At 42.7% G+C, this 60,948-nt stretch overlaps 1 protein-coding gene across 1 annotated transcript; it reads left to right on the forward strand.

Moving 5' to 3' along the window:
* Nucleotides 1–28,477: 28,477 nt before the first annotated feature.
* prkx (protein kinase X-linked) lies at nucleotides 28,478–50,520 on the forward strand. Its single transcript, XM_055908169.1, has 8 exons — nucleotides 28,478–29,239; nucleotides 33,874–34,042; nucleotides 36,193–36,456; nucleotides 38,484–38,603; nucleotides 43,657–43,752; nucleotides 46,665–46,722; nucleotides 48,233–48,310; nucleotides 48,501–50,520. Exons 1-8 carry the CDS (start codon nucleotides 29,074–29,076, stop codon nucleotides 48,624–48,626), a joined length of 1,077 nt encoding a protein of 358 aa, XP_055764144.1. The 5' UTR covers nucleotides 28,478–29,073; the 3' UTR covers nucleotides 48,627–50,520.
* The last annotated feature ends 10,428 nt before the right edge of the window (nucleotides 50,521–60,948 follow it).

Below are 60,948 nucleotides of genomic sequence, written 5' to 3' on the forward strand. Positions count from 1 at the left end.
AGGCCTTTCCTTTCCTAAAAGTTTGTTTGAACAGAGACCCTAAACTTAGCTGTATGTGGTGGGCCTGGCATTTTGCTGAAAAAAACTAATCCAAGATTCTCGCTTTAATTAAGGTTGAATCTATCGTTCCAGGATGACATGTCACATCAACGCCTCAAAGCTTTGCTGGCCAAGTTTCAGTCAATCCAAACAGTCTTCTGTCACTACAACGTGCTCTCTCCGATCCCCAGAGTCTGACAGACAGACAGCTACATGAAGCAGCCCAGAAAGGAAGCAGGATTTGGGACTGACAGACACGGCTAAGGCCCTACCTAAGAAGCAATAACCCCTCCGAGGGCCGAGTGGAATGGCAGTCAGTCGGCAAGGTCATGATAGCAAAAGGGGACTGCGTGCCTCCCAGCACTGCATTAATCCATCCAGAATGTCACCCGAGCTGCCTCACCGAGTCACTGCCACCTCAATCACCACCACCGCTCCTGACATTTTCGCTGTGTGTGAAGCTCAGTTGTATCACACATCTGTTGTACATTTGATCAATTATTTGTTTGGTTTATTACTGTATTTTTTCAATGAAAAGACTTGAATACATTTTATTGAATATTTTTGTATATATATATATGTCCACGTTGTCTTGGCTTTACCGACTGTGGGAAGACAGGCTTGATCTTACTGCTGATCAAATCAGGTTCACTGAAGGTTATTTGGATGTAAAGAGAATTTAACGTTATCCCGGATTGCTTCGATTTGGGATTTATCTTGCGTTGTATAATATGTATCTGGTACAACTTTACGGCGGTTGGTGCCAAAATCGTTTGCATTTTCTGGAACAAATCAGCAATGAATGTGGTATGCGGTATGTGATCCTGGACGTGGTGGATGTGGAATGTTGTGATAAAGAGAGCTGCATACTAGACGGGTTATTCCATGAAAGAGTGCCTTTTTGCGTCCATTGATTTTTTTTAAAGTATAAATTGTGCACCAATATTTAATTTTAACAACCTGTTATATTAAATGAAGACAGCAGGTGTTCAAACTGTAGAACCCACTTCCTACATTTGAATATAAAAAAAGATTTTATCAAACAAAACTATGCTACATGTTATCTCTGGGACCCTCAAGATGACAAATCAGAGCAAGATTACTGAATGTAAGTACATTATTTCCCTTCAGAGGTGAATGTATCAAACCAGTTGCCGTGATGAAGTTGTTTTGTTGTTGTGCACTCTCCTCAAACAATAGCATGGCATTTTTCATTGTAATAGATACTGTAAATTGGACAGTGCAGTTAGATTAATACGAATTTAAGCTTCCTGCCCATATAAGACATGTCCATGTCCTGGAAAGTTGGCTGTTACTTACAACGTCATTCAAGTCACATTAGCGCACGTTAGCAACAACCGTCCCGGTTAAGGGACACCGATCCCGTAGAGGTGAAGAACACCTGCTCTTTCCATGATGTAGAATGACCAAGCTATGATCCCTTACTGATGTCACTTTTTAAATCCACTTCAATCCTTGACACAATTGAGACATGGATTGTGTATGTGTGCCATTCAGGAGGGTGAATGGGCAGGACGAAAGATTGAAGTGCCTTTCAACGGGGTATGGTAGGAGGTAACAGGCGCACTGGTTTGTGTCAAGAACTGCTGCTGGGTTACTCACACTCAACAGTTCCCTGTGTGTATCAAGAATGGTCCACCACCCAAAGGACATCCAGCCAACTTGACACAACTGTGGGAAGAATTGGAGTCAACATTGGCCAGCATCACTGTTGAACGCTTCCGGCACCTTGTAGAGTCAATGCCACAACAAATTGATGCTGTTCTTTGGGCAAAATGGTGGAACTAAATAGGAAGATGTTCTTTGTACACTCAGTGTAGATCTGGCTATAAAGGTATGTAGCGCATCACTCTTACTTTGGTACATTAACACCTTCTTGCACACTCTATCTCTCAAGTTCTCTCTCTCCAGCACTCTCTCTCTCTCTCTCTCTCTCTCTCTATCTCTCTCTCTCTCTCTCTCTCTCTCTCTCTCTCTCTCTCTCTCTCTCTCTCTCTCTCTCTCTCTCTCTCTCTCTCTCTCTCTCTCTCTCTCTCTCTCTCTCTCTCTCTCTAGCTTCCTCGTCTCTTTCCATGTCTTGTTCTCTCTTTCGCTCCTCTCTCTCCATGTCTTGCTATTTCACTCCCCCTCCTCTCTCACTTGCTTCAATGTTTAATGTTTAATTTAAACCATCGCTGCAAAGTAAAATCAACAGGGGGCTGCATGCTGTGTGGAGAAGAGACAGTTCCACAGTGCCCCCAACTGGTTATCTGGGGGAAGTGACTCATTGATGGGCGCAGCATTACAGAGCTTTCAAAGGCAACATCAGGCTGTTTATTAAAGCAGACAGAGCTCAGCCATATAGCCAAAGGTGTTTTGCTATGTTTAGCTAAAATACAGAGCCTCAGAAGATATTATATAAGTCTTCCTTCATAACATACTCCGTCCATTTCACAGAAAGCTAGCATATAGAAGTACTTTCAGTTGGGTTGGGTAAGTTACTTTCTAAATGTTATCATTTACAGTTACCTGTCCAACATTGTAATCGATAATGTAACTTTTGGATTATCCAAAGTAATCTGATTACTTTCTGTTACTTTCGAATGACTTTCCTGTTAAGAGACATTAGAAGAAGACAAAAAGGATACATCAAACGCATTTGGTGTGTCATCATAGTAGTCTCTGACTTGTGGTCAGACTCGCTCAGATGGAACAAACCTAAACTCGTGGCCTTATTCAATGCTGAATTGAATGACATTGAGAAAACAGAAAGGTGACGTGTTTTTTTGCAAACATCCTTTCTGAATTTAAAAGTAATCCAAGAAGAAATCATCTAGTTTTTCAAAAGTATCTGTAATCCGATTACAATATTTTAGCTGGTAACGTAACTGATTACAGTTACTTTTTTGTGTAATCGTATTACATGCAACTGATTACATGTAGTCAATTACTCCCCACCCCAAGAAATAGCAGAGACAGACAGAGAGAAAGAGAGACGCTATTCTTTGCCTTTGTCATGGTTAGAGAGAAAGAGAGAGACTGGTTAGCCTACTTCTGCGTGGAATGATGTCAGTGCCTTTTTGGTCTAATAAGACAGGCACAGCCTGAAAAACAAGTATTTTTCACTGTTACATTTTCTGGAGATTGTCTCATATATATATTTTTTAAATTGTACCCCCTTTTTCATGATTACAATCTTGTCTCATCACTGCAACTACCCAACGGGCTCAGGAAAGGTGAAGGTCAAGTCATGCACCCTCTGAAACATGACCCGCCAACGCTCGCTTCTTAACACCCATTCGCTTAACCCAGAAGCACCAATGTGTCGGAGGAAACACCATTCAACTGGTGACCAAAGTCAGCCTGCAGGCACCCGGCCCGCCACAAGAGTGCGATGAGCCAAGTAAAGCCCCCCCGGATGATGCTTGGCCAATTGTGCGCCGCCCTATGGGATCGAACCCCAGGCTGTAGTGATGCCGCAACACTGCGATGCAGTGCCTTAGACCGCTGCGCCACTCGGGAGGCTGATTGTCTCTTATTTTATCACAATTAGTGGGAACACTTTACTTGACACCCAGGAAACACTTTACATTAATACCCATAACCATGTCATAACAGCTGACATAACTTGTCCTAACCTTTCATATGGTCATAACACTATAATGACCCATATATTTACAAAATGTGACAATGTCAAGAAGCATTATGCCCATCACAATCATATAGCCAGATCGGCCTATCACGTACATGCCCTTGTAACCGAGGCTAGCTAGTCAGCGGTGGTGCACGCTAATAGTGTTTCAAACGGTGACATCACTCGCTCTGAGACCTTGAAGTATTTGTTCCCCTTGCTCTGCAAGGGACGTGGCTTTTGTGGCGCGATGGGTAACGATGCTTCGTGGGTGTCAGTTGTTGATGTGTGCAGAGGGTTCCTGTTTCGAGCCCGGGTCGTGGAGAGGGGACGAAAGCTAAACTTTTACACCCTGATATCAGTCATCAGTCAAAGAGAGGGTGTCTTGTCCTGCTCCTTCATTTATCCTTGCCTAGTTAAATAAAAGTTCAACATTTATGTTGGTGTCATTACCCGCCATACAATAACTACCGTGGTAGGTTTTGTGAGTTTTTACACTCTTATGTAGGTGTCATAACCAGCCATATAATAACGCAATATATGTCACAAAAGGTCTAAACATATGTCATGACAGTGTTATGACCATATTATGACATAGTTACGTGATAACGTGTTATGACGCTGTGTGTCAAGTAAAGTGTTACCCAACTGGTAAATGCAGATGTGTGTAACTAACATTATGTCCTCAAGGGTTGGTGTATAATTCCATTTAAATCCCGGTAATTTAGGAAGTGAGTCGAAATAACAATTCAAAAATACATATTCAATTCTTGAATTGTCATTTTACTTTAACTGAATTGAAATGTAATTGATCCCATCTCTGCATGGTGACAACTGAGCACAACGACACGAGGATCTAGTACCAGACACTTATCAAGTCGTCACTGTCTTTTCATTGACAGATGAGGACAGGATAAAAACAATTCAGACCTGCTTCACATCTTACTCATCTTCAGCTGGCTCTGACAGATGAGGACAGGATAAAAACAATTCAGACCTGCTTCACATCTTACTCATCTTCAGCTGGCTCTGACAGATGAGGACAGGATAAAAACAATTCAGACCTGCTTCACATCTTACTCATCTTCAGCTGGCTCTGACAGATGAGGACAGGATAAAAACAATTCAGACCTGCTTCACATCTTACTCATCTTCAGCTGGCTCTGACAGATGAGGACAGGATAAAAACAATTCAGACCTGCTTCACATCTTACTCATCTTCAGCTGGCTCTGACAGATGAGGACAGGATAAAAACAATTCAGACCTGCTTCACATCTTACTCATCTTCAGCTGGCTCTGACAGATGAGGACAGGATAAAAACAATTCAGACCTGCTTCACATCTTACTCATCTTCAGCTGGCTCTGACAGATGAGGACAGGATAAAAACAATTCAGACCTGCTTCACATCTTACTCATCTTCAGCTGGCTCTGACAGATGAGGACAGGATAAAAACAATTCAGACCTGCTTCATATCTTACTCATCTTCAGCTGGCTCTGACAGATTCCTATATCGAGCTGTATTCTGCCGGATTACCGCCATTTTCCCCCCAGAACACTTGGATACCTTTATCGTCTCACTCTCATCTGAGCAGTTCCGTTTTCTCCCACAGCTTTTAAATCGTGTGGCGAGTAGACACTGTGGTAAGAGTAAAATGGGGTTACAGTGTGAACAAAATAATCACCACGTTACTTGAAACGAGATCCTCCAGAGAGAGGCCTGGAGATTGTGTTGTTTTATACTATAAAAACACTAAACTGTAAATGAGATTGAGGTTACAACTCGAGTATAAGAATATATATATATATATATATATATATATGTATATATATATATATATATATATATAGTATTTCATTACAGAAAGCAGATGCTAATTACCAAGAGGGCAGTTTAGGTCTCTCTCCTTTATGGAGAACCAAAAAAGGAGTTTGTTTGTGCACAGCGAAACTGATTTTTTTGGTTTTTGCCTACTAAGGGCTTGTAAGTAAGCATTTCACAGTAAGGTCTACACATGTTGCATTTGGCGCATGTGACAAATAAAGTTACATTTTATTTTTTATTTTACTCCTATTTCCATCATCAAACAGTTTATAACTTGGTATCTCAATGACACACAATGCAGCTGATAAGCACAGTGGTCATGACAAAAGACGTGTTATTCTTTGACAAATAGATTTTGTGCAAACATAGGTCAATTTTATCGTTGAGCGTCTCTTCCATGGGAGATTAAGGATTAAAAAACGAACATCAAGGCCCATAACCCATAACGCTCCCTATCACTTAGAACAAGCATCAGAGGCTGAGTAGAATTCAATACTCTAGAATAAGGAAGTCATACAAAGTAGCAGGACATACACACAAGTCATGCGTCCTCCTGCTCCCATCTTAACTTTTCGGTCACATTTTGTCTCGGTGTACGCTTGTCAGTGGAAAGTCTTTCAGGGCACTCTGAGATCTACATCTTATCAGTTAGACCTGCCACCAAATAATGGAGGGAAAAAAGCTCTCTGTTTGAGATTGAGAAAGGCAGGAAAACCGTTTACCCATCAAACGCTCAGGCTTATCAGTAATGCCAGTCTCGAGAGGTCGTCTGCGCTGCACTTGTGTGCTCTGAAGTGCATATGTGTCTGTAACTGCGTCCAAATTGGTACCATATTCTACAGACCCTGGTCAAAAGTAGTGCACTAAATAGCGAATAGGGACACAGTCTCCGGAAGCCTTCAATCCCAGCTTTATGACTTTGTTTATTGATGCATCTTGGATTTTTTTCATTACAACCAGAAGTATCTTGTTTGAAGATATGCCTATCAATTTGGTTTGCTCATAGTGTTTTATGACAATATATCTGTTTTTTGTTTTTTGTTTGTTTGTACGTACGTGTGCGTGTACACATGTGTATGTGTGCACATGTATGAGTGTGTACGTGCATCTGTCTGTCTGTGTCTAGTCTGTTTGTGGGTGCCGGTGCATGCATGCAAGCGTGCATACGTGTGTTTGCCATAAGGTCAGATGGTCTCCATTTTTTTTCTCATGTCACAATACTGTGGTGCAAAGTTTTCTACAATACCTCAGTGTCTTTCCCCATTTCAAACACCAGCCAAACAGCTGCGGAGCTCTCTCTATGCAGCCCTGACAGCCCAGTCATGTTGTGTCTACAGAGTGACAGAAACACAGGCCGTCATTGTGTAACATGCTGCAATTTGAGTTCCTGGTGGCAGTGAGCCTGTCAGTGTTTCCAACTATCAAATCAAATCAAAGTTTATTTGTCACGTGCGCCAAATACAACAGGTGTAGACATTACAGTGAAATGCTTACTTACAGACAACCAACAGTGCAAAAAAGGTATTAGTTGAACAATAGGTAAGTAAAGAAATAAAAACAACAGTAAAAAGACAGTGAAAAATAACAGTAGCGAGGCTATATACAGTAGTGAGGCTATAACAGTAGTGAGGCTACTTACAGGAACCGGTTAGCCGGGCTGATTGAGGTAGTATGTACATGTAGATATGGTTAAAGTGACTATGCATATATGATGAACAGAGAGTAGCAGTAGCGTAAAAGAGGGGTTGGTGGGTGGCAGGACACAATGCAGATAGCACGGTTAGCCAATGTGTGAGGGCACTGGTTGGTCGGACCAACTGAGGTAGTATGTACATGAATGTATAGTTAAAGTGACTATGCATATATGATAAACAGAGAGTAGCAGCAGCGTAAAAGAGGGGTTGGGGGGGGACACACAATGCAAATTATCCGGGTAGCCATTTGATTACCTGTTAAGGAGTCTTATGGCTTGGGGGTAAAAACTGTTTCAGAAGCTTTTTTGTCCTAGACTTGGCACTTCTGTACCGCTTGCCATGCGGTAGTAGAGAGAACAGTCTATGACTGGGGTGGCTGGGATCTTTGACAATTTTTAGGGCCTTCCTCTGACACTGCCTGGTGTAGAGGTCCTGGATGGCAGGCAGCTTAGCCCCAGTGATGTACCGGGCCGTACGCACTACCCTCTGTAGTGCCTTGCGGTCGGAGGCCGAGCAATTGCCATACCAGGCAGTGATGCAACCGGTCAGGATGCTCTCGATGGTGCAGTTGTAGAAACATTTGAGGATCTGAGGATCCATGACAAAAAAATGTCGTTTCCTGAGGGGGAATAGGCTTTATCGTGCCCTCTTCACAACTGTCTTGGTGTGTTTGGACCATGATAGTTTGTTGGTGATGTGGACGCCAAGGAACTAGAAGCTTTCAACCTGCTCCACTACAGCCCCGTCGATGAGAATGGGGGTGTGCTCGGTCCTCCTTTTCCTGTAGTCCACAATCATCTCCTTAGTCTTGGTTACGTTGAGGGATAGGTTGTTATTCTGGCACCACCCGGCCAGGTCTCTGACCTCCTCCCTATAAGCTGTCTCGTGGTTGTCGGTGATCAGGCCTACCACTGTTGTGTCATCTGCAAACTTAATAAGGGTGTTGGAGTCGTGCCTGGCCATAGAGTAGTGGGTGAAAAGGGAGTACAGGGGACTGAGCACGCACCCCTGGGGGGCTCCAGTGTTGAGGATCAGCGTTGCAGATATGTTGTACCTACCCAAACCACCTGGGGACAGCCCGTCAGGAAGTCCAGGATCCAATTGCAGAGGGAGGTGTTTAGTCGCATGATCCTTAGCTTAGTGATGAGGTGTTCCTTTTGTCCAGATGGGAAAGGGCAGTGTGGATTACAATAGAGATTAAGTCATCTGTGGATCTGGTTGGGCGGTATGCAAATTGGAGTGGGTCTAGGGTTTCTGGGATAATGGTGTTGATGTGAGCCATTACCAGCCTTTCAAAGAACTTCATGGCTACCGACGTGAGTGCTACAGGTCTGTAGTCATTTAGGCAGGTTGCTTCGTGTTCTTGGGCACAGGGACTATGGTGGTCTGCTTGAAACATGTTGGTATTACAGACTCAATCAGGGACATGTTGAAAATGTCAGTGAAGACACCTGCCAGTTGGTCAGCACATGCCCTGGTAATCCGTCTGGCCCCGCAGCCTTGTGAATTGTTGATCTGTTTAAAGGTCTTACGTCGGCTATGGAGAGCATGATCACACAGTCTTCCGGAACAGCTGATGCTCTCATGAATGCCTCAGTGTTGCTTGACTCGAAGCGAGCATAGAAGTGATTTAGCTCGTCTGGTAGGCTCGTGTCACTGGGCAGCTCGCGGCTGTGCTTCCCTTTGTAGTCTCTAATAGTTTGCAAGCCCTGCCACAAAGACGAGCGTCAGAGCTGGTGTAGTACGATTCAATCTTAGCCCTGTATTGATGCTTTGCCTGCTTGATGGTTCAACGCAGGGCGTAGCAGGATTTCTTATAAGCTTCCGGCTTAGAGTCCCGCACCTTGAAAGCGGCAGCTCTACCCTTTAGCTCAGTGCGAATGTTGCCTGTAATCCATGGCTTCTGATTGGGGTATGTACGTACAGTCACTGTGGGGACGACGTGTTGAGCTGTAGCCTATGTCACTGTGTTGGTGTTTGTATGCAGTCTATTGCAGACAGAGAGCAGAGTTGCCACTGCCACACTCACATAGTGGGCACGGCAGAGGGAGAGAAGTGGGGAGGTGTGGTACTGTAGTAACCAAGCATACGTAAGGGAAGAACTGAGACTAAATGTTTATGGTTTTGCATTGTGTTTTGATTAAAGGGACGTGTATGTTCTATTGTCTCCTGCTCTTATAGCATATGAATATAGAAGTTGGAATGCAGTGTGTTGGATCAGTTCACAGTGAACAGGCTATGTTATGCAAATGTCATCAGCCTACATTGCAAAGTGCATTGGGAAGGTCAAAAGCTAATGTGGCCAGACTTGTGGACTGGACTTCAACACTAATGCTCATCCTAAACCCTTGGTTATAAGCAAATGTTGAACTCTACGTGAGCCAGTGTAGTAAAGTCAACATCTTTACCTTCTGCAAACACTGAGCACCAGTCCATTTGCAAATGTTTATTACCCATTAACCTTGAATGATAGAAGACCTTTTGGCTGTAACGTACATATCAGCCTCACTGCCTACTTCGTCAACTTGTCACGGCCGTTTAAAGGAGTGGACCAAGGCGCAGCGTTTTGAGCGTACATACTTATTTATTTACCGATGTCGCCAACGAAAACAATAAATATCAAACCGACACGTGACGCCAACGTAGTGCATCCAGGCAACTAACAAGGACAACTACCCACAAAACCAACTTGGAAAATGGCAACCTAAATAGGCTCCCCAATCAGAGACAACGATAAACAGCTGTCTCTGATTGGGAACCCATCCAGGCCACCATCAACCTAATTACCCCTAGACAATACAAAATCCCCATAGATAACAAAAACCATAGACAATACAAAAACTCAACAAACCACCCTTGTCACACCCTGACCTAACCAAATAATAAAGAAACCAAATATAACTAAAGTCAGGGCGTGACACAACTGAGGTTGAACCGTCATTGATAATTTGGTTTAATTTATTACAAGTGAAAGGAGTGAATGTTGCAAGGTGATGCTATGTATGACACACACACACACACACAAATATGAGGGATCTGACGTTGCATATTACACATAATCACATGAATAAGATGTCTTCCGAAGCTTGAAATACACCATATGGGACTCTTTCCTTCTGACTAGAGCATATACAGTCAGAGAGAGTGCATGAAGCTTTATCCATTCTATCAGTTCCAGCCACTGGATGCAGCAACCAATCATATCCAAAGGAGGTCTATGGGGAGATAAGAAGACAGACTGGTTTGGTACGCATTGTTTCTACCGACAGACTGGTGTCTTATGGGAGGGCAGGCAAGGTGAACTAGAGGTAGAAGTACTGCAGGTAACTCTAACACTGTGGCCGATACAGACACATAGTTGGACATTTTTGACTCAGATCAATGCTTGATTATATTGGATGAAAAGAGCAGCACATTACTGCAGCTTTTAATATTCCATCTAGGGGGCAACAGTATTAACAACAACACAACAACAACAATACATAACTAAACTAACATATGGCTTCTTCCAGACACAACCAAGTCTGAAGAATCCAGGAGACACTCTCATAAGACGCTTTATCTCTCTCGCTCACACACACACATTCACAATCACACACACAAAGACTCACACACAAAGACTCACACACAGACTTACAACAAGCTAGTTTAAGATGACAAACAACACATTCGATTGGCTATATTATCAGTGAGAGGGATTTGAGAGAGGAGGGATAATTGCTGTCATTTTAAACACTGGTGGCTGTCCTAAAAATCCCTTTAGGAATATTATAGTTAATCTTATGGGTATTTATGGGAGCTTTCAATACAAACCCACAAGTTGTTCTTAGTGCTAGTGTTGGTCTGAGTAGGAGTGCTGATCTAGGATCAGGTCCCCCGTTCATGCAATCTTATTAGTTATGAAAAACTGATCCCAAATCAGCACTCTTACTCTAAGATGATTCGTATATGCAGCCCCTGTTCTACTGTATGGTGACCTTTTGTTTTGGAAAAAAGCTCTATTCCCTGCAGGGTATTAGGCCCAGAAGAGAAGGGAGATCCCAGCTCTCTCTAGTTACCTGAGATGCAGCTCACTACTGTTGACTGTAACAGACTGTTGTCAACATGTGTTCCTCTCTTAATAAGATTCATCAGGTGAAGATATCTCTAACAACTACAGTTATCAGACGAAGTGTTTCTCCTCTGCTTCCTTGTGCTTGCAGGAGTCTTTTTACAAACCTCAATCGTGACAGTACAGGATATAATTTTCCTGCTGGTTAGCTCCCTTTCTAGACAAGCAAGGTCGTTCCTTTACCCTATTTGTATTTTTCCACCAGTTTTTGATCCTATAAAGTGATCCTATAAAATTTTATCTATAAAATTCCTGTCCATGCTTGCGTGTATGAAGGCTACCTACTGTAGCATTCCGCTCTCCATTCCAGAGCCCAGTTGAAGTGTCATTGTTGTTATACAATAACACAGTGTGCTGTCTTACTATGCGCTGTATATTTCCAGTCCCTGAAGGGTAAAAATGATTCTATGATGACAGGGTCTCTCTGTTAGCTCCAGCATGACCTCACCATGCCTTTTTACGATGCAATTGTTGTTACATTGTTGCTTTTACCACACCAATGCAAACACACTGGGGAATACAGTAATGTGTCACGACTTCCGCCGAAGTCGGGTCCTCTCCTTGTTCGGGCGCCGCTCGGCGCTCGGCGTAGCCGGTCTTCTAGCCATCATCGATCCACTTTTCATTTTCCATGTGTTTTGTCTTGTATTTCCTCACACCTGGTTTGAATTCCCTCAATTACTTGTTGTGTATTTAACCCTCTGTTCCCCCCCATGTCTTTGTGTGAGATTATTTATTGTAAGTGCTTGTGCACATGTTGACTGGAGATGCGACGCTGGACCATTTTGAGGATTTCAAAATGGTCCAGTGCCGCATCTCCTTCTCCCCACACAGCGTTGGCCCACTCCAAGGCTTTCCCAGAGAGGCACGAGACGAGAGCGGACACCTTCTCACGACCTGAAGGAGCCTGGTGGACGGTTGCCAGGTAGAGGTCGAGCTGCAACAGGAAGCCCTGGCTGCGTGCAGCCGTCCCGTCATACTCCCGGGGAAAGGCGAGACAAATCCCACTCGGACCGGGTGAAGGGGGGGTGAACGTCTCTTCCATCTGAGCCAGGGGACGAGGAGAGCCTAGGAGTTCGCCATGGATTTTCGGACTCTGGCCGCCGGCGCGGAATGGAACGACAGGGCCCTGATCGACCACTATCGCTGCAGTTTGCGCGAGGACGTCCGTCGGGAGTTGGCCTGCAGGGACACCACCCTCACCTTCGACCAGCTGGTGGACCTGTCCATTCGGCTGGATAACCTGCTGGCTACCCGCGGACGTCCAGATCGGGTTCTGTTGTTTCCATCCCCCAGCACCACCGCTCCGATGCCCATGGGGCTGGGAGGTGCTGTGCTCAGGGAGACTGGAGGAGGTTCCGTCTCGTGCACCATCTGTGGCCGCAGAGGTCACACTGCCGGTCGGTGCCGGGTTGGTTCCTCTGAGGATCGAGGCAGCAGGCAGGGCACTCTGGCGTCATCCCAGGTGAGCCGGGACCCTTCTCAGCCAGAGCCCTCTGTTGCACACATGTTTTTGTATGTTTCTTTCCCTGAGTTTTCCCCGCATTCCCAGCATAAGGCGCTCGTCGATTCAGGCGCGGCTGGGAATTTTATAGACAGATCGTTCGCCCTTAGTTAAGGGATCCACATTGTTCCCCTGGCTGTGCCCTTCCCCGCTCATGCCTTAGACAGTCGACCATTCGGGTCAGGGTTGATTAGGGAAGCCACCGCTCCTCTGGGTATGGTGACGCAGGGGGGTCACAAGGAGAGAATCAGTTTCTTCCTCATTGACTCTCCTGCATTTCCCGTGGTGCTAGGCCTACCCTGGTTAGTTTGTCATGACCCCACTGTTTCTTGGCTGAGTTTGTATCTGCGTATAAGTATGAGGAAGGAAGAGCCAATAGTTGAATGTGTTGGACAAATATGACAACTGTTTGTGTCTCATGTACCAAGTTACCTGGATGTTATCCTTATGCTGTTGCAAGGTATACTAAATTAATAGAACTTCTTACACTGATCTATGGTCAGTTTAGCATTTCCCGATTAATGGTTAAGTTTGGGATTGGGGGAGGGAAAGCTGTTCTGAGCTGTGTTGATTCTTTATGTTTTTTAGGCTTTTTTTCTTTGTTTGTTTTGTGTGTTTTATGTATTTGTACTATCATTGTAGAGGCCACTGATGTTGGCCTATCATTATTACATCATCTAGAATGTTGGCATATTGATATTGGCTCAAGACCTTGCTTTTCGGAAAAGCTTTCAAGAACCTCTGCTAATTCTGTTCTCATGTCCTCCGGATCTGGTGACACCTGTATACCGCTTTGATTGTTGTCTGTGTTCTATGTTCTGTGTTTTCAATTATTATTATTTTCTTTGTATTTATTTTGCGCCTTGGGTCTGCGAAAAGCTCTTTACAAATGTAATGAATGATTATTATTATTTGCAATTCCAGAACTGTGATGACGTCACAGATATAAATCTATCCTGATTTACCTCTGTGACATGACCATTTAAATTGGCAAGGGATGGTGTAAACATTCCAATGTTACTGCTACCAAAACTATCTACTACTATTTATTACTAAGTATTCAAATCAAATGTTATTTGTCACTTGCTTCGTAAACAACAGGTAGACTAAGAGTGAAATGCTTACTTACGGGGCCCTTCCCAACAATGCAAAGAGATGTTATTTTTAATAATAGAAAAATAATAGCACAAGGAAGAAATACACAATGAGTAACGATAACTTGGTACTGGTACCGAGTCGATGAGCAGGTAGATTGAGGTAGATACAGTATGTACTGTACTGTATAGGTAGGGATAAAGTGACTAGGCAACAGGATAGATAATAAACAGAATACTATTTAGCCTACTCTATTTCTATTTTACTCTACTCTCTTTTTATTACTTGATATTATTTATTTTATTTGTTACTTAGATTTTTTTTGTCGATTTTATTTTGCTTTGTTTGATTAAACTGAGTGGACAAAACATTAAGAATACCTGCTCTTTCCATGACATAAACTGACCGGGTGAATCCAGTTGAAGCTATGATCCCTTATTGATGTCACTTGTTAAATCAACTTCAATCAGCGTAGATAAAGAGGAAGAAACAGGTTAAATAAGGATTTTTAAGGATTGAGACAATTGAGACATGGATTGTGTATGTGTGCCATTCAGAGGGTGACTGGGCAAGGCAAAATATTTAAGTGCCTTTGAACGGGGTATGGTAGTAGGTGTCAGGCGCACCGGGTTGAGTGCGTCAAGAACTGCAACGCTGCTGAGTTTTTAACACTCAACAGTTTCCTGTGTGTATCAAGAATGGTCCACCACCCAAAGGACATCCAGCCAACTTACACAACTGTGGGAAACAATGGAGTCAACAAGAGCCAGCATCCCTGCAGGACACTTTTGAAACCTTGTAGAGTCCATGCCCCAACTAATTGAGGCTGTTCTGAGGGCAATGGGTGTTCCTAATGTTTTGTGCACTCAGTGTTTATCGTTTGTATGGTATTTTGTCTTGACCGTGAAGGGGAGGTCGTGGAGGCAGACAGTCTCTAAAGTCAGTGTCAAGTTTCTGTATTTTACTTTATGTTTTCTATTTACTTTGTGTATTTAGTTTCTAAACTGTTGGTTAAAACTACTCCATTATATTATTAGACCAGGTATTCCCAAACTGGGGTACACCAAATAAAAATGTGATTCACATGTAAAAAACATTTATATTTTCAAATAGTCCATTTGAGGGTTTTTTCTCGCCTGAGTAGCCTTGTTTCTATCAGGTGTTAAGTTAAGACCCAGATGCAGACAACTACGAATTAACAATGTTTTAATAATAGGCAGGGGTCAGTAAACCAGAGGTGGGGCAACGGTACCGGATGGCAGGCAGGCTCAGGGTCAGGGTAGGCAGAGCTCAATAATCTAGAGGTGGCGCAAAGGTACAGGTCGGCAGGCAGGCTCAGGGTCAGTGTCAGGCAGAGTGGTCAGGCAGGTGGGCTCAGAGTCAAGACAGGCAAGGGTCAAAACCAGGACGGCGAGAAAAAAAAGAGACTGGGAAAAGCAGGAGCTGAGACACAAAAACGCTGGATGACTTGACATACAAGACAATCTGGCAACAAACAAACAGAGAACACAGGTATAAATACACAGGGGATAATGGGGAAGATGGGCAACACCTGGAGAGGGGTGGAGACAATCACAAAGACAGGTGAAACAGATCAGGGTGTGACAGTTTCACTGCCAAAAATAAAATTAAACCATCAAGTGTTCAGCGAAATAACAACAAAATGTCAAATACAGGTAGCCTAGTCAAATAATTAACATCCAATCACATTAACCGTTACTCTCTCGTGGGAATTCCATTCCGTTTGCCTAAAAATGTATAAATGGTTAAAAAAAAGTAATGCCAGCGTAATGCTACTACCAGCAGTACTACACCTGCACCCAGGGGCGCCGCTGGGGATTTTGGGCCCCGTGAAAAGATATCACATTGAGCCCCACCACCACAGGCCACACCAACCCTGAGCAATTGCTGTAACCACACACCTCCAGAACCCAATCGACCTATTCAAAGCTTTAAATAACTCTACCTTTGCAGGCTTGCAACTCTCTTGCAGTCCAATATTTACTGACAGTGAGCTGTGGAAATGTAACACTGTGCAGACATGCATGCAACATTCTGCATACAGTGGAATGTGGAAAGACTGATGCCCTCTATAAGAAATGTGCTAAAGGCCATTTTTTACAGTGTAAATGTAATTTTAATGATACAATTCTTGAATAGAAAATGAATGAATAACTTAAAATAAATATAACTTAAATATACATTAACCTCTTCAATTCAAATAAATTAACCTTGTCATCATCTATAGAATGATATAACAAACAAAATAATAAAATAAGCAGCAGATTTTTGAACTAAGTATACATACCAACTAGAAAATAAGCAGCTGTAAAAGTGGAAATGGAAAATGGAAATGGAAATGAAATGGCCTGATGGTGGCGCTAGAGGAAAGGTCAAGTGGTCACCAAATCAATAGGTTCCTTCCACTTGGGGTCATTATTGTGCACAACAAATTTTATTCCAATCCAGCCATTACTTTGAGATATATCTTGTTCTCAGTCTGTTCTCAGTCTTGTTCTCAGCCTGTGGGCATCATGTGTGTAGTGATCCAATATCCATAGCCATGTCATTTAACAGTTATCACTGGCCCTTGCTCAGCCTTACTCACCAAGAGCCCAGCGCTGAGCCTTCTTGCTAGCAAAGTCACTGATCAAGTCTTTGAAGTCCAGCTTTCAAGGTAACTGACTGCAAAGCCTATCCTGGGACATAGTGGACCTCAAATAGTTTAAGCTTACTGAAAGCTCTCTCACCACCAGCAACAGTCACAGGCAGTGTGCAAAAGATATGTAAAGCAATGCACACTTCTCCAAAAATCCTTTCCAGCTACATCTTACAAATTGCATTCAGGAGACCAAGAGGGGACAAGTTAGGGGGGAAAGTGGCAGCATATACAGTGTTCAGGTGTCTAACTTCATTTTGAAACTCAGGTGTAGGATCTCTGGAATACTTCATATAACTGACAATTAACCTATCAGTCTGTGTCATTGTTTTTTGTTTTAATTGTTTACGCATTCGCTATGCGAGGGAAATTGTAAGACAAGCGGAACTACGTGTCTAAGAACTGTTGTAAAGGGGATCATTTAGTGATGGGTCGTTCGCGAATGTCACGACTTCCGCCAAAGTCAGCCCTTCTCCTTGTTCGGGTGGTGTTCGGCGGTCGACGTCCCCGGCTTTCTAGTCACCATCGATCCATTTTTCAGTTTTGTTTTGTTTTGTCTGTATTACACACACCTGGTTTCAAATCCCCTATCATGTTCCCTATTTAACCCTCTGGCATTCATTTCTGTTCTGTCCGTGATTGTTTGTTTCGTTAGTGGTTGTTGTTAGTACGTGTGTGTTTGTTATATTCCCATTGAGGAATTTTTGCTTATTTTTGAGTAAACGCTGTGGTTTCGCTCAACACCTGTGTCCTGCGCTTGACTCCGCTACTTCTCTGCACACAACCCTGACAGCGAACGAGTCGGCTCTGAGAGCCAAGCCAACTCACTCACAGTCACACACTTAGCAGCTGAGGAGAGAGAGGAAGGACAGCTGTGAAAACAACAACTGGAAAATGAGTCGGAAGCACAGTTGCATTTGGATGCATTTTAATAATGTTGACAATGTTAGAGCACAGTGTACAATTTGCCAAAATAAATTCTCATATAAAGTCGGTTCTACACACAACCTACACCGGCATATGTGAACTGTGCACCCAACTGTGAAGCTAGCTGTAGCGGAGCTTTGAGAAACTAGCGGGCCTGCTAGTGATAGTGGTGGAGCCAGCACCTCCACACGTGGTGATGTATCCACTCAGTCAAGTAGGCCTACTCCGCGACCCACAGCAACGCAGTCTTCTATGGACCAGTTTATGCCAAAGTCTGTCTGTAGCAAAACAAGGACAAATTGATATTGCATTGGCTAAGATGATTGCCACCAATTTCCAGCCATTTTCCATCGTGGAGGACAGAGGTTTTAGAAATTATAGCAATAGTCTAAATCCAATGTACACAATTCCAAACAGGAAAACCCTTTCAAAATCACTCATTCCACAACTGTACAAGAGCACACAGGCTTCAGTGTTTGAAAGAGTCCAAAAAGCTACTGCAGTTTGCCTTACCACTGACTGCTGGACATCAAGAGTAACCACTTCTTACAGTTCAGCGACAGACACACCTCAGAGAACTTGGCAGAGGAACTGTTGAGAGTGGCAGAGAATGGCAAGTAGATGGAAAAGTGGTCTGTTGTGTTAGCAACAATGCAGCTAACATAACTAAAGCCATGAAAATGTTAAAATGGACCCATCATCCATGTCTTGCCCACACAATCAACCTGATTGTAAGAGACGCTCTGAAGGTGAAGCCCACTGTGGACAAAGTGAAAGCAGCTGTGGAATATTTCCACTGGAGCACAGTAAATGCTGAAAAACTAAAGTCTATACAACACCAGATGGGGATGACTGAGCTGAGGCCTAAACAAGAATGCACTACAAGGTGGAATTCAACATTTTATATGTTGAAGTGGTTTCTTGAGTCAAAGGATGCCCTCATCTTTACCCTGGCCATTGTCAATGCACCTGTTGATGCTCTGACCCAAGAGGAATGTGAGGTGGTGGAGGAGGTGTGCAGAGTCCTGGAACCCTTTGAGCAGGTCACTGTGGAGATCAGCGGAGAGAGGTACAGTAAGTAGTTATTACTACATCACTATTTAATTTTGTGTTTAAAGTGTTTCATTTTAAATTTTGCAGGGAAGTGGGGCTATACACAAAATAACTAAACAATTTTAAATAGTGAAATACATGCATTTAATTCTGTAATTGGTTACATTTTTACAATACATGCCTTTTCTTTTGTCAGCCTTCAACAAAAACTTGGAAAATGTACAATTTTATGACCAACACTGAACAATTTGGGTTGCTCGAGTAAAATAGGTAGCCACAGCTGTGGTTTCAAAATCATGATCACCATCTGCAGTGGACATATTTACATGGCAAACAGGATCAGGAAAGCAACCATCAAGCAGAACAGACCCATGGCTTCAGACAGGGCAAATCACAGGATAGCATAGGAGAAAAGCTGCTGCTTTAGGGAAGGGTTCCAGTCTATTTAATCCACTCTTATAAATATATAAGAGCAGCAGATGAGAATGTAGTATACAGAGGCTCTCTGCATGTTTACTTTTTGCCAAAAACAAGAAAAGAAAAAGAAACTGTTATTTTTATTAGTACATTGTAAATCAAATGTTATATTAATAATGAAAGGTTAATAATTTAATATTTAAAAACATGTACCTAATGTTCTAATATTTTTTTAGGGCCCCTGTCAGTCACAGGCTGTCACGCCCTGGCCTTAGTTATCTTTGTTTTCTTTATTATTTTAATTAGGTCAGGGTGTGACATGGGGGAAGTATGTGTTTTGTATTGTCTAGGTTTTTTTTGTATGTTTATGGGGCAGTGTTTAGTCTAGGTGTATGTATGTCTATGGTTGCCTAGATTGGTTCTCAATTAGAGACAGCTGTCTATCGTTGTCTCTGACTGGGAGCCATATTTAGGCAACCATAGTCATTAGGTAGTTTGTGGGTGATTGTCTATGTCTATGTTGCATGTTAGCACTTAGTTTGTATAGCTTCACGTTCGTCGGTTTATTGTTTTGATTAGTTTGTATAGTGTTCGTTTCGTTTTCGTCTTCGTCTGATAATAAAGAAGATGTATTCATTTCACGCTGCGCCTTGGTCCTCTTCTCTTCCACGTTACGACGATCGTGACACAGGCCCTTAGAATCGGTCTAACTTTTCCCCCCCATATGGCGCCCCTGTCTGCACCTGTCGACGACACAAGTTGTTCTGCTTCCACGAGCACATCCAATGCTAGCATCAGTAATTCTACATGTGTTGTTAGCCAAACTTGCATGGACACTGACCGTTGTGAATTTGATGCAGCCGAAGAGCTACTGCCCCCTTACCCGGGAAAGCTCCAAACAACAGACAGGGATGATCGAAGAGGCGCAAATATGATGAGAACTATTGATTTGGGGTTCACTTCTATTGGGAGTAGTGCCTTTCCTCAGCCACAGTGTGTTATATGTGCAAAGGTACAAAATCTCACAACTCGATGAAACCTTCACTCTTGCGCAGACATTTAGAAACAAAACATGCCAATTTGAAAATAAGGCACGGGAGTTTTTTGAGCAAGAATTAAGACTTTCGAGTAGTAAGACATGTATAAAAGCAACAGATACCATTAATAAGAAGGGTCTAGAAGCATCATATATGGTGAGCTACCGAGTGGCTAGGAAGGCAAGCCCCATACTATTGTGGAGGACTTCATTCTTTCTGCTACCACGGATATGGCTGGGACAATACTGGTGGAAAAGGCCAAAAAAAACTATACAGACAATGCCTCCATCAAACAACACTGTTTCACAACGCATCAGTGACATGGCAGGAGATGTTTTGAAACAGTTACTGCTTCGCGTACAAGCCAGTGAATTATATGCATTACATGCTGACCACACCACTCACGTCCTGTGCGCAAGCATCGCAAAATAAATTTACACATACATGTTATTCAATCACTGCTCACACATGCCAACGAGCGTCTGCGTTGCCAAGCGCAAAAATAGAAGTCAGTTCTATTTGTGACTCTGAACGCGGTGCATGTTCTGCCTCTCCCATCTCCTCATTGGTTTATAGAAGCAGATACCGATGTGCCATCTCCTCATTGGTTATACCGACATGGGTAATTGAAAGATTAACTGAGGTCGGGTCGGTCGTGGTAATACACGTTATTATGAAAGTTAGATGCCAATCCCCATAGAAAGTCCAAAGACGAAAAAGCCTGGAAGGAGAAGAGATGACTAGAAACAATTCGGTTGACCGTTTTATGTGTGGATTAATTGTCGGAGTACAGGACCTTGTGCATTTCAGGTAAAATAACAACTCAACGTTTATATCCCAGGACAAATTAGCAAGCAACTGCAAGCTAGCTAGCTAAATTGCCATAAATGTTTAATGGTTCAGAGTGTGTTTTGGTATTTCAACCTGTGTGTCGTGATCGCATTTGGTGTGAGGGGACAAAATCAAGTTGCGCACGATGGCGCACGTGCGAGTTCGGTTTGGGCATGGTGTCACAGCTGGATGAGTCAACAGACTTGGCGGGCCTGGCACAGCTCCTGGTATATGTCCGTTACGTTTGTGGGGGTCAATTAAGGAAGACATCTTCTTCTGCAAACCACTGGAAACCAGGACAACAGGAGAGGATATTTTTAAAGTACTGGACAGCTTTGTGACATCAAATGGACTTTGGTGGTCAAGATGTGTTGGTATCTCTACTGATGGTGCAAAAGCCATGACAGGGAGACATGTTGGAGTGGTAAAGCGCGTGCAAGCAGTTGCTCCCGATGCCACTTGGGTACACTGCAGCATCCACCGAGAGGCTCTTGCTGCCAAGGGAATGCCTGACAGCTTGAAAGACGTTTTGGACACTACAGTGAAAATGGTTAACTTTGTTAAAGCAAGGCCTTTGAACTATTGTGTATTTTCTGCACTATGCAATGATATGGGCAGCGACCATGTAACACTTTTACAACATACAGAACTGCACTAGTCATCAAGGGGAAAAGTATTGACACGACGAGCTTAAAGTTTTCTTTGCTGAACCATCATTTTCACTTGTCTGATCACTTGCATGATGACGAGTTTCTCACATGACTGGCCTAGCTGGGTGATGTGTTTTCTCGCCTGAATGATCTGAATCTAGGATTACAGGGACTCTGCGCAACTATATTCAATGTGCGGGACAAAATTGAGGCTATGATTAAGAAGTTGGAGCTCTTCTCTGTCTGCATTAACAAGGACAACACACAGGTCTTTCCATCATTGTATGATTATTTGTGTGCAAATGAACTCAAGCTTACAGACAATGTCAAACGTGATATAGCGAAGCGCCTGAGTGAGTTGGGTGCGCAATAACGCAGGTACTTTCCTGAAATGGATGACACAAACAACTGGATTCGTTATCCCTTTCATGCCCTGCCTCTAGTCCACTTACCAATATCTGAACAAGGGAGTCTCATCAAAATTACAACAAGCGGTTCTGAGAAAATGTAATTTAATCAGAAGCCACAGACAGATTTCTGAATTGGGCTGCACTCAGAGTATCCTACCTTGGCAAATCACACTGTTAAGATACTGATGCCCTTTGCAACCACGTACCTATGTGAGAGTGGATTCTCGGCCCTCACAGCATGAAAACTAAATACAGGCACAGACTGTGTGTGGAAAGTGATTTAAGACTGAGACTCTCTCCAATACAACCCAACATTGCAGAGTTATGTGCATCCTTTCAAGCACACCCTTCTCATTAACCTGTGGTGAGTTATTCACAATTTTCAATGAATAAATAAGGTTTTATATGTAAGATGGTTAAATAAAGTGTCACGCCCTGACCTTAGAGATCCTTTTAATTCTCTATTTGGTTAGGTCAGGGTGTGACTAGGGTGGGCAATCTATGTTTTCTATTTCTTTGTTGGCAGGGTATGGTTCCCAATCAGAGGCAGCTGTCTATCGTTGTCTCTGATTGGGGATCATACTTAGGCAGCCTTTTTTCACCTGTAGTTTGTGGGATCTTGTTTTTGGTACTGTGCTGTTTAGCCCTACTAGACGTTACATTTCGTATTTGTTGTTTTTTCGGTGTTCATTTAATAAATTAAAATGTACGCCTACCACGCTGCACCTTGGTCCGATCCTTCCATCGACGAACGTAACATAAAGAGCTCAATTATTGATTATTATTATATTTGTAACGGGCTTCCTCCTTCTCCTCATCCGAAGAGGAGTAGCAAGGATTTGACCAAAGTGCAGCGGGTTGTGAATACATAATGATTTATTAGACAAACGACGAAACACGAAAACAAACACTTGGAAGGATTTACAAAATAACAAAACAAGTAGACTGACCTGAACGTAAGAACTTACATGTAACACGAAGAACGCACGAACAGGGAAAAATAGACTACACAAAAACCGAACGAACAAACATACCGAAACAGTCCCGTGTGGCGCAACATACACAGACACGGAAGACAACCACCCACAACAAACAATGTGAAACAACCTACCTTAATATGACTCTCAATCAGAGGAAACGCCAAACACCTGCCTCTAATTGAGAGCCATACCAGGCAACCCATTAACCCAACACAGAAACACATAACATAGACTACCCACCCAAACTCACGCCCTGACCGTCAAACACATACAAAACAACAGAAACAGGTCAGGAACGTGACAATATTATTATTTGTGCCCTGGTCCTGTAAGAGCTCTTTGTCACTTCCCACGAGCCGGGTTATGACAAAAACTCACACTCATTTTTATGTTTAATAAATGTATTTCATAGTGTGTGTGGCAGGCTTACAATGATGGTAAAAAACAACATTTGAGAGTGCGCTGACACTGGTGCTAGAGGGGGTACGCAGCTGGAGGTTGAATGTTTGAAGGGGTACGAGACTATAAAAAGTTTGGGAACCACTGTATTAGACTAATGGTGGCATGTTCCTCATCATGGAAGCATGTTGGTATCAGACCTGGGTTAAAATAGGCCTAATATTTGAAATCTTTCAAAAAGTGTTTACTTCAGCCTGATGGGTGGAGTTCGCGCTTCTGTGACTATTTAATTCGTTCCAATGGGCCAGGCAAGCTTAATCAAGCACAGATTTGAACCCAGGTCAGATCGTTACATAGAATTAGAATGTTTAATTCTATGGGTTCTTTTCTTTTTAATTATATATTCTATCCCACTACAATCAACCCATAGAATTAGAATAGTTCCTTATATGTGTTCTATTCATTACAATTTTATATTATATCCCACTACAACTATCAACCCATAGAATTAGAAGGGTTCATACTGTAGGGCGGCAGGTAGCCTAGCGGTTAAGTGTTGGGACAGTAACTGAAAGCTCGCTGGTTTGAATCCCCGAGCCAGCTAGGTGAAAAATTGGTCGATGTGCCCTTGAGCAGGGCACTCAACCCTAGTAACTCTGGATAAGAGTGTCTTCTAAATGGCAAAAATGTATGGGTTCTATTCATTCTTATTCTATGGGTTCTATTCATTCTTATTCTATGGGTTGTTAGATGTAGAGGTGTCATTTGATAGAAAGAAGGTGGAGGAGGACAGGAGGGAGATTGAGAAGAGGGAGATGCAGGTGGAGAGGAGGGAGAAGACTGTGGGAAGAAAAGAGAAGATTATAAGGAGAGGGATCAGATCGTTCTGAAAAGCGAATGACTGATGGAAGAGAGGATGGCTGTCAGGGAGGAGAATGAGAATGTTCAGACCTAGGTGGGAGAGGAGGTGGAGAAGGTGAGAGTGCGGCTAGCAAAAGAGAAGGAGATGACAGAGGGAAGGAGAAGCAGGCTGAGGGCCGGAGTCCATGTTGAGGAGACGGAGAGAAGAGGACGCTCTTGCAAAACTCCTGGACATAAAGAGAGGAGAGATAGAGAAGCTGATCAAAGACAAGGAGTGGATGAGGGAGGAGTTGGAGAGGAGGAAGGAGGACTAAGAGGCGTTGGTGAAAGAAAGACAGAGACTGGTGAGTAGGATGGTCGAGAATTAAAGAGAAATAAAACTGTACAGTGACAGTCGCTACGTAGCATTAAGGTCAGGAGTAGGACATTTTATAGCCCTAACCCAACACATAATCAATCAATTCTAACTGTAACCCCTCACCTTTGACCCCAGTATTAACCGTAACCCCCATATGTCCTGTTTTTATTTTGTTGCAGCCCTCGATGGGTTGTTCTACCCACTTCCTCTTCACCCTTAGGCCCCCAAGGGGACCCACCTCCAGCAGGTGTAAAACCAACAGCCAACTACCTCTCTTCTCTCCTCACCTCTCCTCTCCTCTCCTATGCCCATCTCTTCTCCCCTCTCCAAAAATAAACATTTGTATTTACATAGAAAATGTTGTTTGTGATTGCTTTTTAAATAAATAGGTGGTCTAGATAGATCTACTGTATGTTCTAGTTCGATGTCTACTAAGTTGGTCTAGATTCTAGAACTTGAGATAGCAAGCTAACAAGCTTGTGTGTGCAAAGCGGCACCAGAATTAAAAACACATATTACCTTTTTGTAAATATATTTTTTTTATATATATTTCAGAAAACATCCTGGATAAAAACTAAAAGAGCACATTTTCCATAAGCTGTAGGTAGAACTGTGGTCTAAATGGATAGTTCAGAGCTTCTGCACTTGTCTATAACCTATAGGAAACAATATATGGTCTATACTTGACTGGAGGTTTCTCACTTTCGGGTGACACAAATTGCGATATGGGGGAGGGGAATTGGCAAGTATATGCACATTTAATAGTGTAGTATTTACTACAGGTAAAACGTGTAGTGTTTTTGTGGACAATACTTCGTATTTACTACAGTGTTCATTTTTGCAGATAATACTGTAATATTTACTATAGTATTCTACAGTATACTACAGTTTACTATATAATTATATAGGAAGTACTGTAATATTCTATAGTAAACTGTAGCATTATGTCATGACGTTGGATTGGGGTAGGTTTATGACAGTCATAAATACCTCTTTCCCCCTTTTTCTCTCTCCCTACTATAACTGATGTGACATAAGAAAACCCATTGGTTAACATAGAGATTCTGAGAACATCAGAAGGTGGGGGGGAATGAACTATATTCTGGTAATCCGACCAACTGAACATATGCGGTGGTACTTAAGGTATATCATGTCAGTTCGGTTGCCCTCTTGACATATTCTCATCAATGATAGAATGACATAAACTCTACTGTGGAAAGTCTAAACCTCAGAGGTATCGGATTCACATGGAATTGTTGTTTAATTCAAATGTTTGAATATGAAATTATTTGTGAAGAGATTAAATTTAATTTTAGCTTCCAAATGAGAGATTTGTGTTTTCATAAGCTTGGCTTCTGCTCAACCAGGGGCCCGCCCCTGTGAAGAGACATGGGTTATAAACTTTTCAGACACACCCCTCTCCCTCCACTATAAAAGCCATTGACAAAAATATAACTTCCTGTTCCGGGATGCTAGGATGACGATCCGGTGTCAGAATGGTTCAGATAATAACTACAGAACTAAGCCAACAGCAGCATGGACTTTGATTGTGAATGGTATGAACTTTGAACTCGTATTCACTACAGAAGTGATATCTCCTAGCCGTTGAGTTAGCAACAGCTGCTACAAACGCAGGTTAGGAAGGACAGTCCGAGTATCCCGTCTACTACACACAACGTTACTCCAACGTATCCAGTAAGGCACCAGAGACATTCTTCAAAGGACAGAGGACTCGGGTTGGAGACACGGCCCATCTACCACCAACCTACTGAAGCGCAGCTCAGAGTAAATATTTATTGCATTTTCCTTTTTTAAATGGGCGGTAATTTAGAATGCATAAGATACTGTATTTACGATAACACAGCTTTGCCTATGTTCCAGTCTCCCGCTCTTTCACTAAAACCCATCCCCCCCTTTCCTTTGTGTAACAAGCTGTCACGTCTATTCCGCCTGCTAGGGACGTTTTCTTTATGACGGCACTTTGTAATCAAGTTATGATTTAATTGTGTATGTGTGTTTCTGTGTGATTAGTTAGGTATTTAGTAAATAAATAATTAAACCCAATTTTGTATTGCTGATTCAACTTGTTAGCCAGGATTCTTGCAGATAACAAAGGATTTACCACTTTCAGATGAGACTGAATAAAATGACGATTAATGTGACTGCTATTTAGTAAAATATTACTAAATCTTTAAGAGTTTATTCGGAAGATAACAGCTCTATAAATATTATTTCGTGGTGTCCCTCTCTATTTAATGAATATTTACATGATTAGTTCAATCAGGTAATATTAATTACGGAGAAATTATTTTATAGAATAGCATGTCATAGCAATTAATCTGGCATAGTCAAAGACACGACAATTATATAGTAAACTGTAGTATTCTTTAGTAAACTGTACTATTCTATAGTAAACTGTAAATCAAATCAAATGTTATTGGTCACATACACATGGTTAGCAGATGTTATTGTGAGTGTAGCGAAAGGCTTGTGCTTCTAGTTCCAACAGTGCAGCAATATCTAACATGTAATCTAACAATTCCACAACAACTACCTAATACACACAAATCTAAGTAAAGGAATGGAATAAGAATATATACATACATATGAGATGAGTGATGCAAGATATGTAAACACTATTAAAGTGGCATTATTAAAGTGACTAGTGATCCATTTATTAAAGTGGCCAATGATTTCAAGTCTGTATGTAGGCAGCAGCCTCTCTCTGTGTTAGTGATGGCTGTTTAACAGTCTGATGGCCTTGAGATAGAAGCTGTTTCTCAGTCTCTCTGTCCAAGCTTTGATGCACCTGTACTGACCTCGCCTTCTGGATGGCAGCATTGTGAACAGGCAGTGGCTCGGGTGGTTGTTGTCCTTGATTATCTTTTTGGCCTTCCTGTGACATCGGGTGCTGTAGGTGTCCTGGAGGGCAGGTAGTTTGCCCCCGGTGATGTGTTGTGCAGACCGCACCACCCTCTGGAGAACCTTGCGGTTGTGGATGGTGCAGTTGCCGTACCAGGCGGTGATACAGCCTGGCAGGACGCTCTCATCTGTAAAAGTTTGTGAGGGTTTTAGGTGACAAGCCAAATTTCTTCAGCCTCCAGTAGTATTTTATATTAAACTGTAGTGTTCTATAGTAAACTGTAGTATTTTTTATGTGGGGAAAAAGTAGGTGCAGACACATATTGCTCCTATGATACTTGTGGCTAGGGGAAGAGGTGTATTACTGTGTGTGTGTGTGTGTGTGTGTGTGTGTGTGTGTGTGTGTGTGTGTGTGTGTGTGTGTGTGTGTGTGTGTGTGTGTGTGTGTGAGCCTGTGTGTGAGCCTGTGTGTGAGCCTGTGTGTGAGCCTGTGTGTGAGCCTGTGTGTGAGCCTGTGTGTGAGCCTGTGTGTGAGCCTGTGTGTGAGCCTGTGTCTGAGCCTGAGCCAGGCCCCTTAGTGTGCCATGTGTCAAGTGAAAAGTAATCTGAGGCCCGGAAACAGCTGTTCTCATTTGGGTATTTTGACAGTAGGTCATTAGCAAACATGTCTTGGGTTTTCCTCTGAAAATTGAGAAGGCAGTGAGGCACTCCACCAGTCTCTCTCCACACCCCAGCATCTCATCCCCACCCTCCCCACCACAGCCCATGAGTAAATAATACACACCCCATTACTCAAAGCTTTCAGGTTTTACTGTATCAAGGGTTTACAGAGAGAGTGGAGTTCAGTCTGCTATCTAAAACCTTGCCATTTGATATTAGGCTACATTTAGCTGGTGCTGTGTGCTGGTACTCTTTGCTGTCTGTATCAATGTAATCTTACAGTGGAAAGCAGACCGTATTTCATTTGATTGGCATGTCTTCAAACTGTACATGTGGAAAGAACAGTTACGGCTGTTTTCCAGCTGTCTGTCAAACGGGTCTCCACCCCTTTAATCATACCATTGGTCAATATGCACATGGGGTGTTTTACTCATTGGTCGTTTTTTGTCAACACAAAGCATTCCCCACCTCTCCTTTGCCCTGTATGTGTGTTGTTGAACTGGGTGAGGTTCTACTTGCGAAGCGGAGAAGTAAATAATTTAAATGTCTCAAATATATTTCTTGCTAGCCAACTAGCTTCCTATGACGGAAGTTAAACTAGTGAGAACTCGAGACCCCCTAGCTACTCAAGCGGCGGCTCGTGCGTAAATGGGCAGTATGCGTTTGTAGTTTGACATTAGCTAGCTATATTAGCGTTGGTCATTCATTCAGTCGCTAGCGGTGGGATGGTTTTCTTTTGTGTCAGCTATATATTGCTAGCTACTCTGTTTGCTATGGCTAGCTAGCTTCTGCATTTGACAGCAGTGACCGCTCGAGATACATCATGCGATTCCGCAAGGATACGATCGTCACCTGTTTTCTAGCTATCAAGACAAGATACTCGCTTGTCCAAGGGAAGTAGCAACGTTTAATTTAAAACCATAGTTGGTATTAGGGAATAAGGCGGACACTGTTCTTGAGAATTGGCTACTGTAAGCCGTCATTGGCTATCCTCGGCAAAACCGGTTTGGTAGCTAACTAGCTGGCTAAAGTGATTGCTAGCATAGCTACATTTGGATGCATACGGAAAATGGCATCAACAAAGGCAAAGGTTGGGATAATTAATGAAAGCAACTCCATTCGTGAGAGTACCAAGACCTGCGCGAGCAGTTCCATGTTATTGGCCGGAGCAGCATCGTTAACGTTGAACAACAGGACATACTCACTCGATGACCTGGACACCATTGCCACAGTTGGTAAGTTTAGGCAGCAAGCCAGTATGTTGCAGTACACACACTGGTGAAACTGGTCTGTCTATCACAGAGCTTCTCACACTATCCTGCCTATCAACTAGGCTATATAGGGCATAGGCTACTACTACTGGTACATGTTTGGCTCGTGCACAACAGCACAAGCAATGAAAGCCAAGGCGACTATGTGATCAGCCATTTCATGGGATCATGACATGGTGATGTGCTGAACATGAAACATCATTCAAGTCTTGAGTCAGAAGATAACTGTCATGACTCTGTTCGGTCTGCTACTTAATCTGTCAGCTGGATGGGGACAAGGACGTTCTCCATTTCAGTCAAGCCCACCCATAGGTTTAAAGTCCACTCTGTGCCCAATCATTGAGGAATTCGTCATCCCACACAGTTGCTCGGATGGTCAACATTTTCTTGACATGACATTAGGGGAAATATCTGTGTACATCTCAGGGATCAAGCAGGAGAAATGGCCGCATTGCATACATGAAATAACCAGCTTGAGAAGTGAAAGCTTAATGGAGGAAACGTTTACTTCCCTCATTATCAGACGTTTTGCAACATTGAAACCCTTGCGACTAGTTGAGAGAGGATGAGTATATATTATTTGTTTAAAAAATAAATAAAAAAAAGGAAATGGCTATATTAGTAAGGTGAGGTGTCAGATGTTCCTGTTATTGTTATTGTGAGCAGTGCCCTGTGAATGTCAAAGGAATGTCAAAGTTTGTGTTTGGCTCTACTCACTCTTGTATGGGCATGTAAAGTCCTTTCACTGCGTGGGTAATGTGTCAGCAGGCTCAGCTGTTGAACAGTGTTTTTTTTTCACATGGGTGGGGTCCTCTGTGGTGAGTCTAATGCCAGAAGCCAATAATGTTAAACAACATGCACTACTTCAAGACTGAACACAGGCTACTGATCACGAAAACCACTTCATATTTTACAGCGGTCTCATATTTTATTCATGACAAGGAGGACACTTAGCTAATAGAGAATTCCCATCATTCTAAGCCCACGCGATCAGGGCAAAGATTAAGCTTATGGACCGAAGATAAAATCATCCAATTTGCAAAACCTTTTGGTAGATGATGATGAGAGGGATTTACTTCTTATGACAAATCAGTTACATGTCTTGAGGACGGCTTTTGTCTAATGGTCATTGAAATAATGAGGCCCCGTGCTCTCACGTGACATTCGAAGCTTACAGGCATTACAGGCATTTTGGCCATCTTTCATGCATAGGAAACATTTTTTGGTGATGAGGCAAAAATGGTGGGGCCTAAGCCTACATCAAGATACGTGGCCACTGGCCAAGTGCATTGAGTAGCATCAACAAGCTAGGGTCTTATCAGTCCATGTCTGGCCTTGTTCCATCAAATATGTAGTGCCAGTCAAATCAACTCAAAACACAGGCCTATCTATTTCTGCTCCCACAAAATTAGAACAAGAAGCATTCTGTATTCTATTCAAATGCATGAAAGCTAGCATCCAGCGAACCAAGAATCTGACAAAATAGCACACCTTGAGTGTCGCAGTGAAAACAGGTGTCACTGTTTCTCACTCTAATTGATTCAGTTCAGTTGTGGAGCAGAAATAGGTCAGTCATTTCCCCTTCACTTTTCCAAGTTAGCTAGACCTCTGGTTTGTTTCCATGCAAAATACCTCACATTGGTGTTGAGAGAAACATCCATTTTGTGCCATTTGTTATCATATAGCCTAGCTGTTTTTATTTTTTGGGGAAACACTATTCAGTATTCAGTACATCATGCAAGTATTCAGCGCAGTATTTGGTGCATATCCCGTTGCTTCAGGCATTGCTGTATTGGAGAGAAAAGGACAAACTAGGCTTGACCCACTTGCAGGGGAAAACCTATGTCACATTGCCAAATTAAATCACTGGACATTTCTGGTGGTAATCACTCAATATGGAGAAAATAGTATATACAGTTGAAGTCAGAAGTTTGCATACAGTTAAGTGCCTTTAAACAGCTTGGTAAATTTCAGAAAATTATGTCATGGCTTTAGAAGCTTCTGATGGTCTAATTGACATCATTTGAGTATATTGGAGGTCTACCTGTAGATGTATTTCAAGGCCTACCTTCAAACTCAGTGCCTCTTTGCTTGACATCATGGGAAAATCAAAAGAAATCAGCCAAGACCTCAGAAAAAAAATTGTAGACCTCCACAAGTCTGGTTCATCCTTGGGAGCAGTTTCCAAACGCCTGAAGGTACCACGTTCATCTGTACAAACAATAGTACGCAAGTATAAACACCATGGGACCACACAGCCGTCATACCGCTCAGGAAGGGTTCTGTCTCCTAGAGATGAACGAACTTTGGTGTGAAATGCAAATCAATCCCAGAACAACAGCAAAGGACCTTGTGAAGATGCTGGAGGAACGGGTACAAAAGTCAATATCAATATCCACAGTAAAATGAGTCCTATATCGACATAACCTGAAAGGCCGCTCAGCAAGGAAGACACCACTGCTCCAAAACCGCCATTAAAAAAGCCAGACTACGGTTTGCAACTGCACATGGGGACAAAGATTGTACTATTTGAAATGTCTGATGAAACAAAAATAGAACTGTTTGGCCATAATGACCATCGTTATATTTGGAGTAAAAAGGGGGTGGCTTGCAAGCTGAAGAACACCATCCCAACCGTGAAGCACAGGGTTGGCCGCATCATGTTGTGGGGGTGCTTTGTTGCAGGAGGGACTGGTACACTTCACAAAATAGATGGCATCATGACTAAGGAAAATTATGTCGATATATTGAAGCAACATCTCAAGACATCAGACAGGAAGTTAAAGCTTGGTTTCAAATGGGTCTTCCAAGTGGACAATAACCCCAAGCATACTTCCAAAGTTGTGGGGAAATGGCTTAAGGATAACAAAGTCAAGGTATTGGAGTGGCCATCACAAAGCCCTGACCTCAATTCCATAGAACATTTGTGGGCAGAACTGAAAAACTGTGTGTGAGCAAGGAGGCCTACAAACCTGACTCAGTTACACCAGCTCTGTCAGGAGGAATGGGCCAAAATTCAACCAACGTATTGTGGGAAGGCTACCTGAAACGTTTGACCCAAGTTAAACAATTTTAAAGGCAATGCTACCGAATGCTAATTGACTGTATGTAAACTTCTGACCCACTGGGAATGTGATGAAAGAAATGAAAGCTGAAAGAAATTATTCTCTCTACTATTATTCTGACATTTCAATCTTAAAATAAAGTGGTGATCCTAACTGACCCAAGACAGGGAATTTTTACTAGGAGTAAATGTCAGGAATTGTGAAAAACTGAGTTTAAATGTATTTGGCTAAGGTGTATGTAAACTTCCGACATCAACTGTACATGCACACATCTAAAAATGCAACAGAAGCTACAAAATCAGCAGAAGGAAAATGTCAGTTTGCTGCGTCCACAAGAAGATTGGGCTACTTGAGGGAGCAACAAACGGTGATTGGAAAAGGACATTACCATATGTCTTTACTGTGCCGACAGGTACTAGTCCTAACCTCCCTAGACGGTTGGCTTCTGCAGCAGATTCCTTCTGAATACAAACAAAATATTGATTGAGCTGTTGCCTAAAGACTTCACACATGTCATTATTAGCTCACTTCTATTGAGCAAGGTGCTCACTATGTTTGCCAAAATATTTTCTCTTGCTGTTTTTCGTGCTTTAGTAGTGTATGCCTAAAGCCTGCTTGTTGGGAATCTCGAAATAAGTAGTACCAGGCCCACTAGGAGAGGACAAACATCCGTAGAATATCCATCTGATTGTGCTGACTTTACAAGAACATATCTGCCTTGAGGCGCAATATTACACCAGCAATGTTTTCAGGTATGGTAGTGCAGTTGCGCTCAGAGTTAAACCTGACAGTTATCTAACCTCTGTCTTATGATATGATGAAGAAGACAAAGAAAGGGTTTGGGCTTTGTTTGCTTGCTCCTATTAGATTACCATGGAGAACAGGGAAGGACAAAGAATCCTTGTATGAGGTAAGCCCAAACGTTCTAGAAGCCAACATTCCATGACTTTATCGGGGATTGTGAGTCCATCTCTCTGTTTTCTCTGTTTGTCTACACCCTCTCTCCTTACTCACAGTGAAATATGACTAGACATGGGGTGTTATTTTGTACTCCTCTTGACCTGGGAATGGGAATAGAGAAACAATCTGAATTGTTGACCGGAATAATGAGCTCAGACTTGTGAAAGAGTGAGAAGACAACTCAAGGAATCTTGGACGGTTCTTCCAGGTTCAACCTCTTTAATTGGTGGAAGACATGTCGGGCATAATTGAATGTCAAAAATAAATATGTCATTCTGATTTCATGAAATTACTTGATCCAGAGATCTATTCCTGATTATCAAATCAAATGTTATTTGTTACATATGCCGAATACAAGAGGTGTAGACCTTACAGTGAATGCTTACTTACAAGCCCTTAACCAACAATGCAGTATTAAGAAAAATAAGTGTGAAGTAAAAAATAATGGTGGTTGATGTGTTGCAAAAATAATCTGAATTAAATGTTGCTCTATGCCCTTTGGGGAGGGGGGGGGGGGGTGAGAGAGAACTTAACGCCTTGTCTAATGACTGTTCCTCTCTCTCCTTGCTTCAGGCACAGGGACCTTTGGCAGGGTGTTCCTGGTGAAAGACAAGAAGAGCAGGGCGTTCTACGCTCTGAAGGCTATGAAGATCCCCGACGTGATCCGGCTGAAGCAGGAGCAGCACGTCCACAACGAGAAGGAAGTCCTGACTGAAGTCAACCACCCCTTCCTCATCAGACTGTGAGTGTCTGATCACCTCAACGACACATAACGTAACCAAACATAGCCTAACATGGCTGTCATAACATAAAGAGAAGGAAGTCCTGACCGAAGTCAACCACCCCTTCCTCATCAGACTGTTATTGTCTGATCACCTCAACACCACCGCCATCGTCAGCTACAGATCTGTTGGAAGTGGATTTAATATACAGTGGGGAGAAGAAGTATTTGATACACTGCCGATTTTGCAGGTTTTCCTACTTACAAAGCATGTAGAGGTCTGTAATTTTTTATCATAGGTTCACTTCAACTGTGAGAGACGGAATCTAAAACAAAAATCCAGAAAATCACATTGTATGATTTTTAAGTAATTAATTTGCATTTTTTTGTCTGACATAAGTATTTGATACATCAGAGAAGCAGAACTTAAAATTTAGTACAGAAACCTTTGTTTGCAATTACAGAGATCATACGTTTCCTGTAGTTCTTGACCAGGTTTGCACACACTGCAACAGGGATTTTGGCCCACTCCTCCATACAGACCTTCTCCAGATGCTTCAGGTTTCGGGGCTGTCGCTGGGCAATACGGACTTTCATCTCCAAAGATTTTCTATTGGGTTCAGGTCTGGAGACTGGCTAGGCCACTCCAGGACCTTGAGATGCTTCTTATGGATACACTCCTTAATTGCTCTGGCTGTGTGCTTCGGGTTGTTGTCATGCTGGAAGACACAGCCACGACCCATCGTCAATGCTCTTACTGAGGGAAGGAGGTTGTTGGCCAAGATCTCGCGATACATGGCCCCATCCATCCTCCCCTCAATACGGTGCAGTCGTCCTGTCCCCTTTGCAGAAAAGCATCCCCAAAGAATGATGTTTCCACCTCCATGCTTCACGGTTGGGATGGTGTTCTTGGGGTTGTACTCATCCTTCTTCTTCCTCCAATCACGGCGAGTGGAGTTTAGACCAAAAAGCTTTATTTTTGTCTCATCAGACCACATGACCTTCTCCCATTCCTCCTGTGGATCATCCAGATGGTCATTGGCAAACTTCAGACGGGCCTGGACATGCGTTGGCTTGAGCAGGGGGACCTTGCGTGCGCTGCAGGATAATAATCCAAGACGGCGTAGTGTGTTACTAATGGTTTTCTTTGAGACTGTGGTCCCAGCTCTCTTCAGGTCATTGACCAGGTCCTGCCGTGTAGTTCTGGGCTGATCCCTCACCTTCCTCATGATCATCGATGCCCCACGAGGTGAGATCTTGCATGGAGCCCCAGACCGAGGGTGATTGACCGTCATCTTGAACTTCTTCCATTTTCTAATAATTGCGCCAACAGTTGTTGCCTTCTCACCAAGCTGCTTGCCTATTGTCCTGTAGCCCATCCCAGCCTTGTGCAGGTCTACAATTTTATCCCTGATGTCCTTACACAGCTCTCTGGTCTTGGCCATTGTGGAGAGGTTGGAGTCTGTTTGATTGAGTGTGTGTGTGGACAGGTGTCTTTTATACAGGTAATGAGTTCAAACAGGTGCAGTTAATACAGGTAATGAGTGGAGAACAGGAGAGCTTCTTAAAGAAAAACTAACAGGTCTGTGAGAGCCGGAATTCTTACTGGTTGGTAGGATATCAAATACTTATGTCATGCAATAAAATGAAAATTAATTACTTAAAAATCATACAATGTGATTTTCTGGATTTTTGTTTTAGATTCCGTCTCTCACAGTTGAAGTGTACCTATGATAAAAATTACAGACCTCTACATGCTTTGTAAGTAGGAAAACCTGCAAAATCGGCAGTGTATCAAATACTTCTTCTCCCCACTGTATAAATAATATATGCCATTAAGCAGAAGTCTTTATCCAATGTGACCTCCCCTACAGTGAGTGTATACGTTTCTAGAATATGTATGTGACTAGGGGTGGTGAATCCCATGACCTTGGTGTTGTCAGCACCGCGCTCCTGCCCACTAAGCCACACAGGGCCACTTTCCACTTGTCCTCTACAACTGTTTTGACAAGGCCCATGCCACATACTGTAAGCTGAGCAAACACTGACCAGACTACCGTGTGGTCTCACTCTCTACATCCAACCACTGTTACCTGACCAATATTTGTGTTTGACTAGAGTCACCTTGTTCAAATGTACCGGTGTGTATATTTCCTGTTTATACCTTCCAGGTTCTGGACCCACCATGACGATCGTTTACTATACATGCTGATGGACTACGTCCCAGGCGGCGAGCTGTTCAGTTACCTCCGTAGCCGCGGCCGCTTCAGCAACACCACGGGCCTCTTCTACTCCACGGAGATCGTGTGTGCCATCGAGTACCTCCACTCCAAAGAGATCGTCTACCGAGACCTGAAGCCGGAGAATATACTGCTGGACAGCGAGGGACACATCCGCCTCACGGACTTCGGCTTCGCTAAGAAGCTCTCGGACAGGTATGATGCAAATGCCGTGGAGTACAACTTTATTGTCCGTCGAGAAACGGAAATGTGTCTTTGGACTGTGTTATTATATTTCCTACTTCCCTGAGACCACACACACCCTAGAGACTGGAAGCAGCACAAGGTCAGCCGCAGAGCAGCGTCCCGTATGAGCTGTTCGTCCCCACAGGTATCATCCCATCTGGGAGCAGGTGTACTGCACAGCTAGGACATCCTTAATTGTTAGACATTATGCCCCCTAACAAGTCATTACCAGGATATTATTAGACTGCCATGTTAATTGCGGGAGTGAATGCTGTTTGTTTTTCTCCTCTCATTGTGAGACTATAACTCGTTTAGGACTTGTAGCCATACAGACATATTTGCCTGATTGGTACAGTAGGGATATAGATGTCCTTCCTGAAGTTGTCATTTTACACATCCATATAATATTCACAGAGTGTATGGAGGGGAAACCTCGCTCTATCTAAGATGGAATCCAAAAACATGAGAAAAAATGCGAAGATGAGATGGAAATTGCCGTTATTTTGTTTTTATATTAGCGTTACAAGCAGCTAGTCCTCTTCAGTAACCTCCGTAGGATTGGAAAGCTGCAGCACTCCGGTTAAAACAGTTTTTGTATCTGCACTGCAGTAGTGTAGTGTTTTGCAGGGAGCCTCGCTGAACACAAACCTGACCCACTGACATGTAAACAAAATGGACTAAGATTACATTTTCTATGGCCGGGAGAGTAAAACAGATTTGCAGTAGATGTGTCTCTGATGTGCAACTTGTGACCCACTTAAAGAAGTGGAAGGCAAAAGGAATTGCCTCGAATGCGGCGAGGGTGTGAAGAACAAACGAATGAGGGAAGTTGGCTGCCTTGCCACTGGTGGTGTTCCTCGTCTGTGTGCGCGTGCTTGCGTGTGCGCGTGATCAGTTTGGAAGGTGAAACGATACCCCACTGTTGATGCTTCCACAGTGCCACCTAATGGCAGAATGGACCCGCTTTAGGTTCTAGGATGTGCTCGGAGGTTACCAGTTTATTTGACTAGCTTTGCCAGTCGTAGAGCAGCACTCTGTCCAGAGAGTACTCTGAGTCTGAGGTAGATCAGATAAAGGTTGCATGCCACAAAAAAATGTACAATGCAAGCTGCATTTTCCGCACTGCGACCAGTGTCGTTCACATCAAAATCTATACTAATGGTACAAATGTACGAACGAAATCAGGGACCTCGAGCCTGCTCCTTAAACAGAGTTACCATTTGCATACAAATTAACCATCACCACGGCAACTGACCAAGAGTTATTTTCCAAAGGGCTGTTTTTATTTTTTTTATTTTTCAGAACATAAAAAAAATCAGATGAAAATGATAGTTTGTTGTGTCATATTCTGCTCCCCACTTCAGATACCCTCCCTGCTGGCCTGAGAATAGTGATCCAGGGTTTTATATGTCCTCCAAGCAGTGTTAATCAGCTGTACTATTGAACCAAAGACATTGATCTACCAATAACACAACCAGAACCAATACTTCCAGCAAACTAAAGCTCCGTCACTGTTGGATCCATATACCACCCGATAGTACTGTGTGATCAGGCTACACACGCTGTATTAGTTATACCACGTCAGTGTACATACTACTGTGAGATCAGCCTGCATAGGCTACACTACTACTGACTGAAGGACCAGTCGACTGACAGCTGACACTATTGTGAGAGCAACCTACATACAGGACACATTACTTGACAAGACTGGGGTTGTCTTTCCCTGTATGTAACAGAAGTCTCCTCTTCTAGGGTAAACTCATCGGAATGTGCAGGGTGTGCTGCGTACCGGGTGACCCTTGGGGAAACCTAGGCTTGGATTGATCATCAGTCAGCTGTTATTGGCTACACATCCAAAATGAACGTTGTACGTGCGCGCCTGTTCCTGTGTTCTGTTGCAGTAACGTAACATCTCAAATGTAAATGGTTCAAAGCTAATATTGTTTCTCTTTGTAATGTCTCTTTCTCCTTCGGTCTCTCTCCATCGCTCCGTTCAGGACGTGGACTCTGTGTGGAACCCCAGAGTACCTGGCCCCAGAGGTCATCCAGAGCAAAGGTCATGGCCGGGCGGTGGACTGGTGGGCCCTGGGGATCCTCGTCTTTGAGATGCTGGCTGGGTGAGTAGTAGTGTCCTGTCCTCTGACTGAATGGGAAGGACCGGTGTTGAGCTGAACACTAGTGTCATGAGTCCTGACTGGGCAGGGTTTTAACTGAATACTGTAATGTCTCCTGACAGGGCAGGTTTGAACACCAGGGGGCCCCAGTCCACCAGAGGACAAGATGACTGTGTGGTAGTAGCAGGGGTTGGGGGCAATTTCATTTATATTCAGAAAGTAAACTAACATTCCAATTCTCCTCATTGATTTCTTTATAAAAAAATATTGGAATCGGAATTCCAGTTTACTTCCTGAATTGAAATAGAATTGATCCCTTGCTAGTGTAGTAGTATGTATGAATAATGGCTATCCTCTATGGACAGTGGGCTCTTGTCTATGAACATTGGGTAGTATCCAGCAGAATGTCTGTGGCAAGTCAATGGAGAGACAAGTGTGCTGTATTTCAGAGAGTTGACCTTATGATGTTACGTCACTCTGTAGTGGGCTTAATTCCAAGACCAGTCTGCCTTGTGTTTCTGTGATGACAGAGGTGGACGGTCTTAAGGATGAAAGGAAGGTTACAGATTGAAGAAAGGTCAAAGGTAACTTATTCTGACACATTCCCACCTGTGTGTGATCTGTGGAGACCAAGGTTTCATAAACTCTGGTGGCTTTAAGCTATGCTCTCTCGTCTGAGAACCCCACTCGGTCACTCATTCAGTCAAGGCCTACAGAAGCACTGCTGAAGTAGGATTTCTATAGACAGGCCGTAGTTGTACCATAGCTTAACGACGCCGGGCCTGTGTCCCTATGTAGTGCACTACTTTTGAACAGGATTCTGAACAGGATTCACTACTTTTGAACGTGACGCCGGGTTGTTTAGCTAGGGTACATCTGCGGCCTGATGTCTATAGAAATTCTATTTCAGCAGTGCTTCTGTAGAGTACACTGGCCTTGAATGAATGAATGAATGAATGAATGAATGACTCATTGACTGAGTGGATGTCTGCTAGCAACATATAGTATCACTCACGTGGCCGGCTGCTCATCCGCTCCTCTTTGAGACGAGGGAACCAAGTTAAATGATTTGTTCTATATAGCCCAGCCTACACATGAGTTAAGTGCTTGCTTTTTGCTTATAATCCACATGCATTTCTGCAGGCGTCACATAGGCTACATATACTAGGCTAAATATATAGGGTGTAGCCTATGTATGCACTCACTGAACTGTGAGTCGATAAAAGTGTCTGCCAAGTGCCATATTATTAAGCAATAAAGCACGAGGAGGTGTGGTATATGGCCAATATACCACGGCTAAGGGCTGTTCTTGGCAAGACACAACGTGGAGTGCCTGGATACAGCCCTTAGCCGTGGTATATTGGCCATATATCACGAACCCCTGAGGTGCCTTATTGCTATTATAAACTGGTTACCAACGTAATTAGAAGAGTAAAAATAAACGTTTTGTCATACCCGTGGTATACAGTCTGATATACCACGGCTGTCAGCCAATCAGCATTCAGGGCTTGAACCACCCAGTTTATAATGTTACATAGACAATGCGTTGGCTCATACAATCCATGGAAGCAAGAGAGAAGGGCTCTGATAGTGTTATGTTCAGTAGACTATCATAGAGGTTCCCAATCAGAGGTACTTGAAAAGATTCATGAGACCATAGGCCTACTGGTAAAATACTCATGAGGGGGTAAATCAGGGGTACTCCAGGCAGAGCAAAATTCAGTTGGTGGTACAGTAACCGAAATAAGGTTGGGATCCACTGCCTATCATGTGAATTAGCCGCCCCTAGAGGGCACTAGTTATTATAACGTCAGGACAGTACACAGGATGGTTTTGGGTGTGTATTGTTTGTTTTGCTATGGAAATGTAGCATAGCCCTTATCCCCAGAATGGATAAAAATGTTGTGAAATCAGAGATTTGACTTCATATCTATGCCTTTTGAATAAAATGAACATTGATAGGCCTAGTACTTAGCAGCTAGACGTTTAAAACAATCACTCTGCTTTTCTTCACTACATGGCTGAACAGTTGGGAAAATAACATCTGTAACATGAATTCGATTTATTTTCATTTTTTTATTTGATTATTTATTTTTAGTGTTTACCATATTGATTAAATCTGTATGAATATAGAAACGTGAGCGGTAGTGAAGTTGTCAGCGATTCAAAAGTCTTTCTGTACGTGCCTCCTCACATCACCCTAGTATATTCATGTGCCAGTGGAGAATTCAGTGGCCTTGGGCTTCTAGTGAGGAAAAATTTGACCTTCTCCTTAGCATCCGTCACACGGGTCTTTGAAGTGTGCGCACACACTCAGCGCTCCAGGAGACACAAGATCCCTTCAGAACAACACGCCCTAAAGGTTGCCTGCCGCGTAACTGTTTTGTCAAAGGTCCTGTAGCTTCCGTAGTGAAAGAATGTAGAGGGGGGCTACTGAAAGTTACGTGGTGTGGTAGGTTTACACACTCCGACATCCATCCGCCCCAGGGTCCTGACTTCTGGGAATAACCATGACGAGGTCACCTGTGCACTGAGCTCCACACACACTCAGTCCAGCCCAGTCCGCCTGTATCTTGCACACACACACTGACACACACACACTAACACACACTGACATACACAGACAGTCCAGTAGGCTTGTATCATCCTGTATCTAATCCTGCCTGGTGGGGGAGCCTGCTCGCCTTAATGAAAACCGCCCTGTCTTTATGTGTGTGTGTGTGTGTGTGTGTGTGTGTGTGTGTGTGTGTGTGTGTGTGTGTGTGTGTGTGTGTGTGTGTGTGTGTGTGTGTGTGTGTGTGTGTGTGTGTGTGTGTGTGTGTGGTCCTCCCTCCCACTCACATCTTCTCTGGTCAATGTAGCCTATTCCAGTTCCAAGCTAACCAGAAACAGTTTTAATTTCTGTTTCTCTGCAATATGTGGAAGATTAGTATTCTTGTCGATTCTTACTGTAGCTGTGCTAGTTTAAATCTACTCCTAAACACCTAGGCCTACTCCCGCATACAGACGATCCTAACTCCTACTGCTAAACATGTTAGAAGTTCCCTGTTTTGATTGATCCTGTCTTCACCATTTCCTCCATCCGTTCCTCTCCCCATCCTCCTCCCTGTGGAATCTTGGCGACACCTCAGGTGTTACGTAAACCGTAGGTTACTGTTACATAAGAGGAGCCGAGTCTCTAGTCTCTCACTGTTCTTCACCGGGGACCTAGACTAATCTACCGGCAGGCTGGTGGGGGTACCTGGGGGAGCGGGGTGGTAAACTGCACTTGGCCTCCCTCTTTACCATCCAGTAAGAGGAGGACCCATCAGGAAAGCGGCTCTCTGTTGATTCATCCTTTGGCTCCCCTCGTATTCTAACGCCCTGACTCTTCCTCTTTTTTCCCCCCTCCCTTCTGCTCTGACATTCACTGTAGAGACCTGTCCCTGCTAAAGACATTACATTCCCCTTGGAAACCAGCTTTTCTCAAGGACTTTATTCTGATCTCAGGCCATGACCAAAAATCATTACCGGGCATTATTTCTCCCTTCCTTATCCTGTCCCTCTTAGTCGTTTCAGTTTATTGACAGGTTTTGACTGATGCGTGCCGTCTTCCACTGATGCAGTTCTCCTTTTGATAGTTGTCTTATCTGGCTTTCGTCTGACCGTCTGACTTGAATGAACCTATTGCACAATTCTCTGACCTTTTACACACACACAAAAAAAAAAGAATATTGGTCTGTGTTACACATCTAACAGCTTCCAGGCCCCAATTCCACAGTCAGAGGTTTCTGTCTCCATTTTGACTGGCTCAGCTCGGCAGCCCCTGTGACAAACTGGTGTGATTATCCGGCTGTCTGCTGCATGTGTAATGCATTTAGCTAGGCTGGCCTGGCCCATTATGTAAAGCAGCCTGCATGGTTAATGGTTTGTCCAGGCTGGAGCAGTGCTGGGAAGCGTTCACCATTAAACCATCAGAGTCACCAGAATGCAGCTGATCGGTCTGAGAAGCTACAGCTCTGTACTACACAGAGACGCGTAGGCGAGTGTGTTCACACGCATACGTGTGTTTCCATCCATCAAAAATCTGCATAAAAATATGTGCGTTTTCCCACCACAGATATGTTTCCATCAAAAATGATTTGTTGCGCATAAAAAGCTGTGCTTTTATCAAAAAAACTTTTGCGGTTAAATTCCCAGGTACCAAAAAATAAATACTAGTAAATGGGTTTCTGGCGCATTTTCAACTCTTGATGGTTATGTCACAAAAAAAAAATATATATATATAGCAAATGTGCCCACTCTGGTCTTGGCACCTGCCCCCTAGTCAACAGCTCTCAGATACAGTGTGGGTAGGCTACCTTCATGTATGAGATTATTACGGACTGAAAAGCCAGATGATTAGTCAAACAGCAGCCATGCATTGATCATCATGTCACCATCAAGCTCATCAGCGTGCACTTTCACCACCCCTGTGATGTTCATCACAACTTATTTCATCTGTAACCTAATAAACTGCATGCTTTCCCATGTCGTAGTGGGAGGACATTTGACATCATTTAGCAGATGATCCAGAGCGACTTACAGTAGTGAGTGCCTACATTTTCATACTGGACCTCCGTGGGAATCAAACCCACAACCCTGGCATTACAAGCACCATGCCCTTCCAGCTTGGCTACGCAGGACCACACAAAATATAATTGTGTGACACTAAGTTTACTTCAGTATAATGGTTGTCAATATTTGCGTGTGAAAGGCATTTCCACTGCCATTTCTCGCATAATCAATTTTACAGAGACAAAAAGATCCCCATCCTATTTTTCTTGGCGGACATTTGGAAAGTTTACCGACCAACTTGCTGTTTCCATCAAGCCTGTCGTGACATTTTTAATCCGACGTGCTTGACTCGCATAAATAGGTTGGATGGAAACCTGGTTTATGATTCTATTTTTACACGGTGATTTCATTTTATTAGTGTTTGCCAATAGGAACAAGCATTTTGAAGGAGTTTACAAGTAATCACCGGTTGAGGAGAGATGACTGTTTTTCTGACATGTTCTTTTATTTTTCCCTCCAGGTACCCACCGTTTTTTGATGACAATCCCTTTGGTATTTATCAGAAGATCCTCGCCGGGAAGCTGGAATTCCCGCGGCATCTGGATTTCTATGTAAAGTAGGTCGTACACACACCCAGGCACACACCCAAGCACAGGGGATTGTGGGTGAAATAATGGAGGGAAAGTCCCCAAAGTCTACCACTACCTCGGCACAAACGTATTCCATTATGATACATAATATACGATAAGCCATCTTATAAAATTTCGACTTGTGAGGAGAATGTATGGATGTTGCTTTTCACATTACATTTCAATCCGATTTTTAGATTTAGGTCTTGGCGTGCAGGAAACCAAATGTTCCTGAGATAAGTCCTCCAGACTGTTATTGGAAACACAACCACCACACTCTCTACCCATAACAAACATAGTGTGTTTTGGAAATGCATTACCAATACTCATGATTAGGACCTGACAATTGGAATTTGGCAGGGCTGTGTTGTGAATACCTTTTAGTTGTGTATGTGCATCTGGGAATGTACCAAATCCAATATTTAACCTATCTATCCAGTGCGTGCGTGTGTGTGACCACCACATGTGTGGATGAACGTGTGTGCCTGCCTGCGCACACAGACAACGTGTGTGTGTGTGTGTGTGTGTGTGTGTGTGACTGCGTCACACAGCGCAACCATCCTCCCAAACGGTAGGGTCAATCAGCCTCCCGTGCAGAAGATGAAGAGCTAGCTACGCTGAATGTCGGATGCGGGCCCTCACTAATGACACACTCTGCTGAGTTGCAACTCGTCCTTTAAACCCATCACAACCATCACACTGCTCCTCAGAAAAGCTGGAGGCTGGAGTAATGTTAGGAGATTACCGGCTTTAGAAGGAGAGGAGGACCTGGGCTGCACTCAATCAGCCCTGACACACTGGCCCAGCCGGATACCTGGGAGAGGCCACACACATACAGTGTTACCTAACGCACGCGCACACACAGTCCCGCTGCTACCAAACACGTGTACACACACACACACACACACACTCACACTCACACAGTCCTACTGCTACAAAACACACTAACAATAGAGCCCCAAACACTTAAGCAGTCTATCTTTTGGCCACCAAACATACAGAAGGGTTTTCTTTTTTTAAATATTCCCTCGAGCTATATCACTTTGACCCATTCCCATCCATCAGAACTGAAGGCTAGAACCTGAACCCGAGTTGTCTGTCTCTGGCTCTGTCTGTGTTTGTCTGTCCATTGCAGTAACTCTTTTCTATCTCAGAGAAGATAAGACGTGTTACAGTAGTACTGAACAGGTGTAAGACCAACTTGTTGTAAAGTGTTATATGCCATTCAAATAGGGGGTGGCAGGTAGACTAGTGGTTAGAGTGTTGGGCCAGTAACCGAAAGGTTGCTGACAAGGTAAAAATCTGTCGTTCTGCCCCTGAACAAGGCGGTTAACCCACTGCTCCCCGGTAGGCTGTTATTGTAAATAAGAATTTGTTCTTAACTGCCTTGCCTAGTTAAATATATATATATATATATATATTTTATAAATATGGCATTCAGAATATCCTGTATTTGTTTAGGTCACTGTGCAGCATAGCAGCATAAAAAAGTATTGGTGTTTATTTTTTTTCAGGGCGCCTTAGTCCAAACGGAAAGAAAGAAACAAAACTTAAACAACTAAACAACCAGATATAATCTACGAAGAAAAAATCATGGGCCTTTGTCATGGCATTGATTTTGTTATAATGTTTGAGTCACTCCGATAGCATGAAAAACAAGGCAAAATGTGTAGATTTCCACAAAAATGTTGGTTGGTGACTTCACCATTGGCCACGCCACTGCCATTCCCACCACCTAAGCCCCATTTTAAACCAGAACCAAACTCTGCTGTGTGCTATATTTCCATAGAAATGTACAGTGACATTGTTTATCGCTTACATATTGCGTAAGATAGAACTGTCTCAGATTGGGCAATCAATTGGAGTTAAGGAAAGTTGTATTTCCCCTCGACGTGTCATAAGTCAGGCTACATGACCATATTTTTATTTAACCAGGGGGGGAAAACATGTGTTAGAAATGATGTTAGAAATGTCTTTTGTGAGGGAGACTTAGCAAGAGGTCAGCAGGAAGTAGCCAGTGTGTACATACCATTACAATGGTCAGTGACCTTTTCTTTGACCAGAGCTTTAAACTCAGACACTGTCCTCCAGTTATAAAGTCTTTTGTAGTTCGTTCCAGGACCAAGGATTATTATAGGAGTAGGATTGTTATTATATAGAATTATTTATTTTTCTTCTGGGGGGGGGGGGTGTTCCCCATTTCAGTCCTTGCCGTAGGGACTGTAAAAGAGAGCCACTGAATGAGAGCGGAGGCTGTAGGATTGTGAAGTTGTTACTTGGGAGGGTTTAAGACACTAAAATGCAGACTATCAATATTCGGCTGGTATATTTACGTCTGCGCTGGCAGCTCGTTGGTTGTGAGATACGGCAGCTTTATTGAAAGCTGACTCTGTCAACGCCGGCCGCATATCATCGGAAAACTTACACTGTCATTTTTAAAGGCATTGTGAATCATCCCAAATTCATCCCTAAAGTATCCCTACGTCAGCATCTTCATAGTTGTGAAAACGTTAACTTTAAAACCTGTCACTTTCACTCAATTAAAAGAGGGAAAGAGCGAGAGAGGATGTTTCTATCTGGATGAACCTCACACATACACACACACACACACACACACACACACACACAGGATGTACCTCTCTGTTACCCCATGGCACCTTTATGAGTCTGTCAGTTTATCGGTTGTTCCAATAGCCAAGCTCATCTATCTTGTCAGCTTTTGGACGGAGACGGACCTCTTGACTTCTGACTGAAACTGCAGACGATCTGCTGTCTGAACACACACGCACACACACACACACACACACACACACACACACACACACTGTCACAATGAGACAGTCACAATGAGTTCACACTAACAATCTGTCTCCCTGACTGTCTTTCTATTGTTTTCCAGAGATCTCATCAAGAAGTTCCTCGTCATTGACCGAGCCAGGAGGTTAGGCAATATGAAGGTGAGTTTCAAGATCCAATAATTATTTAGATTTAGAAAGGTTTATTGTCCCAAGCTATACTAAAACATTACACAAGAACAGATACACAGTACTAATTAAACCAATTTTAAAGTATTTTGTTGACTCGGGCAGGTTGTGGAGTGAGTCTTCTGCAGTTTGACGTCACTGTCTCAACACTGAGACAGGAAAGGGCCTAGGGAGTGACTGAATGTCTGCATTTGGTTCCAATTAGTTGGATACGTAGAGGAAGTTGTTGTAGAGGTAGTTTGCACCCTTAAAGGCGTGGGAGGGTGCAGCAGGGGTTTAGGGTGGATCACAGAGAAACATATTTCCCCTGCACTGTCAGTTTAGTAGTTAATCACATGGTGTACTGGTTCATAGTCCTGCCATTTCAACAAGACTGGGCATTCTATGCAAATATCAATTCTATCTTGCTGAAAAGATGCTCCCTCTTGGTAGCCAGGATGTCCACTGTAGTAGTAGGAGTGAAGCCAGTATGCACAAGCCATCTGCACAGGAAATGTATAGGACGCAACAGAGAAGCTGTGTTTGCACAGCGAGAACTTGAGTCTCCTTCCACAATGAACACGGGTCTCTTGGTAACACCATATTCCCTTTTAAAGTGCACTACCTTTGAACAGGGCCCAGGGGGGCTCTGGTCGAAAGTAGTGCACTATGTAGGGAATAGGGTTCCGTTTGGGACGCAGTTTCACTCAGTAGAGTGATCTGTAATTCCTCTTGAATAAATGAATTTTCTTTTTACACCACTGTGATGAATTGGCTCTCTGTCATAACAGGAGGGATTTCAATTTTAAACTGCACAATGCTGCCCATTTCTACTAGACACTGAGCGGTCCAAAGTAGGCGCCATGCACATCTTAACTCTCATGGCGGATTGATTATTCCTTGTTTGCTTGCCTCCATCGTGTACAGTTTGTATGTATGCCTCAGGAACACTGCAGGCCTGGCTTTTACTCAGCCACCAAAGATGGAAAGAGAAAAAAAAGTGTTTATCTGTTTTAGACTTCTAGTCCTTGTAGTCTACCGCAATTTTATGATTCATTCATTGGAATCATGTATTTATCTGGCACTGACGTTCAATCGAAGGATGAGTTCTGAGTGTTTTGAATTACACTGTTCAAAGGCATAAGAGTCAATGTGGGAGTATATGATGTCTCTTTTCAATGAAACAACTGTTGGTAAGCAAATAAACATAAATCACCACACGGTCTGTTATTAACTTGTGCCTCAAAGGGTTTTCTGAGGAAAATGTGCTAGTTAGCTGACTAGCTAGCTGACTCAAGGAGTGTTCTAGCCACACACTCCCAGTATACAGGGAGAATCACCACAGACACCGCAAAGAGTTGCGAAAGAATGAAGCGTTTTGCGCTAATTGTCATTATTTCAAACCCTTTATTCCAGACGAGAAGAACGTTATTTATCTTGATTCCAGATTGTGTTGAATAGAGCGTCCGCGGACGGCTCTGATGCACAATGTCTTCTCTTGCAGAACGGCGCAGACGATGTGAAAAAGCACAGATGGTTCAAGTCTATAGACTGGGATGGTGTACCTCTGAGAAAACTGAAGGTCTGTCACGTTGGCTATATTACACACATCAATAGGAACACATGTAAACGTACACTTTATTTTCAGTTTATACTGTTGTCATTAAACTCACCATTTAGAGTTGATGTACTTTAAAAAATAATAATAATAATTAAAACTGCTTTTTTAGCTCTTTGATGTATTCAGCGTTACATTATTTTTGTTCCCGCAGCCACCCATAGTTCCCAAGGTGTCCCACGAAGGTGACACGTCTAACTTTGACGCCTACCCCGAGGACGAGTGGAAGAAAGATGCACCTGTGCCTGCAAAGGACTTAGAAATCTTCAAGAACTTCTAGAAAGGCGGAAGTAACGACAGAAATACTTCGAAAACATTTAGGTCATGTAGAGAGAGACTCGAGAACTTTTAGACCTTGGAGAAGGTGAGTCAAACTTCTAGATGTTGAAAAAATCTAGACTTCTGGATCTTGCGGAATAACAGAAAGACTGGTAAATCATCTGAGATGTCACCATTGTATGGTCAGCAAGAGAACTTCCAAGTCCCAGAACTGTATCTTGCTTGAAGACATTCAAGTGTTCCACATTGGGTGGAAGAGCAGGACAGAATTGACCTAAAATTAACTAAAAGCGCCATCATATCGCCACAATATTTATCTAGCGTTCATTTCCTTTTGTTTGAAAAAACTGAAAAACCTCAGTCCTCAGTTTCTTTGTTTCTCTGAGCCTTCTCCTGTTATGCAAAAAATAAATTGATGGTTCTCTTTGAACCAAAGGGCATTGTTACTGAAATGAATATGTTTCAAATGCAATAATCAGGAATTTTCTATTTTGTTGGAACAAAAAGGTTCCAGTTTTCTTTGTTGGAACTTGTAGGACTCAACCAACCGAGCAAAGCTTATGATCCAAAAATGATCACGCGTACAGTAGACTCAGTAATGAGCTGTACATTAAATGGAATTTAGATATGTGGTTACTACATCCTTACTTAGTAGATTGTACTGGATATTTGTCAATGAAAAAGTATGAAACTTGTACAGGAACGTACGACAATATCATGCCAAGCAAGCTTTGTAATATCATTTTATTGACTGGCCGCTAGTCAAATAGGCTGTTAAACTTGTCATTTTTGAGCTGTAAGTACTTGGCTATCTATCGGCCAGACATCCTTGCATGTGTGCGTCAAGGCCAGACCAGAAAGCACTTGTAAAAGGTGCCTTAACTTCAGGAGCTTGGATGTGACATACTGTATGTCGTCGTCTTTTCTCCTGACAAGCTAGTGGTACTTGTTCAACTTTTATTTATAGAACACACACTGTTTATACTTGAGCTGTGCTGTTGAAAACGTTGACTGTTAATAATAATATACGTGGAATAATTGTTGTGTGGAAGAAGTGTAGCTTGCTACTATATGTGGAATCTGGTTCCTCCCGTCTTTTTCTTCCAGTCAACTTCGTCCTATTTTGCTGTTCACACAGTAACAGAAAATGACCCTGTGTATTGACTGGTATGTCTATCTTTGTCTCTAGGTCTCTTTCACGTACTTTAAAGAACTGTAGAATACAGATCTCCAGCTGGTTTCATGTGTATAGCCAAGCAGGAAGTAGTCTCAGCAAGATGCTTGGCCATCTGCTTCAGGCAGCCAATAAACTCTTGTCTTCTCTCCACCAATCATATCACTGGCTAGTAGAAAGCACATCATGACTCGACACATCATGAGACGATCACAAACTGTCTCTCGAAAAACGTACTTAGTAGCATTAAGTAATTTGTGTCCCTTTAGTCAACTTAAATTATTTGATTGCTTGTTTGTCATGATTTATGTAATTTTCTTAACCAATCATGGAACAAAACTCAGTGTGAGTTTATTCGGTACGTTTCTATTGCTTTTTTTACGTTTTTTTTTTTTTTTCTTTTTTTGTGAAGTGTGTTTCTACAAGCCTCAACCTTTTGCCTTTTCTTTAAGATGTTTATGTATTAGCGAAAAGAAAACAAATATGAAAGAAAAAATACTGTACTTTTAGGTCAATATAAGCATATGTTTTATACCCAATACCATTTTACCAATGCCTTTTGTCAGTGTATAGATTTTTTTACATTATTATTTAACAGCCTACCTTACAAACTTTGTATGGCCTTTTCATATTGTTAATGTTGAAGTACTGTATTTAACTTCTTCAGATACTGTTTAAAAGATCCACACAACCAGGATTAAAAACACCTCCTATCCACTGACTCAACAACTGATTCTCTTTCCTCTCAGAAGTGTGGTTATAATATATTGTAATGTATTAATAGTGTTAACAATTTGGTAATTGCTATACTTTGCTTTCTGATAGGCTAGGTGGAATTGTCTCCATATTGCTTACATCTATGTAATCGTTTCAGATATACCAGAGTACTTGGGGTGGTCGGAGCCAGGGTTAGATTTGTAATTCAGTGTAGGATGTGATTTTCCATTTCCACATTGGTTTTGTATGTAATGTAGACAATATGTAAGTGATGTGACTGACTGTTGTCTGGTTGGCCAAATGCTATTACAGTATCAAAACCTTTAATCTTCTCTATGATACAATAGTTCTTAGTCTTAGCTGGCCTTAGACATGTTAGCTACCACTATTTCAAGTCATCAGACAAATGAACTTTCAGAGTGTTTTCGTCGGTTGGTCATTTGTCCACAAGTTCACCGGACTAGTCTGTATCTACCCAACATTGTAATTGAGTTGTGTGTGTGTGTGTGCATGAACACTTTAAACCGCACGGCAGTCATCGATTCTGGAGCTTCATTATCCCCTCTCTTAAAGGCTCTCATACATCCAAATTCATCCTAAAGGTATAGTTTGGTCTTATGTACGAACTACAGGCACCAAGGTACCATTTTAAAGGTGCCCTATTTCAGGAAAGTCATTAGTGTTTACAGTGGAAAGTGACTCATGTGTTGTCTGGACCTCCTTGTGTTGCATGCTGGGTGATGACATCCAAGACTGCTCCAGAGATGCACAGCAGAGTGGAGCAGCCTCTGTAATAACTGACTAATGAATCCCTTATGATCAGAGAGACTCCACTGAGACTCTGTGGCTGTTTTTCAAATGGCACCCTATTCCCTATATAGTACACTACTTTTGACCAGGGCCCATAGGGCTTGGGTCAAGAGTAGTGCACTATATAGAGAATAGGGTGCCATTTGAGACACTGACACTCTTTCCCTGATATCCCAGGAAAGGGTGTGTGTGTGTGTGTGTGTGTGTGTGTGTGTGTGTTCCTCTGGGAATATCACATGTTCCACCTGCTGCACAGTGCAGCTCATGTCCTGTTATTTACTGCAATGGACGTTTGTACATCTGTGTTTACCATTTATGTTTCTGTGTTGTTCAGCAGATGCTAACGGTGACTCATGTTTGACTGGGGAGAGGGGATCCAGTCGACCACAATGACTCAACCATATCACAGTCTTACCATAGACGCCCATTAGGCATTGAAGGAAATGTAACTCTAAATCATTCCTCATTACGAGTGATTGAGAATAAGTTAATTGAATTGAACCCTTTTAGAAAAACGATTACCTTCCGAAAATTCAAATTCAAGCCTTAGGACTAAAGTGCTGTGAGGTACCTCTGCTCTGTCATTGACACAATGCTAGAGCCCTAACAACACGCTTTAGTGTTAACCTCTCACCTCCGGGCGGTCGTAAACAGGAGCCCCGCCTGGACGCCTGACCACCAAGTAAAAGACTAGTCTCTCCTCCGAGCATCCCCCACCAACCTCTTAATGACAAGCGGAGGTCCGTTCTGACGACACTTTAAAAATTGTTGTTATGTCAGATTGTCAATGGCACCTGTCATCAGTTTAGCATTGCATTGTGACACTGCCTTGTTGAGATGTGCTAACAACTACATGTACCCTCTACACTATACTTGACTTAACCACTGAATGAGCGCATCATGGAGACTAGGTGACAGTCAGCAACGGATAGGTTTTGACTTCAGCGTCTTGTCTCTCTCTGGGGATGGTAGCCTGTAGCGGTGCACTCATTATGACTTAGCCTGGCAGTTTAGGATGGCTGCTAGGTCTCCTATTGGTGGATGAATGCAGAGTCAGCCAGTTGTGAAAGAACACCTGAGACGGAGGACTGAGCTAGCAAATTTGAGAGGGAGCGTATGTCTGGGCTTATAGCCAAGGGGTTAATGGCCTAAGAAGGGTCTGGATTTGAATTACATGACATATGTTCCCTACAAGGATTCACGAACCGGGTAGTATCACTATTCAGAGGTTGGTGGATAAGAAAATACTAAACAAAAATATAACGTTAACATGCAACAATTTCTAAGATTTTACTGAGTTACAGTTCATATAAGGAAATCGGTGGAAGAACTGGGACATTTTCAGCTTCCAGGAATTGTGTACAGACCCTTGCGTCATGGGCCCGTGCATTATAATGCAGAAACATGAGGTGATGGCGGTGGATGAATGGCACGACAATGGGCCTCAGGATCTCGTCACGGTATCTCAAATTGCCATCGATAAAATACAATTTTGTTCATTGTTCGTAGTTTATACCTGCCCATACCATAACCCCACCGCCACCATGGGGCACTCTGTTCACAACGTTGACATCTGCAACGCTCGCCCACACAACGTCATACACGTGGTCTGCGGTTGTGAGGCCGGTTGGACGTACTGACAAATTCTCTAAAATGACGTTGGAAGCGCCTTATGGTAGAGAAATTAGCATTAAATTCTCTGGCAACAGCAAGAGTGGTGGACATTCCTGCAGTCAGCTTGCCAATTGCACGCTCCCGCAAAACTTCAGACATCTGTGGCATTGTGTTGTGTGACAAAACTGCACATTTTAAAGTGGCCTTTTTATTGTCCACAGCACAAGGTGATCATGGTATTTAAACAGCTTCTTGATATGCCACACCTGTCAGGTGGATAGATTATCTTGGCAAAGGAAAAATGCTCACTAACAGGGATGTAAACAAATTTATGCACAATATTTTAGAGAAATATGCTTTTTTTTGAAAATGAAACATTTCTGAGATTATTTGTTTCAGCTCATGAAACATGAGACCAACACTACATGTTGCATTTATATTCTTGTTCAGTAGATACACCGTTTTTTGCTTACTGCATAGTTTGAAATCTGACCATATTTAGTGATATTTATTTACTCTCATTCTCTTCTTCACGTTTGTTCTATCCTAACAAAGTGAGAGAGAGGGGTAGAGGAGATAGAGAGCATATTTGTAAGTTTTGAACAATTTTTCTTTCACTAGTAAATGGATACATATGCTTCCCAAAAAAATCATCCATCAACATAACAGCTGAACAGCTGGATGTGATTGTGTCTCACAAAATCTTGTCCCTAAGCTACATCCTCTGGTGCTGAAGGCCCATATTGGAGCACTTCACAGGGCTGAATCATTCACGACTCCAAATACCTCAAATCTCAATGTGTTTTGAAACATTGGCATATTTTCCAGCACAGTTATCCTTATTAGTTGAGGTCTATTTTTGATTAGTTTTGATTAGTTATTTTATCTGTTTTTACATTAGACAGCAGCTGTAGAAATTTTTAGTTGTTCATACATGCTTGTTGCAAGTTAAAGCTGTGTAGTTTTTTTAACCTATTGACACACTAAATAAGCAGTTTTGTCTGTCGCCCTGGCATCGATGCAATGTAGAAATGTCAAGCATGATTTGGAATCCTCTCCAAAATACATCTTTCTGGCATGGAGGAAGGAAACATTAAACAGAGCCTGATGGCTGGAAGACAGCCGGGAAATGTATCATCCCTCAGGCAAGGAACCGGTCCAAACGTAGCCTGCCTGGCCTCTCTGCTGCCCACTGTCTTCTCCCCTCTCTTCTACCGCTGTCTCTCTCAAGCTAAGCTAACATATGGAATTGTTTTAATATGATCCAACCATGGATCATTTAGCTGTTTGATTTTTAATTTTTGGATCCCTTTTAGGTATCACCAAAAGATTAAAAAAAACATTATTTGATCAAATATTGAATTTGGCCTTTAGTCCTATAGCCCATTGAAACGCATTGAAAAACATTCATAAATGGGAAAAATAAGGTTTTGAAGTGTCTGTCCTATGTCTAGGAGATATAAAAAAGCTCAGGAAACATATTTAACCCCTTATTTTGTTGGCACAAAACTACTACCATTTGTTTGTATGGGTTACCTTCAAACGAGTCTTTTAAAGAGATTCGTGAGTGTCTCCCCTTTCCATAATGGGGTCATATTAGTTTGTTGTCCAAACCGTTCGGACGCTGCAGATGTCCTTGTGAGAAGACCGATTTTCAGGAGGTCTCATGATCTGACAACCCCCGCTGTAGCTCGACCACCTTCCACCGCGGATGTAGAAGGGCGTCATAGGAGGATGCTGTGGATTGAGACGCAGCCCATGCAAATATCTCTAGTTTAAACTGACGGATTTTGTTGGGGATTGTTTTTTTTCTGTTACTTAGATTTGCGCACGGGTGCGTCAATAGACTCTTAATTAATAACCAGAGAGTGTAGTAAATGTAAACTCAGCAAAAGAAATATCCCTTTTTCAGGATCCTGTCTTTCAAAGATAATTCGTAAAAATCCAAATAACTTCACTGATCTTAAGGGTTTAAACACTGTTTCCCATGCTTTTTCAATGAACCATAAACAATTGATGAACATGCACGAGTGGAACGATCGTTAAGACACTAACAGCTTACTAGGCAATTAAGGTCACAGTTATGAAAACTTAGGACAAAAAGAGGCCTTTCTACTGGCTCTGAAAAACACAAAGAAAGATGCCCATGGTCCCTGCTCATCTGCGTGAACGTGCCTTAGGCATGCAGCAAGGAGGCATGAGGACTGCAGATGTGGCCAGGGCAATGAATTGTACTGTCCGTACTGTGAGACGCCTAAGACAGCGCTACAGGGAGACAGGACGGACAGCTGATCATCCTCGCAGTGGCAGACAACGTGTAACAACACCTGCACAGGATCGGTACATCCGAACATTACACCTGTGGGACAGGTACAGGATGGCAACAACTGCCTGAGTTACACCAGAAACGCACAATCCCTCCATCAGTGCTCAGACTGTCCTCAATAGGCTGAGAGAGGCTGGACTGATGGTTTGTAGGCCTGTTGTAAGGCAGGCCCTCACCAGACATCACCGGCAACAACGTCGCCTATGGGCATAAACCCACCGTCGCTGGACCAGGCAGGACTGGCAAAAAGTGCTCTTCACTGACGAGCCGCGGTTTTGTCTCACCAGGGGTGATGGTCGGATTCCCGTTTATCGTCGAAGGAATGAGCGTTACACTGAGGCCTGTACTCTGGAGTGGGTTTATTTGGAGGTGGAGGGTCCGGGATGGTCTGAAGCAGTGTGTCACAGCATCATCGGACTGGGCTTGTTGTCATTGCAGGCAATCTCAACGCTGTGCGTTACAGGGAAGACATCCTCCTCCCTCATGTGGTACCCTTCCTGCAGGCTCATCCTGACATGACCCTCCAGCATGACAATACCACCAGCCATACTGCTCGTTCTGTGCGTGATTTCCTGCAAGACAGGAATGTAGGTGTTCTGCCATGGCCAGCGAAGAGCCCGGATCTCAATCCCATGGAGCATGTCTGGTACCTGTTGGATCGGAGGGTGTGGGCTAGGGCCATTGAGAATGCTCTTGTATATTTGTGGCAGGTTTAGAACTTCCTTCTTGTATTGACTAGTATTATACAGCAGTATGTGAACGCTTTCCCTGTATAGTTGTATCATATTGGGCAGGTTGATTTTGTCTCCCCAAAGCAGCCAGACACTTCTTCTCCCTGTCAACACCCTGTTATTATTGGCTGGGTGATTTACTCTGTCTCTGTCTCTGTCTCTACTATATTTATATTCAATATGCTTTATTGGCATGAAGGACAAGGTCAATGTTGCCAAAGCAAAGTGATACACAAAAATATGAAAACAACAGTGGCAACCATAAGAATAGTAGATATAATAATGGAAAAATACATATAACAAATAAAACAAATAAATATACGATACTGAAACGTAATAATGGGACAGACTCTAATTCAACATTCAACAAAAACAGAACAGCCTCAATTCATCGGGGTATGGACTCTGCAAGGTGTTGAAAGCGTTCCACAGGGATACTGGCCCATGTTGACTCCAATGCTTCCCACAGGTGTGTCAAGTTAGCTGGATGTCCTTTGGGTGGTGGACCATTCTAGATACACAAGGGATACTGTTGAGCGTGAAAAACCCAGCAGCGTTGCAGTTCTTGACACACTCAAATTAGTGCGCCCGGCACCTACTACCATACCCCGTTCAAAGGCACTTAAATATTTTGTCTTGCCCATTCATCCTCTGAATGGCACTCATACACAAGCCGTGTCTGAATTATCTAAATGCTTAATCCTTCTCTAAACCGGTTTCCTCCCATTCATCTACACTGATTGAAGTGGCATCAGTAATGGATCATAGCTGTCACCTGGATTCACCTGGTCAGTCATGGAAAACGTAATGTATATTGTCTATTACTTATAGACAAGGCCCTATGGAGAAAATAGTACATTTTATGGTTCCTTCCTTAGCTTGTAGCATACCGTGTTGCCAACTCTGTAACATCAGACTTTTCCCCAAAAATATACAAAGTGTCTCTTTGTTTGATTGTTCTGTGAATGTAGAACTTTTCATTTTGAATTTGGGGAAGGAGTCTTTAATTAATAGATATTTGGGGCAGGTGATTAGAAAAATGTTCTTCACTTTTTAACCCCTCCTGACACAAAGGGATGACAGTCTGTCCTGTCTGGCTAACAATGTTTTTTTGATGGCGTCCTGTTTCAATTGCCAGGCTATGATCTCTAATTCTGTATTTGGTTCATGTTTTTCTTTGTTTGGGGTCTTTTACATGGGTTAAGTATTCAGTTAAAGTGAAGTCTCTTTCCAATGTTCGGTAGCATTCCAACTTTCTCTGACCTTTGACCTCACTCCACCAATAGTTGATGTATGCATTCTTATTATTCATCTCCAGCTTCTCTTAAGTGTTGCCCTTGGGGCCAGCTCACTTGTGCTAATTTCAATCTTGTGTTTCTGGGCCAGTTTTGTTAAGGGGTCACTCTGTGCTCTTTAATAAATGTTCTCGCACTCTCTCTCCCAGAGCCTTTGAAGAACTAATGTTCACTTCAAGATGTCTTATCCATCCTGATTGTTTCCACGTCATTTCAACAAAAAAATTATGTGACGACTTTGAATCAACATGGAAAACTGATTGGATTTGCAAAAAGTCATCAACGTAAAGGAATTTTTGGGTTGATTTCACATTGACTTCACGTTAGTCGTGAAGTGGGCACGACAAAGCCTATTCCCCCTCAGGAGCCTGAAAGGATTTGCCATGGGTCCTCAGATCCTCAAAAGGTTCTACAGCTGCATCATCGAGAGCATCCTGACTGTTTGCATCACTGCCTGGTATGGGAACTACTCGGCATCCGGCCGCAAGGCACTACAGAGGGTGGTGCGTATGGCCCAGTACATCACTGGGGCCAAGCTTCCTGCCATCTAGGACCTCTATACCAGGCGGTGTCAGAGGAAGGCCCTAAAAATGGTCAAATACTCCAGCCAGCCACCCTAGTCATAGACTGTTCTCTCTGCTACCGCACGACAACCGATACTGGAGCGCCAAGTCTTGTTCCAAAAGGCTTCTCAACAGTTTTTACCCCTAAGCCCATAAGACTCCTGAACAGCTAATCAAATGGCTACCCAGACTATTTGCATTGTCGTCGTCCCCCCACCCCCTCTTTTACGCTGCTGCTACTCTCTGTTTATTAGTCACTTTAACTCTACCTACATGTACATATTACCTAAATTACCTGAACTAACCTGTGCCCCTGCACATTGACTCAGTACCGGTAGCCCCTGTATATAGCCTCGCTACTGTTTACTGCTCCTCTTTAATTATTATTATTATTATTTTTATTTTTTATTTACATAATTTTTTTTTCTTAAAACTGCATTGTTGGTTATGGGTTGTAAGTAAGCATTTCACTGTAAGATTAACACCTAATGTATTCGGCGCATGTGACAAATAACATTTGATTTGATAAGTTCACAACTCAACCAAATGTAAGTAGACGTTGTAAACAGACGTTGAGCTTACGTCTGTGCCCAGTGGGATATCAAATTGGAGAAAATGTAACGTATTATAAACCTTTGCAAGTTGTTATAAAGGTTCATACATGCTTATAACAAGTAATAAAGCATTAACCTGTCAGCTGTAAATTAAGTGTTACTCTCCAGCTGAGGGCTATTCGTAATGCCATTCTCTCTTTCTCTGTCTCTGTCTTTCTCTGTGGTCCCACAATCCTCTTTCCATATGCTCTCACCCGTCAGTGTTCCTCGAGAGGTATCCTCCCATGTGGCTATATTTTAAAAGGTGCATCCGTTGTGGTCCCACATGCACCGGGCTCCTATTCGATCAGTCTTTTTGGAATCACATATTTTGTCATGAAGCGCTGTATTAATGTGTTACTGTTATGGTTATGCAAGCGATGCTGTGTCCAGACAACCATTCTGGCTTGGTCTCTAGATCTTTCTTTTCCAGGAGTGGGGCTTTAAGCCAGACCCTCCCTCTATAGCATTGCAGAACTAGCTTCTAATGAAGTTTAGATACTCTGAAGAACCCAGCTTAGAGGAAGAATGACCATACTTTAGATTTACTTAGAGAAAGTTTCCATTCATGGTCAGTTGCCATCCATTTATTTTGACTATGTTCTACATTGTAAAAAAATAGTGAAGACAACACAACTGTGAAATTACACATATGGAACCATGTAGTAACCAAAAAAGTGTTTAAAAAAATTGAAATATTTGTTTATATTTGAGATTCTTGCCTTGATGACTGCTTTGCACACTCTTGGCATTCTCTCAATCAGATTCACCTGGAATGCTTTTCCAACAGTCTTAAGGAAGTTCCCACATATGCTGAGCACTTGTTGGCTGCTTTTCCTTCATTCTGCAGTCCAACTGCTCCCAAACCATCTCAATTTGGTTGAAATCGGGTGATTGTGGAGGCCAGGTCATCTGATGCAGCACTACATCACTCTCCTTGGTCAAATAGCCGTTACACAGCCTGGAGGTGTGTTGGGTCATTTTCCTGTTGAAAAACAAATGATAGTCCCACTAAGCGCAAACCAGATGGGATGGCGTACCGGTGCAGAATGCTGTGGTAGCCATGCTGGTTAAGCGTGCCTTCAATTCTAAATAAATCACAGACAGTGCCACCAGCAAAGCACCATCACACCACCTCCTCCATGCTTCACGGTGGGAACAACACATGCGGAAATCATCCGTTCACCTACCCTGCGTCTCACAAAGACACAGTGGTTGGAACCAAAAATCTCAAATTTGGACTCATCGGACCAAAGACAGATTTCCACTGGTCTAATGTCCATTGATCGTGTTTCTTGGACAAGCAAGTCTCTTCTTCTTATTCTTGTCCTTTTAGTAGTGGTTTCTTTGCAGCAATTTGACCATGAAGGCCTGATTCACGCAGTCTCTCTGAACAGTTGCTTTTGAGGTATGTCTGTTACTTGAACTCTGAAGTATTTATTTGGGCTGCAATTACTGAGGCTGGTAACTCTAATGAACTTATCCTCTGCAGCAGAGGTAACTCTGGGTCTTCCTTTCCTGTGGCAGTCCTCGTGAGAGCCAGTTTCATCATAGCGCTAGGTGGTTTTTGCGACTGCACTTGAAGAAATGTTCAAAGTTCTTGAAATGTTCCGTATTGACTGACCTTCATGTCTTAAAGTAATGATCGACTGTCGTTTCTCTTTGGTTATTTGAGCTGTTCTTGCCATAATATGGACTTGGTCTTTTACCAAATATGGCTATCTTCTGTATACAACACCTACCTTGTCACAACACAACTGATTGGCTCAAATGCAATAAGAAAGAAATTCCACAAATTAATTTTTAACAAGGCACACCTGTTAATTGAAATGGTGATTACCTCATGAAGCTGGTTGAGAGAATGCCAAGAATGTGCAAAGGTTGGCTACTTTGAAGAATCTCAAATATAAAATATATTTTGATTTGTTTAACACTTTTTTTTGGTTACTACATGATTCCATATGTGTAATTTCATAGTTTTGATGTCTTCAGTATTATTCTACAATGTAGAAAATAGTTTTCAAAAATAACGAAAAACCCTTGAATGAGTAGGTGTATCCACACTTTTGACTGGTACTGTACATACTGTACCGCTAACAGGTAAATAGGATGCTTTATAGTTGTACCGTACAGTGTGGCGCAGTTAACAGGTAAATAGGATGCGTTATAGTTATATACTGTGCAGAACAGCTACAAGTACACAGGATGCTTTATACTGTATACAGTTTATTGCAACATTTATTATGAAATAGTTTCATTTTCATCTCTCGCCATCTCTCAAGTCCTCTCTCCCTGACCTCAGGTCACCTACCCCAAAGCCCGAAGGTTTTCACAGCTATTACTCTGAACAGTGTCGGTTCTGCAGCTTCAGTTCCTTCAATATTAAACATTTTCCCTGGCCAACCAACCTGACTCAACCCGTTTGCTTTAAGAAAGCTGATATTTTTGTTTCCTTTCTTCTTAGAAGCTTTCATTAATGAGGCTCTCGCTGCTCACCTCC

The sequence above is a fragment of the Salvelinus fontinalis genome, chromosome 41 (genome assembly GCF_029448725.1).
Source record: "Salvelinus fontinalis isolate EN_2023a chromosome 41, ASM2944872v1, whole genome shotgun sequence".
Lineage (NCBI taxonomy): Eukaryota > Metazoa > Chordata > Actinopteri > Salmoniformes > Salmonidae > Salvelinus > Salvelinus fontinalis.

What these genes read in the sequence shown, in the direction of transcription:
- prkx (XM_055908169.1), top strand. Translation starts at nt 29,074, where the DNA reads ATGGCATCAACAAAGGCAAAGGTTGGGATAATTAATGAAAGCAACTCC. An exon ending in GCTAAGAAGCTCTCGGACAG is followed by an intron (nt 36,457 to 38,483) that starts GTATGATGCAAA and finishes CGCTCCGTTCAG; the next exon opens with GACGTGGACTCTGTGTGGAA. An exon ending in GGAGGTTAGGCAATATGAAG is followed by an intron (nt 46,723 to 48,232) that starts GTGAGTTTCAAG and finishes CTTCTCTTGCAG; the next exon opens with AACGGCGCAGACGATGTGAA.